This window comes from Euphorbia lathyris, chromosome 2 (assembly GCF_963576675.1).
Source record: "Euphorbia lathyris chromosome 2, ddEupLath1.1, whole genome shotgun sequence".
NCBI classification, from domain to species: domain Eukaryota; kingdom Viridiplantae; phylum Streptophyta; class Magnoliopsida; order Malpighiales; family Euphorbiaceae; genus Euphorbia; species Euphorbia lathyris.
In genome coordinates this window covers 30,733,494-30,805,582 of record NC_088911.1, presented here as the reverse complement: position 1 = coordinate 30,805,582, position 72,089 = coordinate 30,733,494, and the positions used below count along the sequence as shown (strand labels likewise).

The window sequence follows — 72,089 nt, the reverse complement described above, 5'->3', positions numbered from 1 at the left end:
GCCTCCATGGTCTCCAGAAGGAAGGTGCCTATCCTCTCCTTGGTGTGGCGGTGGCGGTGGCCTATCTGAACGAGGCGTCTCTACTGGCCTCTTACTTTGTCTACGACCAGTAGATGGGGGTGATCTACCCCTACGGGAGGATTTTGGTCTCCTAGGCGAAGGTGATTTCGACCGCCTACTTTTCTCTTTTCAACGCTTTTTGTGTCTTCGACCTTCCGATCCGCCCTTAGGGAGACTCGAACGCGGGCGGCTTGGATTAGCTGATCCGCCCAGATTCATCCTTTGACTACCACCTGCTTCATCAGAAAATAATTGCCGATTGAGTGGCGGGTTAATACCAGCTACGGTAGTAGTCACCATGGAATCCGTAGGTTGAGCCTGGAAGAACGAAGAATCATGGGCGCCAGATCCAACAATGGCCTGCTGCCATTGAGATGACATAGGGTTGGTGCGCCGAAGCTCTGGTACTATCATGAACGACCTTAGGCGTCTCTCTATATCAGGACCAAATGCTCTTCCTATGGCTCCCGCACATGTCTCAACGAATGCATCTGGCGACAGACTCCTTCCGTCCTGAGTTGCTGGAGTGCTCCCATCAACGCGCCCAGCGCTTGATTCAGGTTGGCTTGAGGGTGTTGCCGAGGGCGTTTCAACCCCTGTGGAGGGGTTCTGTTCTCCATTTGTCATATCTTTTCTAATGTGAAGGGAAACCCTTTATTTGATTAAGGGATCCACCTTCACCGCACCAATTGATGACTCGTGGAGAATTTCCGATGAACTTCCGTCTCTGTGGGGGCGTCGTTGGGTTTGACGGGGGGAAGCTCCGATGCCAAAGTCAGTAAGGAAGAACAAGAGAGCAAACTGAATTGACAAAGGGTAAGTGAATGTGCACCTTGATAGTCGGAGACATAGGCTATATATAGTTATGAAGTTGTAACTTCCAGTAACTAGAAAGTCTCCATTAATGTCCCACTAATGGCGGTTACAGGTTACCTTTAAGTTGGCGGTTAGCTAATTGATAGCTTATTAATAGACTTTATTACCGGATTGGTCCAGCCGTTCTTAATGGCGGATTGAGTGTTTATGGAGATTCGCCTCACAGGTTCGCCCGCGGCTCTCTTTTGGTGAGTCCTTGGTGATCCGCCCGTCGGATCTCTTTGTTTCAATACGCCGAGGTATTCCCGTATCAGGTGACCAACACGTGGCGTACTTAGGCAAATATCTCTTTTGATCCTTGGGATAATATCACCATGTTATCACAACTCAACTTTGCATAGCAATGTAGAAATTATGCAAAGTTTGTCTCTGAGGTCCAATCAGATTCTAAGAAACTGAGAAAGGATGTCACATCCATTCAGAATCAACTCAAGGTTCCGAATAAAAGAAACATACCTCTGAACACTCAGTACCGAAGTACTAGTCAGCAGAGATGGAATCCTCAGCGGAATGTCCAGTGTGACTTCTGTGGGAAGAAAGGACACACCACAAAGGTGTGCTGGCATGCTCAGCACTAGGGTGCTGACCAGTCAGTGAGATATCCTAAACGGAAGGTCAGCTGTGACTTCTGTGGGAAAAATGGACACACTGTCCAAGTGTGTCGTCATAAGATTAAATATGATGCTTTACATGTTGAGCCTAACAAACAAGGACCCAAAAAGACTTGGGTACCTAAAGATAACTAGCTATATTGCAGGTAAGCTTGAGGTGTGCTGAGAAGTCAAAGATGTGGTACATTGACAGCGCATGCTCGAGGCATATGACTGGTGATGAAACTCAGTTCATCACATTTGTGTGTAAACGAGGTGGAAGCGTAAGTTTCAGAGACAACAAAAAGGGTAAGATAGTAGGGTCAGGTACCGTTGGTGGTAATCCTACTATTGAGTCAGTCTCCCTAGTTAGCGGACTCAAATATAACTTACTCAGCGTAGCTCAGCTATGTGATAATGGGAGAAAAGTTATATTTGATGACACTGGATGTAAAATATTCGAGGGTAAAACAAATGAGTTGATTTTAACTGCCCCTCGTATTGATAATGTCTTTATGCTGAATTTAGAAAAGAAATTTTCAAAAACTGTATGCTTAGTGTCAAAGGAAGAAAATTCCTGGCTATGGCACATGTGACTTGGTCATGTAAGCATGGATATCCTGGCCAAATTAGCAAGAAAGCAATTAGTTGAGGGACTGCCAGAACTTAAGTTTGAAAAAGATCAATTATGCCACGCTTGTCAAGCTGGAAAACAAACCAAACAATCTTTTCATAGTAAAAACATTGTCTCAACTAAGCGTCAATTAGAGTTGCTACATTTGGATCTCTTCGGTCCAGTCCAGCCCTGAGCTTGGGTGGTAGAAGATTTTCCTTAGTCATTGTAGATTACTTTTCTCGGCACTTGGATCATCTTGCTGAGCAGCAAGGATGAAAACTTTGAGACGTTTTCAACTTTAGTAAGAAAACTTGAAAATGATAAAGACCTTAAGTTAGCTCACATCCGAAGTGATAATGGTGGAGAATTAAAAAACCAACAGTTTGTTGAATTCTGTGAAGCCAACGGCATTGACCATAATTTCTCTGCTCCTAGAACGCCTCAACAGAATGGGGTTGTTGAAAGGAAAAACAGAACCTTGGTTGAAATAGCTAGGACAATGCTGAGTGAGCATAGGCTTCCAAAGTACTTTTGGGGAGAAGCTGTCAACACAGCTTGCTACATACTTAATAGGGCTCTAGTTAGACCCATATTAAAGAAGACCCCCTACGAACTTTGGAAAGGACGAAAGCCTAACATTGGATACTTTCGTGCCTTCGGCTATAAATGTTTTATTCTAAATACCAAATACAGCCTTGCTAAGTTTGATTCAAAAGCTGATGAAGCTATCTTTTTAGGCTACTCAACAAACAGTAAAGCATATAGAGTTTTCAATAAACGAACTCAGGTCCAAGAAGAGTCAGTACACGTTGAGTTCGATGAAACTAACCCTGCAGGAAAAGATAAGCAGCTGATTGAGGATGATCCATACTCAGCACCCGCTGACCAAGACATAGCCGCTGAGTCACTACCTCAAGGGCTGACCAAAGGTAAAAGCGAAACTCAAATTTTTTTCACTGACCAGTCTATACCTGCAGAGATTGTTGAAACACAACCAGCTCAAGACATCACTCTTCCAAAAGAGATCAGAATACCAAGAGGACACTCAGAAAGTGCCATTCTTGATGCTGCTGAAAACACCCTGATGACAAGAAATCAACTCAGGAGATACCTCAGCAACATAGCATTCGTCTCAGTTCAGAAACCAAAGAACTTCGCTGAAGCTGAGTACGATGAGTTCTGGATGAATGCAATGCAAGAAGAACTTGATCAGTTCAGAAGAAATAAAGTATGAGACTTAGTGCCAAAACCAAGAAGCCAGAAGACCATAGGAACAAGATGGGTCTTCCGCAACAAGCTGGATGAACAAGGGAACGTGGTCAGGAACAAAGCAAGACTTGTAGCTCAGGGCTACAATCAGCAAGAAGGTATTGACTACGGTGAGACCTTCGCCCTAGTGGCAAGGCTAGAGGCTATAAGAATTTTATGTGCGTATGCAAGTTATATGAGCTTTAAATTATTTCAAATGGATGTTAAGAGTGCATTCCTTAATGGAGTTATAAACGAGGAAGTCTATGTTAATCAGCCTCCAAGGTTTGAGGATCCTAAGTTCCCAAACCACGTTTATAAACTCAAAAAGGCTCTGTATAGTCTCAAGCAAGCACCACGTGCTTGGTATGAGAGGCTGACCAGTTTCCTGCTGACTAGAAATTATGTCAGAGGTAAATCTGATACAACCTTATTCATTAAAAGGAAGGGTAAAGATACCCTACTGGCTCAGATATATGTTGATGACATTATTTTTGGTGCCACTAACGAGTCAATGTGCAAGGAATTTAGTAAGCAGATGCAGACTGAGTTTGAAATGTTAATGATGGGAGAACTCAACTTCTTCCTTGGACTTCAAATCAAACAAGGGAAAAATGGCATCTTCATCAGTCAAACTAAGTATGCTAAGGAGATATTGAAGAAGTATGAACTTGAGAACTGCAAGTCAATATCTACCCCTATAGGCACTGAACTGTCCTCTGCACTGACGAAAATGGTAAGTCAGTAGACAACAGATTGTACCGAGGTATGATTGGCTCTCTACTCTACTTAACTGCTAGTAGGCCGGACATTCAGTTCTCAGTATGTTATTGTGCTAGATATCAATCTAACCCTAAAGAATCTCATTACATAGCTGTAAAAAGAATCCTTAGATACTTGCAAGGCTCAGTGAATGCAGGTTTATGGTATCCCAATACTCATGATTTCACACTTATTGGATACACTGACGCTGACTATGGACGAGACAAACTTGAATGAAAAAGCACATCAGGAGGATGTCATTTCCTTGGAAGTTGTCTTGTGTCCTGGTTCAGCAAGAAGCAGGCGTCAGTAGCCCTGTCAACCACTGAAGCTGAGTACATTGCTGCTGGAAGCTGTGTTGCTCAAGTCCTATGGATTAAGCAACAGCTTGAAGATTATGGCGTTCAGACTAAAACAATTGAAGTCAAATGTGACAACAAGAGTGCCATTGACCTATCAAAGAACCCAATCCAGCACAGTAGGATGAAGCACGTCAGCATAAGACATCACTTCATCAGAGATCATGTACTCAAGGGATAAATCACGCTGACCTATGTCCCAACGGATGAACGGCTTGCTGATATCTTCACAAAGCCACTGGCTCGTGAGCAATTCAACATACTTAGAGAAGCCATTGGTATGTTTAATCCTCTTCAATAAATTCCAAGTATAATATGTGATATATGCATGCTGAGTTGATTACCATGCTGAGTGATTTACGCTAAATTAATATCTATTACATGCTGAGTAGATATACACACTGAGTGATTAAACACACGAATTAAATAGCCACCTAGGATGACGTAAGCGCAATAATTAGAATATACATGCGCCGAATGTGTCATAAATGCCAGAATCTTTGTCGATTGAGTATCTCGAGGTCAAACAGCCACCTCAACGCTTCAGATCAACTCAACATCTCTATAAATAGTGGACGATTTCCTACTCTTACCTCTTTACTCTTAGAAATTTCTGGTATTCAAATACTCTCTTCTCTCCAAAATTCCCAAAACTTCTCAAACTCTTTGAAAATCATGTCGGATTCTCAGAATCTCTCCGGAGGCTGTTACAACGACGATAACCGCTCCGATGAAAACCCTCAATCTCCTGCTCAGCAGGAATATAGCGAGACTCCCACTAAGTCTCAAGAAACTAGTCAGCGTGACCACTCAAAGGTCACTACACCGAGGAAGAAAACCAAGGCTGACCAAGCCACCTCCTCGAAAGGGAAGCAACAGAAGGACAAGGGTAAGAAACCCACAGAGAGAACCTACTCACTGGTATATGAGAGTGTTAGGGGATATAAGGTTGACCACTCCCGCTGGTTCTCGAAGGGATTTGTGGAAGCTGAGCAACCCTTTTGTGAGTGGATCACAAAGAACGGCTGGACCGAGCTGTTCTCAGTTCGAGAAGCTACCTATCATGAGTTAGTGAAGAAATTCTACGCTAACCTAAGAGTCGCTGATGATAACCGGGACTACATGGTCACCAAGGTTCGAGGGAAGGATATCTTCATCAACCCTGCTTACCTTGCCTCACTGCTCAAACTGAAAAACGAAGGAGCTCAACTCAGAAAATCAAGTGACCAAGATAAGATTAAGTATCCCGCTGAGTTCTGTAAACCTCCTGGTCATGTAGGGGAAATTTCGAGTACCTCCATGGGTCAACATCAAAATATGGCCCACTACATACTGACCAATTTCCTCTTCCCTAAGATCAACTCCACCAACTCAGCGACAAACTTTGAGCAGTCTTCATCTGGCACATGCTGACCTATAAGCCGATCAACATGCCTGTCTTCATAATTGGTGGGTTTCAAAGAAATACTAGAACCCTTAGGTTAGGCTCCATTATCACCAGAATCCTCAAAGATCACCGAGTGAGCTTGGTTGAGGAAATCCACACTTGGGGAACAAAAATCACTACAGCTGCATTGTTTGGTCTATTCTACGATCAACCAATTGTGCCCAAGAAAGGAAAAGGGGATGCTGTTCAGGAAACTGATGGGATGCAGACCCGAAAAGGGAAGAAGGGAAAGCAAGTTCAAGCTATCAAACAGGACAGAAAGAGAAAAGCTGTTCAGACCTCTTCAACAGATGGTGCTTCTCCACCAAAGAAAGTTCGGTTTGTATCCAGAGGAACAAAGCCTCAAGTGGCACAAGGACAAGCTGAGCCTAAGTCAGCAGAAAACCTCAAAAGGCAAGTTGAGCCTGAGGTAGACGAGAATGAGGACACTGATGAGCAACCACTTAGAAAGAAGAAGAAAATCTCTTCTGAGTTAAGTCCCATCAATGCACCTCCCACTGACTTCGTCATTCCTGCTGACTCACACTTTGCACGAAGTCTTGGCGTTGACATTAAGCAACCACAGGGTGAACAAGATGAAGAAGAACTGGGTGGTCAGTTTGATAATGAGGAAACAGTGGATGATGAGCAACATGAGCCATCAGATGTTGAACAACATGAAACAACCTACACTGAGCAGGTTGAAGAAGAAGAAGCTGAGCCAACAGCAAAGGAACACACTGATCAAGGGGCAACTTCACCCACTGACTCTATTGAGTCCATTCCTGCTGACCCCTCTCCTGAAAAGACTAAGAAGTTAAGGAGTCTTAAGAAGAAGGCACATCGATCCCCTGTCATTGACCTCATGAGTGACTCACCTCTGTGGGATCAGATCACTGACCTATCAGATATGCAATTTAAGTTCTTCTCAAATCCCATTGAGTCTCCACCTGAGCAACAGGAAAATCAAGCCTCTGTTTCTAATCCTAAGGAACATGCCGACTCAACTGCTCCCTTAAGCCAAGATGATCCCGAGTAAGCGCTCGAAGTTCCTGCTCCTCAACATACTGAGATAGCTAAGGAAATGCCTGCTCAGGTCAATGTTGAAATTCCTCAACCTCCTAAAACCAGTCAGCTTCAGCCTGACACTAAGCAGGTAGGTAATTCTGCCGATCATACTCTTCCACAAATACAAGTGCAGAATATCATACAGTCAGCTCCTACTGGAAATCTAAACTCAAGACCAGCCGCTGATCATGTTGGCACTTCTAATATTGAGCAGAACCAAACACCTCCACAATCCGGTTCTACTCGTATTCCGGCAACTGAGCCAAATAATGATGGATCCTACTCTTATTTGAATGCCTCTGAGTCTAGTCGAAGAATCATTGACTCAGCTCAAGCTCTACTCCAGGACCTCCATTAAACAAATATCGATGCCGCTGGGTCAGTTCCTGTTGAGCCAACTCAGCTTTCGTTTGTCACTCAGCTTCTCACAGAAATCAAAGGTCTTAAGGGGATCTTCTGAGTGTCATGACTTCACTTCAGTCTCAACAGCCCAGACAGGAATCAATCACAAAGTTGGCCGAACTCCAGCTGACTATGGTAAATCACTTGAACTCTCTTCAGGGTCAATTTCATTCTCTGTCAACTGCGAACACAATGTATGCAACTTCTGCTGAAGTTCATCAACTCTTCAACCAGCTTCACACTGAGCAAGCCCGAACAATTTGCAACTCTCTTCCTCCTCCCAATGCTCCATTGAGCAAATTAGTGAGGCTGTCCATCTACTCAACTTGAGTAAGGAAGAGATGGAAATTGACCAACTCAAGACGAATGAAATTCTGAAATACTCTCGAGTTACTTTCAACCATGTGCGCCATACAAATGCTCAACGTCAGTATTTTGACACGGCTTTGCTAAAGATGTTTCATCAAGCCTTTGCCATGCTAACTGACAGTATAACCTGGGTTGGAAAGTCTCAAGCATACATCCTGAGTATGCTCAGTGCCTCGGCTATCAGGATTCCACGTTCTGTCTTGGATGAGGGTGTTCCTGTTTTTGATGGCATCAATGCAAGCACGCACAGGCTTAAGGCATTCTCTAAACGCTTAACTCATGCTGCCATTGACGACACTTTCATTCCTTCTCCTGCCGATGGTGGCAAAACGGGGGAGAAAGAACAAGCTCAAAGAACTCAACAATCAGGGGAAGCATCAGGAAGTCAGCAGAAATTCAAGGGAAAGGGAAAAGCTAAAGAGCATGATGCCCAACTTAACTACAAGAAAAAATAGCTTGACTAGGATTGCTAGATTTAGTTTTGTTAAACTTGTAGTCTTTCCCTTATGTATTTTGTTGTGCTGACCCTGAATACAAAACTATGCATGCATCTACCTTTTTCAAAATTGACCAATCTTATGTGATGCTTACTTATGTTTTCTGATAAACTCTAACGCATCTTCATTAAATCAAATGTGTTAATTGTCTACATTGCTTTATGATTGTATGCTGTGTTGATCTATAAGTTGACCTCTTTTATATGTCTTCTTAAACACATTGAACAAAGATATACTCAGCGCTCTCTGATATCTAAATCTTCCGCATAAACTGAGTTAAAAAGAATATGTTCCATGAGCTGACCTATTTCTGAAAACTTACCTTAGACTTACTTGATTAAACCTTGAAATGTTTAAAGTAAAACTAAGTCAGTAGCTCAACCCTTACGGGAGAGTATCCTGAGTAATATAAGGTCAACTATCATGGGGGAGCTCAACACTGAGTTCTTCACTGAATATTTTTGCCAACATCAAAATGGGGGAGTTTGTTGAAACCTCTTTCCACATGATTTTGATTTGACAAAATTATTTAAGTAATTGATAAAAAATATTCTAACACATTAAATTTAAATGCTTTGATTTATTCACACTAATGTTTTTGTTCAATGTTGAGTTTATTGATTTATAAGACATTAAGATAAAAAGTCTAAAGGCCCATAAGTGGAAGTCAAGCCCAAGTCAACAGATCAAGACCTCACGACCCAAGAAGATAAAACACAGTCGTATCAAGTGAAACGACGACTCAGCATGAAGAAGGTTCGAGAAGACTTCTAACAAAAGCTTCAAGAGGAAGCTGCTGAGTTGAGCGACAATGCAGTCAGGTCAGCGGCAGAACAGAACCAACTTATAGACAAAGTATTTCTACTTTGGGTAAAGTTCAGAAGGCGCAGGAAGCTGTTTGGAAGACTTTACCGTAAATGTCGAAACATTCTGTTTATCTGACGAAAAGCTGCTGAGCACTGCCATAGACAGAAGATGCAAGAATCTCATTGGCCAACGACACTGAGCACGTCCTGAGTGACAACGACAGGAAGCCGTTTGTCTCCAACGGTTATTTCGAAATTCGAAATTACCGGTGCTTGAAGTGTCACTATATAAAGGCCTCTCAATTGCTTCATTCGATGCAGATCTTCAATTAGTCGAAACGCTGTCCAAATTCATACTTGAAGTTCTGTGAGAAAAGCAAAGCAAAATCTTACACCAATTTCCAATCATTGTGTAAAAGTCTAAACTGATTTCAATCATCTAAAGTGTCTTAGCAATCGTTGTTTAGGACAAACACTTTATCATTTCTAGAAGAATAGAAATGAGAGGCTGAGTACTCGGTTATAGTACTCAGCGGTAGTTATAGGAGTGAGTAGAGGTATAAAGGAAGGTACTCTTATATACTCAGCTTCTATTGTAAAAGGTTTCGTGCTCTACCTTTAAAGAGCTCAGTAGAGAATTCAAAAAGCTCGGAACGCGTTCCGGGGACTGGACGTAGGCGGAGAGGCCGAACCAGGATATGTCTGCTGAGTAACATATTTCTAACCCTTAAACTCCTTTATATATTGCTTGCTATAAAACTGACTAAGTAACGAACTCACATTGAGTTGAGTGCACTAAGAAGATGAGTTCAGGAATAGACTCTAAGTGCTATCTCCTGACTCAAGGAAAGAAACAAACTTAGTCACAAGTTGACTAAGCTTGTGTCTTAAAACTACTTAGCACCGCTGTGTAAACCTTTTCTTAAGAAAAGAAGTCAGCCTTAACGGACAAAATTTTAAATAGTTCCTATCCCCCCCTGGAACTAACCTTGTCATGTTATAAGGGACCAACACTTACTAGGGTTGTCAGAAGTACTTTACACATGACGTGATTGTTTTTGGAGTATAGGTTTATCATGCTCATAAAAGTTGTGTAGTGCTCATTTGGGACTTCGGTGCCGGTGTAGGATGACAATCTAAGTATTTTTCAGTTTTTAGGAAAGATGGATTCAATAATCCATTGGACCAATGATGTTTTGCTGGAGGTGACTTTTCATCCGATCGTATCGCAAATGACTTTCTTATCTATGAATCTTTGAAATTTGACCTCCCAAGATTTGCCCTGTTCCACGAGAGACTTATCTGTATGTCTGGACTAGGGGTGCCAACGAGCTTGTGTAGTTCGCAAACAGTTCGAGTTCAGCTCGGGCAAAGCTCGGTAAAAGCTCGGCCCGATTGGGCTCGGCTCGAGGATTAACGAGTCAAAACATGAGCTTTCTTAGGTTCGACTCGAAAGCTCGCGAGCAAGCTCGATTATTTTTTAATTGTATTTTACCAACTCTTAATTATATAGATATATATATATATACATATTTCAATAATTTTAATTTTTAAATTTTATTAAGAGTCATAAGTTATAAGTCCATTAATAAATTATCACAATTTTTTTGGCCCATACATAATTTATCCAAATCCAACACATTTTAAACTTGGGCCAAGCATAATTTTTTATTTTATTTTTAGAAATTAAAATAGAAAGAAACCCTACTTCACCCAATCTCCCATTCTTATCATCGTCCGTTTCACTTAACAGTCTCCTCCCCTCTCTACTCTAACTAAACCACACTTTCTCTTCTAAATCACAATCTAAACAACACACCTCCACCGCATTCACATTCACCTTCACCGTCACCTTCGCTGTTGTGTTCCCAGTCCACAGTTCATCATGGCAGGTTAGTCTTCATTCCCTCCCTTTATTATTCTATTTCAGATTTACATTCCATAGCTTTTGATTTGATTTTAGTTCACAATATGCTTCTACTTAGTGAAATTTTAAATTGTTTACTTCGTCTGAAGCATTATGGAAAGATCTGGCAGGTTTACTTGAATGAATTTGTTAAAAGTTTAAATTACCAAATTTCTTCTACTTTCAGTTTACAGTTCCTGATCTTGTGATCAGAATGCTAGGATTTTTTTGGCAGTAGCTACTATTCATTTTTTTCTTAAATTATTTCGGAAGTCATGCGCTCTAGATACGATATACGTGCTGAGATTTAGTATTTGTGGTTCTCATCTATTAATGAAGCAAATTACTAGATTTTTGTGCCATATCAAATACATTTCTGACTCTTTTTCTTTTGTTGAGAGGAAGCATAAGCTGGTGTTATGCCTTAAGGGTGTTGCCTAGATTCATGCTTAAAGAGGTGTCAATTCTACGTATTGCACGGACATTCCTCTTTAGTAGCGTCTCTTGTCCATGTCCGTCTTTGTTTGAAGGGTATTTTATGAAGGTTCTAGAAATAACGTTGGTGATGTCCTTTTCGGTCCCCATTTCCATGTCCGTGCAACATATTTGTGATTTGGGGAACAAATATTTTTGTTTAACAAATATTTTTTGTTTTGGAAGATGTTTGTATGAACTTTATAATAAGAATAAGTTGAGATTTGGGGATTGATTTTGGAATAAAATAGTGTATTTATGCTCTATTATATTGAATCATATTTGTGATTCTCTCATTCTCCTGCTCTATAATGTTGTAACTTCTACTTTGGCTGTATCCCCTTGTAGTTATGCCCTTTCTTTCTCATTCGTTTGGTAGTTTTGAACATAATTGTCCAGACATTCACTTCTTAATTCTTTTTAATTAAGAAGTCAGGTTGAAAAGTCTATGATTAGGTACAACTAGGAGAATTCACACCATGTGATATGCTTATTTAAATTGGATCATTCGATGACTTCTGATGCTCTATAACTAGACAATTGCACATGTATGTAATAAATCCATAAAAGACAATTTTGGTTTAAGCTTACTATAGACTTTAATTTCATTTTTTTTTATTTTGATTATGTGTCTACTGTCTTTTTTTTAGCTATAATTAAATGGTTAATGGTTAATAAATTTTCATAGCCATAATATATATAATTATATAATCTCTTGGTTTATTGTTTTTGTTACAGATAATAACTCTATGTGTACATCATCATCAATGACACCCGGTTCTTCTGTACCTACTGTGGAAGAATTCAATGTAAATGTTGATGATGAAATTCAAGATGATGTGGATGAAGAAAATGTAGATGGTCTAGATGAATCTCAAAATGAAGTAGATGGTGAAGACCCAACCCATCCTTTCAAGAGAGCAAGGAAGTCCGAGGTGTGGAAGGATTTAGAGGAGCCTGTACTCGTAGGTGGAGCTTGGAAAACTAAATATAAGCATTGCAAAAAAAACTTTTAAGGTCTTGAAAAGCGGCACTACAAGTCATTTCAAAAGACACTTGAAGACTTGTGTACAAAAGAAATTAAGAGTGAAACAACAAAATTTGATCAACTTTTTGCCAACTGATCCAAGTGGGGGGGCACTAAATGGTAGATTTGTTAGTGTTATACGTGATGACAAGTTTGATAAATTCATATGTAGAGCAGGCATTGCAATTTGGATGGCTGTGGAAGAAGTACCATTTTCAATGGTGCGAAAAGACACTTTTAATGACATGATAAGGAGAGGAGTGCCCCAATGGACGTCGATTTCACGGTCTACTATAACAAGTGATATCGAAAAACTCTATAAGGCAAAGAAGAAGAAATTGAAGGACCAATTGAAAGACATAGATAGAATTTCATTAACCACTGATCTCTGGCGTGCAAGACCGCAAAGGATAGAGTATATGGTTCTTACAGGTCATTTTGTTAATCGTAATTGGAAGCTACAAAAGCGAGTCTTGAGCTTTGTCCATTTACCTCCTCCTCGAAAAGGCAAAGATATTGCAAATTCCATTTTCAAATGTTTAAAAGAATGGGGAATTGAGAACAAAGTAAGTGACATAATATTGATTGATTATTGTGATTTTTATAATAATATTGATTGGTTATAATTTTTGTGATAAAATTGATTACTTTTCATATTTTAGGTCTTTACTGTTTCGGTGGATAATGCTTCCGCAAATAATTCCTGTATCCAAATCATGAAGGATACTTTCTCACTTACTAAGAGGCTGATTTGTGGTGGGGCGTTGTTTAATGTTTGTTGTTGTGCACACATTTTGAATAGTATAGTGCAACATGGTCTCAAGCAAGTGAAGTCCATTATTAAGAATGTCCGTGATACCGTGGACTATCTCAATGGAAGTGAACAAAGATTGAAAAAGTTTGTCGAGCTTGTTCAACAATTCAATCTTAAGGAGAGGAGATTGGTTCTTGAATGCAAGACTAGATGGAATTCTACTTATGATATGCTAGCTTGTGCAATCAAGTTTAAAGAAGTATTTTCTAGACTTGCTTTAGAGGATAATGAATATGTTTATTGTCCTAGTGCCGATGATTGGATTAAAATTGAGAAATTGCTTGAGATCTTAAAAGTGTTTTATGATACCACTAACATTATCTCAGGATCAAAATATCCAACTTCTAATTTTTTCCTTAGTGAGGTTAATTATATTAAGGTAACGTTGGATAAAAATTCTAATTCTTCTGATGATTTTGTTAAATCGATGGTCAAAAATATGAAAGAAAGGTTTGATAAGTATTGGGGTGAATGCAATTTGCTTATGGCTATTGGTGGTGTGTTAGACCCTCGTTTGAAAATGAGAGTTGTTGAAATTACTTTTCCAGGAATGTTCCCTCCAAATCTTGTTAGGGAAAATATCAATAGGGTGAGGAATACATTGTATGAACTGTATGAGGAGTATAAAAGTTTGTATTCTCCTTCGATGGAAGAACATGGTGAATCTGGAACTGGAGTTTCAAATGTTAGCAATAGGGAAAACCTTCCAGGAATGTCTAGAGTGTTACAAGTTGTAAGAAGTGGGGAAGTCGCTGAGCCTAGAAAATCTGAACTCGATGTGTATCTTGATGATGGCACTTATATAGATCATGGACATACGTTTGATGCATTAGAGTGGTGGAAGGATAAATCTAGCAAATATCGTGTTTTGTCTAGAATGGCTGCGGATATCTTAGCTGTTCCTATTACCACTGTTGCTTCGGAGTCAACTTTCAGTGTTGGGAGTCGGGTTATTGATCCTTTTCGATCTAAATTGAAACTGGAAACAGTGGAAATGTTGATTTGCACGACAGATTGGTGCAAATCTTCTTATGGATACCGAAAAAAGAACAAAAACAATGTAAGTATATTTTCTTTTGTGTTGTCTTTTTTGTATTTTTTTTCATGGTATATCATAATTTTCATATTGTCTATTCGTTTTTGTAGGGTGGTGGTGAGGATGATGATGCTGATGAAGACAAACCTACCAAAATCATTCTTCCCATTCCTTAAAATTATAGTTGTTCTATTAAGATGTTTTCGTTTCACTTTTTTCGTTTGATGTTAAATTTGTTGCAAATGTTGCAAGTTGACTGTGTCAATTTTTTTTTTTTTTGTAAGAGTTGACTGTGTCAAATTTGAATTGTTTTGACATCTTATTTTGTTTATCTAATGACTTTTTTTTATTTTTTCTTTATTCTGAAAATTATTTGTTAAGTTGGATAATAACAATATTAAATTTGAACTTTAAACTCGAGCCGAATCACGAGCTTTTTTCGAACCGAGCCCATTATAAGCTCGAAAATGTAAAAACCAAACGAGCTCGAGCTGGCTCGAAAAGAATCGAGCTCAAGCCAAGTTTAAAAAATCCAAACTTGACGAGCTTCGAGCTCGAGCCGAGCCGAACCTTTTTCATTCTCAAGCCGAGCTGAGTCAAATCAGGTTCGGTATCGGTTCAGCTCCTTGGCACCCCTAGTCTGGACTCTCATGGAGAATCTAGGATAATGGGCCTATCCATGGGCTGGGCTATCGCATATGAATAAATCATGGACTATCGCATACGAATAAACCAAACATAATAAATAAATAATTTGAATATTTGTATTCTAATTCATGTTACAATTCCGAAGTTTAAAATCAAATCCATATAATAATTCCTTTTTTTTTTTTTTTTTCCAGAAAAAGTCCATTAATAATTCTTAAAAACCATAAACCCTCGTCTCCAAAGACAACTATCACCAACTGACGGATATAAATCTCATGTGAAGTTTCCGATCCGGCCCCTGACTACACTCTCGTCGAGCTCCAAAGCACAGCAAGAGATGAGGATGAGAGATGTTGTGCTTTACTTTTCGATAGTACTATACTCATTTTCACTTGCTTCGGCTAATTCAATCCACGGTTGTGGCGGATTTGTAGAGGTGATTACTTATACCTTATTTTCATCGATCCCGGTCCGGCTTTTGAAACCTTTTCCAGTAATCGAAATAAGATGATGATTAAATCAATTACAGTGCTCGTTTGATCGAGCTGTTATATTTATCGAAACAAAAGACATCAGATCTGAATTGGTGGATCTCATATGGAATGCTATCTTTAGCATTTATTTTCACTTATGTTCTTAGTTCAATTTTCAGTAAATTAAGTTTGAATTGCGCATTTGTAGGCTAGTTCGTCGCTGATTAAGTCAAGGAAGTCAACTAATACAAAATTGGATTATTCTCACATCACGGTATGTCTTCATATTCTGATATTTTCTCTCATATAGTTATCAAGCAACTGTTGAGTTTCCACAAACTATTTGATATCTTTACTTACGCAACACCAGGTGGAGCTTCGCACGGTAGATGGATTGGTGAAGGACAGAACACAGTGTGCTCCAAATGGTTATTACTTCATTCCAGTATATGACAAGGTATGCCGTAAAATATTGACATATAACGTGGCGTGTATGCATGAATTAGCAATATTTTTTGGGAGATTGAAATTTTCTTGGTTTACTGTGTGGAGCTGACTGTTTTTGATTAGTAAAACCATAGAATGTGTTGACAGTTTTACATTATTGAACAGAGCAGCTTAACTTCACTTGGTTGAATTTAAGATTGGGCCTCCAGCCAATGTCATTGTCATATTTTCTCTTCTTTAAAAATATGGAACTGATGCGGTGGTAATTACCTGGTTATTTGATTTAGTAACTTGAAAATAGTTTGGCGTAATACTTTTGAAGTTTCTAATAACATTAATACTAGTTGTTCGTCCTTTCCTCATGTTGACCCTATATACAGTCCAGTGGTGGTCTGAAATTTTCTAACTTAAAGTAATAGTTGGAGAATATCATTTTAGATTAAAAGAAAAGAGTTGTCAGCATTTGATGGTTCTCTTACCACATTTGTATCAGATAAAATTCCTATTTCCCAAATCGCTAGTCACAATTACACCAGGATGGCATGTCTTGGAACTTGATTGGTAGAATTGCTTTTGATTGAGTTTAGGTCTACAAAATATGCTATTCCAGCAGAAAGATATGCTCCTTTAGTTCATGAAACTGTAAATCGTGCAAGAGTATGGATAAATTATTGCGATTAGTACCCAAATAATCAATCTTTTGTTCAGAAACTGTACTGTGGTATAAATTCGAATCCCCCCCTAGCTACTTTTGGTGAAGCATAGTTCGTCCTTGCGCAAATGCAAATATAAAGAAGGAAAGAAGCGAAAATTGCAGTCTAATGGAACCTAGAATAGATTCATATAGAGATCCCCCCCCCAAAAAAAAAAAAAAAGATTAATTTGATACCTTTATTGCATTTTCTGGTTTCTTCTCACTAGTATCTAGTTCCTTAACAAAAAAAAAAAAAAAATTAAATAATCCTTTGTTCAGATCTTAGACTTCATCATTGTTGCTTTAATTCTTCTAATCCTCGTGTCATTTTCTTTGCAATTTTTAATCTATAGGGCTCATTTGTAATTAAAATCAATGGTCCTGAAGGATGGTCTTGGAATCCAGAAAAGGTTCCTGTTCTTGTTGATGATACTGGCTGCAACCGTAATGAAGATATTAACTTTCGATTTACAGGGTTTGTTGAGATTAATTTGTTATTCTATATTTGGATAATACCCTTATGTTATTATGTACAAACTAAGTTCTACAAAAATAGAATAATATAATTTCCATATGAATGGTTTAGGTTTGCCTTATCTGGTAGAGTAGTGGGAGCAATTGGTGGAGAGAGCTGTCCAGACAAAAGTGGGGGCCCCTCAAATGTAAATGTTGAACTACTATCTGCTAGTGATGATATAATTTCTTCTGTTAAAACATCAGCAACAGGGAGTTATTTGTTCACCAATATTATTCCAGGTAATATTGTTGAACTTATGAGTTATCTATGCACAATACATGTAAACAAAAAATCTTTGGACAAACTTAATACTTCATAGGCAATGCATAAGGTGTTTTTCAATTGTGCTTCAAATATCATAAAGGAATGCACCTTTCATCATTGCTTCGGTGTGATTTGCTTTTAAGATCTTGAATAGAGATTTTTTGCTGTGTTTCATTCTTGTTCTTGTTTTCTTTCCAAATGTGTACATTTTTCTTAAAATATCTGTAACTGTGCAGGAAAATATAAAGTTCGTGCATCACATCCTGATCTAAAAATTGAAGTGAAAGGTTCCACAGAGGTTGTAAGCTTGTTTATCCTATCCTGCCTCCACTTTGTGCTGTCAATTGAGCTCTGTTTTCTCTGTAGTTCTAGGGAGCACAATGGCAATTTTTATCATTGGTTACTACTTCTTTTTTGACAAGATAATTATTGCAGGTGGAATTGGGTTTTGAAAATGGTGATATTGATGATATTTTCTTTGTCCCTGGGTATGATCTGCATGGATACGTTGTTGCTCAGGTAAAACTCATTTTAATGATAAGAATTTATCTAAATGTAGTTTGATTTTGTGGCAATTCCATCTTAAATTTTGTTGAATGTATATTTTCTGTTACATGTTAAAATATCATCTGTTAATTTGTCGTGCCATTGTCCTGAAAATAATGTTTTGTTCAGTTGTGCTGTGGTAAACACGCCTCTTTACTAGAAAACAATTTCTAAGAAATATTTAAAATAATTCTCCTTGTCTTCTAAATTTATTCATGGATTCAGAAAACATCCTTGGATGTTTCCCAATATGTTATACATATACTGTGTTTTTTACTTCCATTGACATACTAACATCACTTCCACCATTTTTTTGAACTGTATATCTTTTGTTTTTTTGTAAGTATTTTTCCCATTTTGTTACTCATCGTTTATAATATATAATTTATATGAAAGCACATTGAGTAAATATGTAGGTAACCTTTTGCTCCATCTTACTTTATAAAGATAATTAGAGGGAAATAATTTGTGTTATGAAACAGTTTGTTATCTTATTGTTTGTACAATAATTTTTTGTTAACATGTAACTATTAAATTTAATCACTCCCATGTCTAATTCTGTTATTTTTTTAGTACTTCATTGAAAATCTTTTGTTTTATTAACTGTTAACATGTTTCTAAATTAAAGCGACTTAATTTTCAAGCATGATCTTTTGTATAATAATGTTTCTTTCTATATAATTGTGCTTAAAGAAATAAAATTCAACTAAATATTCAGTGAAGGAAAATGAAATATTGGTTAAACAATTTAACATGTTTTCCGATTTTTTATTTGGAAAATTAGAAAACTAGGAAACTAAGAAGAGGAAAAGAAAGTTAGAAAATGTCTTCTAAAACTAAATGAGGTTAAGTGTTTTCTTCTTCCTCTTAATTGGTTTTGGTTTTAAAAGATGTCTTTTACCATAGCTTTTTTCTTTCCCATGCAAGAGTGTAAAGTGAATCTTTCCCTTGCTTTGGCTAAGGTTAGTTTATATATCTAATCATCATACTACTACATTAAGAAATATGCAACATATAAAATGGTGCATTCTGCTGGAATAAAGTTTCCAGAGTGCACACGTAATTACATAATTTTTCAGTTTAATTTTATTATTGGGTATCAATCTTTGGTCAGATATCTTGTTATATGTTTCCATCTTTGATATATGATTCTTTTTTTTTTTTGCATATATTATAGGGAAATCCAATTTTGGGAGTGCATATTTTTCTATACTCCAAAGATGTCATAGAATTAGATTGTCCCCAAGGTGCTGGTGATGCCACAGGACAAAGAAAACCTCTTTGTCATGCTGTATCTGATGCCGATGGGATGTTCTCATTTAAATCAATACCCTGCGGTAATTTTCTTTTTTGATATTTGTAATTTCTGTGGGCTGCATGTGTAATTGCAGGCAGTTACACGCACCAAATGTGTCGATTTGTCAGCTTTGGTGGTTGATTTAATTGGTGCTATATTTTATGTCTTTTCACAGGGAGTTATGAGCTTGTTCCATTTTACAAGGGTGAGAATACAATATTTGACGTTTCTCCTCCTGTTGCATCTGTTTCAGTCGTGCATCAGCATGTGACAGTTTCCCAGAAGTTTCAGGTAACATATATAGGTCCCACTTGGTCATATCATTGACAGTTTGATGTCATATTAAATTTCCCACCAGTGCCTTTCCTGTGAAAGGAAAAAAGAAATCCTTCCTTTCTTCTTGCTTCCAACCAAACATGTAAGGGCAGGATGTTTTCTCCTTTTGTTTCTCTCTTATCCTTATACCATCTACAAAGTGTAAAAGCTGGAAACAAATGAAGCTGTGTTTTCCGTATTATTTGTTTGCTGGTGCATACGTATTTAATAAGCACCTTGACCAAGAATTTCTTAATGAGGCTCCTTTATGTTCCAGTTCTCTTAAAGCATATGCACGAATTCAGCATTGAGAATTTATTGTCATTTTGGTTACTCCTACTCATGATAAAGTAGATCTACTTTTAACGTGGAGTCATTTGCTTTTGTTGTTTGTGTAGGTCACTGGATTTTCTGTTGGAGGTCGAGTGGCTGATGGGAATGATGTGGGGGTTGAGGGTGTTAAAATTATTGTTGATGGCCATGAAAGATCTACAACTGATAGGGAAGGATACTATAAGCTTGATCAGGTATAATCATAAATACAATATGAACTGGTAGTTGTATGTAATTATTTGGTTTATTTAATTTTTTTTATCACCTCAGCTCTTTTGGCTCTTTTTAACAATGCATTCATTTGTCCAGTGGCAAATGAATTTTAGTTTTGCTTCTCCAGTTTCCAACATGTTTTTGAGGAGAATTTCGTGATGCTGTATCATTTAATTTTGTTTTATACCATTATTTGATATAATAGCAGCAGGTCGAGACTTTGTTCATGTTAGCGTTTCATGACATCCTGCAATACTTCTGGGGCAATTCGTCACACTACACATTGATGTTTCATTTTGTAGGAACATGCTTGAGGTTTAACAAGAAAAAATCTATGCCAATCAAATGAAAGTCTCATATGCTTAGAACTCAATCAGGTTTCTGTTTATCAGATGCATCAGGCTGTCAGAATACTAATTTTTTTTTCCTCTCCCTCTTACACAAATAACCTCCCATGGTGACTAAAAAAAAACAGAAAGCAAGATCTGGCATTATGTTCAAACATTCTATTGGATTCTCTTGGAGAGTGATGTTTTTTTTTCCCTCCACTCTTTCAGTAGTCTAATACTCCATCTGTTCCATTATATAAGTCGTTTTAGAAAGTGAATTTTTTTCCAAAATATAAGTCGTTCTAGGTTTCCAAGAATTTTCAGTTTATTTTTTTTGGTCCACGCATTGCACTTTGTCTTGATTTTCAATGTATCCATGTGTTTTTGAACATTCCAAGGCTTATTCCCCAACCATTACATGAGAGAGATTTTTTTTTTTTTAAAGTTAACCAATAAATTCATTAATTTGACTCTATAGTAATTGTATTTCTTAATTTGTGTGAAACACCCTAGAATGACTTATATAATGGAACGGAGGGAGTACTAAAATTCTTATCATCAGCGAATTATTTAATCTTAGGCTTTGAAGAAAATGTGTTTTGATCAGATTGTGATTATATGTTTGAGCTTTGAGGTTTCAGAACAACCCGATGCATGTAGCTTATGATAAGACACTTTATTTCTGTCACATAACCTGCAAAAATGTTTTTTTTTTTGTCCAGGTTACATCAAATCATTATACAATAGAGGCCAGGAAGGAGCACTACAAGTTCAGCAGCTTGAAGGAGTATATGGTACAGAATCTGATGGGATTTACGTTTATGTATCTTGAGGCTTGAAATGTTACACGTAGTTTTTGTTTCTTACTTCTGATTTTTGGAAGGGAAATGGTTCTTGTATGGCTAATTTCCTTTAATTTTTAATTATATTAGTATGAAGTATCCTTCACTTTTTCTATGTGTTTGTTTGTCAAGGTTTTGCCAAATATGGCTTCAGTGGAAGATATTAAGGCAATCTCCTATGATGTTTGTGGTACAGTGAAGATGGTTAAATCTGGCCGCAAGGCAAAGGTAAAAATGGCAGAGATATTTTTGCAATCAGGAGAAGTTTGCTTTCTTTAGTTTCTATAAATTTTCATATTTTTAGCTATAGTATTTGATTGACGTGAATTGTAGATAGCTTTGACTCATGGACCAGAGAATGCCAAACCTCAAGTTAGACAGACAGATGAAAGTGGAAATTTCTGCTTTCAGGTATGTGGGTATCTATATATATATATATATGTTTATAATTTATTTCTCTCTTTTTCTCATACATACACACATGTAGATGAGTGGAAGTGTAGCAGATTGTTGCTAAGAAAATTAGTAGTTTCCTGGTTTCTAAACTTGTAGAACATGGTTTCGTATTTGTTACTTTTATTTTATTGAGTTGCCTAGTGCATCAAATCCAATTTAGGGTTGTTGTCTATGTGTGTAAACGTGCACGGCTCAATGCTTTTTTATAATTGTTAATGTGTATGCCATTTCCTGGTGGATTTTTGTTGCACTTTCTTGAAGGTCTCAAAAATCGATTTTCTTTTGTCATGTGCTGACATACAGCTGTTTCTACATTGATAACAATTCTGGGTTAGTAGAACTCTCCAATTATGGTCATGAGCTATTAGTATGAATTGCAAAGCTGTCAACTTTGCAGCAATTATTTTGTCTCTGCAATGTTTTGAAAAGCATATGATGCAACTATTAGTCTTAACAACTGTAGACCCCTCAACGAGTTCATTAATGTATTTATGTTCAATATTTTTTTTGATATAATTATTATTTCTTCTATTACTTTCTGAAGTCTCATCTCTCTCTTCTTCATCACCATTGCTAGGTTCCGCCTGGTGAATACAGGTTATCTGCTTTGGCTGCCAGTCCTGAAAATGCCCCTGGACTTCTTTTTTTACCACCCTACATTGATGTTGTTGTCAAAAGTCCATTGTTGAATGTCGAATTTTCTCAGGTAACTTGACATGTTATATGGAGTAGAAAATTTGGCAATTCGTTTTTCTTTTTGTATCAACAGTACATTTCTGAATATTGCCACGACTTCTTTAGAATTTACTTACTATCTGTATTTGCTGCTGCCAAAGTTATTAAAGGCGCAAGGCGCACTAAGGCGCTAGGGGGTCCTGGAGCCTAGGCACAAGGCTCAGGCATGCACCTCATGAACAGAATGCGCAGAAAATGAAAAAAAAAAGATACAAAATCTTATTATCAATATTTGATTGATACTAATGTCACTATGACTCTATTACTGGTTAAAGCAGAAGTTACAGTGAACTAAAAACACAATTATAACCACACAAACAAGACAAACCACATAAAAATATAATATTAAATGTAAAAAATACCAAGTTAAGTTCATATACTTAACCTAACGAAAGCTAATAAGCATTCATTGTCAATCAAAAAGAACACAAAAAAACTAATAATCATCATCAAGATCATCCAAGATTAATATTGTCATCTTCATTATCGTTTTCATCTCCAATTTCCTCCTCATCTATAAGTGACATAGATGGCTTAGCTTTGACACTAGGAGTAGCTTTTGCTTAGCCTGAACACCTGAGGTGGAAGCAACACTTTTGTTTCCAGTTGTATATATTTCATCCTCAATCCCACAGCTCTAGCAACTGCACACCAAGTTAAATCATTATCCTCATCTACTTATTCCATTCTACCCATCAACCATTCAATACTGTCATCTATATCATCTTCTTTTACGTCTCTTACTCTTCTCTCCCTTCTATTTTTAAGTCTCTTACTTATTCTTTTTTACTTAGATCAACGGTTTAGATTTAAGATTACTAAATAGGATAAGTGGTTGATTAATCGACCTTTTAGTTTAATGAGAGCAGTAAAAAAAAATTAAAAACCTAATCAAAACGTCTGTTGTAGAAGAGGCACGTCTTAGGAGAGCCTGCGAAGCCCAGGCTAGGCGCACAAGGGGGGCATATTTTAAACACAGCCTTGCCTAGGGGTAATAAGGTGCAGGACCGAAGAGCCTTGAGTGACGCATGTCTTTAACAACTATGGATGCTGCTTTGAGACCCCAATTCTATTTTGTTTAGGTCTCTCATAACCAACATGAGCTTAAAGCTGCTGGATTGGTTAACAATCAAACTACTTTTTTTATATTACTAAGGAACACATTTATTCATTATGGACGAAATTTATACTTACATCCTGCCAAAAAGAGTAAATTGATATTGTATAACAAAATATTCATTTCATAGTCTTATTTTTCATCATGAAAGTTGTAAAGGGGGCCTCAGTGTAATTAAAGTGATAATAGATTTTAGTTTAAGCTATGTGTTGTTTTTATATCTTCTCTCTTGCAATGTAGGCACTGGTCAACGTGTTCGGCTCTGTGACTTGCAAGGAGAAATGCGGTCCTTCTGTTTCTGTTAGCTTAGTGAGATTAGCTGGTCAACGTAATGAAGAAAGGAAGTCCATTACTTTAACAGATGGGAGTGACGAGTTTCTTTTTGTGAAGGTTTTACCTGGAAAATACAGGCTTGAGGTACAGTGCTTGTATGTGCTTTTGAACTTTGTTTATGAGCTGATATTATTAACCTGTGCTGAGGTTTCTGAATTTATGTTCTTCAATGTATTTTTTAGGTGAAACATAGTTCGCCGGAAGGACCCGGTGAAGATAATTGGTGTTGGGAGAAGAGCTTCATTGATGTAGATGTTGGTGCTAAGGATGTTAAAGGAATTGAATTCTTTCAGAAAGGTTACTGGGTTAATATTATCTCGACTCATGATGTTGGTGCTCAAATAACTCAGCCAGATAGTTCAACAACTGATTTGAACATTAAGGTACTTATGTTCTTAAAATTTGCATTCAAGTTCATATTACTCTATGAGTATGTAATGCTTTAATGTGTCTTATTTGGACTGCAGAAAGGTTCCCAGCATATATGTGTGGAATCTCCAGGAGTGCATGAACTCTACTTTACGAATTCATGTATTTTGTTTGGGAGCTCACCGATTAAGATTGATACATCAAACCCCTCGGTAATGGATTATACATCATACTTTTGTTTCTTCTTCTTCTTGCAATTTTTTATTCCTGAGTTTATTGCTTAAAAAAAGTGGCACATATTGGCTTGCTGTTTATCTTTCAAATTGCCCCATTTCATGCTGTAGCCTATCTATCTGAGAGGAGAGAAGTATCTACTCAAAGGACAAATCAAGGTTGACTTAATCTCAGCTGATGGTAGATTTGAGTTACCCAAGAATATTGTTGTGGATATGCTAAATAGTGAGGGCAGTGTTGTTGATGGCACAGCTGCAGTATCTAGTGGAAGTGATCAAACAAGCACTGTTTTCTACGAGTACTCTGTCTGGGCTAATTTTGGACAGAAATTTACCTTCGTCCCTCGAGACTCTAGGTATGCATATTTTTTTCAAAAAAAATTTCTCTTATAACTAAACTCCATTTTTTTGGAGAACAGCAAGATTTTTTCTGTAGTTTTGGTATTGCATCATATGATACCTTTGAACTACGAACCGTTTTAGCTTATCTGATGGTTTAGTGTCCTGTGGTTAGTACAGCCACTCTGCTGAAATCAAAATTGCAACTGGTCTACTATTATCTTATTTGGCGTAATGTTCAGAAAAATGTAAATCTTTGCATGGATTTCATTTTTTAGCAAGTTTTCTAATTTTATGAACTTGTATGAAACTTCCATGTTGATTCAATTTTAGCCAATTGACAAAGTTAGATGTTAACAAATCCAAAACTTTCAGCATATATATATAACAATTTTTCTTCATCCTTAGCGATTTGTTTTCATTTGATTATATTTTTATGCTTGACAGCAGAAACTTTTTATTGTTCTAAGTGACTGGTAGTGAAAGTTAAAAATTACTAATTCATAAAATTGAAAGAATGATTAGAATTGGCGGCTAAATTGAAAAAAAAAAAAGACAAGGTTTTTCTTTTTCTGTTAATTAAGTTACTTGCCCCCTTTTTTGGTGGGATGGCTAGAAGTGATACAATTTTAGAATGGTACAGACTATAGAGTTAAAAGATTTGGCTAAAACTGAAAATGTTGCCAAGGCTTAGAATTTTTTTTCATCATTTGAACTCTTAGTTTTATATTCAGAAATTAGATTTCCTTGTACAAAAATGAAAGATCAGGAGAAATAACTGTATTATAGCAATTCATGAATCATTTTCCAAATTTGCCTTTTGGCTGAAATATTTTGAGTTGGTTTAAACTAATGGTTAGAGCTGAGGACAATTTTAAATGACACCACTTGCTTAAGGCGAACTTGCATTCGTTGAAATTTGTTTTATATTACTTGGTTGGTTATATGTAATTGGTGCATTTTCTTCTATGTCCTGAAACTTTTACTTAGTTTTTTATATGTAATTGGTGCATTTACTTCTATGTCCTGAAATTTTGATTTGTTATATCACCAGTATACCTTGCAATAGCTGTTTTGTTATGTTAATTTAAGATTTGATTTTGATGTTGCCCAGGATTGATGGAGAGAAAAAGATCTTGTTTTATCCTGTAGAGCATACTGTAAGAACAGATGAAGTATTTCAGATTTTGATGTTTTTCTTTAGATATTCTTTTGGAGCTTGATTTATGAAAATCTTTTTTCTTGTTGTTAGGTCTTCATAACCAATGATGGTTGTCAAGCTTCAGTTCCTATGTTTTCTGGCCGTCCTGGGTTGTACATAGAGGGATTAGTTTCTCCTCCACTTCCTGGTGTGCATGTTAGGATATCTGCTACAGAAGATAGCCACATTACACCACTCAGGAAAGGTGAAATAGCACTTGAAACAACCACAGGGATGGATGGTTCATTTGTTGGGGGTCCTCTATATGATGATATAACTTATAGTGTAGAGGCCTCAAAGGTTTGAATATATATCAACAAATTACTTGTGTCATTTGTCTTATCTTACCTGAAATTCTGTCTTATAGTACCTGACACACTATTTTATATCAAATTGTTTCGTTTATGCAGCCTGGTTATCATCTTAAACAAGTGGGACCTCATTCCTTTTCGTGCCAGAAGCTTGGACAAATTTCTGTTCATATGCATTTGGAGGGTGATGCTGATGAACCTATTCCTTCTGTGCTGTTATCTTTGAGTGGTGATGATGGGTATAGAAACAACTCTATATCTGGAGCTGGTGGAAGATTCATCTTTGATGACTTATTTCCTGGCACTTTCTATTTGCGCCCATTGCTAAAGGTACACAGTGTTATAGCTTTTGTTGATTAATGGGTTTTCTTTTTGAATCTTTGTTCTCTAGTCTGGAAGATGATCATAACAAAATACTCACCTTTGCAAAGAACTTACTGTAGGAAAATAGATCTATTCCTAATTTATATATATATGTCTAGACTATACTTGTATATTTATCTTATCAAATGATTTATTTTCTCTGTATAGGAGTATGCTTTCTCACCTCCAGCTCAGGCAATAGAACTTGATTCTGGGGATTCAAAGGCAGTCACTTTCCAGGCAACCCGTGTGGCTTACAGGTCTTATATAGTCTTCATTCTATTTCATTTCCCTGGTGACTCCAGCAAAAAATTATATTTTACATGATTCATTCTATTTTGTAGAACTGAATTGTGCTGAGAAAACATAATTTTTTTGTGGAAAAGTTTCCTACCATGTTTAGAGAGATTTTTACAGTTTAGTGGGCGGTGCTTTCAATCCAAAGTAAAACATGCAGAAGAATTTTGATTTTCTCACTGCACCAGAAGATCATATTGTTTTATGAAAAATCAACATAATGTTCTTGATGTTTTATCTTCTGTAATACGATATTGCTTAAAAAATTTTCCTTTTTTCTCTGCATTCTTCTTCATTGACATGCGCTACTATGAATTATTTGGTTGATAGAAATAGTAGTGGAATTAATATTATTTTCTGAACTTCTAGATGTGGACCTCTTCCAATAGGCAGTCATATGATTTATTTCCTTTAACAGTGCAACAGGTACTGTCACGCTATTGTCTGGCCAACCAAAAGAAGGTGTAACAGTTGAAGCTAGGTCAGAATCAAAAGGCTATTACGAGGAGTCAGTAACAGATTCATCTGGAAGTTATAGACTGAGAGGACTCATGCCTGAAACCACCTATGTGATTAAAGTAGTTGAAAAGCACTTGGGTGCCCCTAAAATTGAACGCGCATCACCAGAATCTTTTAGTATCGAGGTCATTTTCTTTGTTCTTAAGAAACTAAATAAAAGAACTCATGAACTTCACGTTGTACATTTGAATCTACCTTTATTTTCTTTATCGTAGTAAGGCTCAATGTTTCAATATCTAACTCAATTTACAACACCTAAGTTCAAGTATTTTTGCTAATATGTGAATCTGATGTTGACATTGTTGACTATGTAGGTTGGATCAGAGGATATCAGGGGATTGCATTTTACTGTCTTTGAACAGCCTGATACGACCATTTTAAGTTGCCATGTTGAGGGGAAGAGGATAGAAGAATTTCATTCTCATTTATTGGTAGAGATCAAGTCGGCTAGTGACACTTCTAAGATTGAATCTGTCTTTCCATTGCCACTGTCCAACTTCTTCCAGGTGAAGGATCTACCAAAGGGTAAACACATCCTGCAGCTCAGATCAAGTGTTCAATCAAGTGCCCTCAAATTCAAATCCGATGCTATTGAGGTGGACCTCGAGAAGACTTCCCAAATTCATGTCGGCCCATTGAGATATAGTTTCGAGGAAGACCACCACAAGCAGGTTTGAATTGCAATTGTTTCTCTATTTAATTTATCTTCAGGCTCTGTTTGTTTCACCAAAAATATTCTGCTACAGCATAATTTCCATAGTCAAACGGAAAACATTCTAAAAATGAGGCTCCAAACATTGGAAAATAAGTGGGAATATTTTCTATGAAGCAAATGATACATACACAACAGTTTCTCATTTTAAGAATGAACGAGTAGTTATTTTCCAACTCGTGAATTAAATTTGGGTCTTTAAGTTATTCTTTTTTAAATGTTACAACTACCCATCGAAGTAAAATATTTTACTACCTAGAATATGTTTTTCTAGAAAATTAGTTTTCCAGGGATAATTATTTGGAAAACTATTTTTAATATAATAAAGGAGCCTTTTTTAACAGTTATAACAACACTTGGAGTGTAAGTAACTTGGAGACAATTAGTTAATGATTTTCCCAATGCACGATATTCAATGAATCTGAACTAAAATTGGTTGTCACAATCTTGTTATGTGATCTATATTTTCCACATGAATATATATAAAATACAACAAAAATGATGTGTATATAATAACTTTTTATTCTTTCTTTTCATCTTTAATCTGTATAGGAGTTGACTGCAGCACCTGTGCTCCCTCTTGTTGCGGGGGTTTCAGTAATCGCACTTTTCATCGGTATACCAAGGTATATTGAATTCGTTCCTTGTTGCTTCAGGCAATATTTAAGCGTTGATGGAAGTTGGATAATAAATTTCCCTCCTTTCTATATGTTTCAATTGCAGGTTAAATTATTTATATCAAACAACAACCGGAATTCCTGCTCCGGGATTTATGACCACTGCAAAAAGGGAACCTCGGAAGGCACTTGTGAGGAAAAAAGCAAATTATTGAAAGAATCCCTTTCATTCGAATTACATGGGCATTAAAAACTTGGCCATCTCATTCTCAAGTTTTGGAGAGTCACGTAGCTAACTTACATGAGAGCATTAGCTGCTTGTTGTACTTGATTCTAACTCTGTTCATTCTTCGCGTAGCAACAGATTTTAATTCAATTTTTTCTAAAGAAAAATGTTTAGAATGTTTAGAAATTATTGTTTAGTTAGGAAAAGGGGTTGAAATCATATCTCCTCTTCAAAAGAAATAGCTGCTTTCCAAATTAAATGATTTCCACAATGCCAGAAACAACCTCTCGTTCACCCTTTTACTGTGTTTTATTGAAATAATATTACTGATGCAAGGCATAGGTGTACCTAGAATCTCTGCTGGTATGGTAAGTGGTAACCTTCTATAACTGCTTGTGCGTGCAGCTCTTGCCTAGCTTTGCAGGTACTGATGGATAAATTCTTATCGAGAAAAACCAAATTAAAGAAAGGCTTAATACATCATTTGTCTCTTTGAACTTGTTCAAAAAGTTTGATTGGGTCTCTGAACTTTTAAAATGTCCAAATTAGTTCCTTCAACTTGCATAAAATGTTCAATTAGCTCACTGAACTTGCGTAAAATGTAATCAATTGATCACCCGGTTATAAAAAAGTAAGTTAAATACGGAAGATATATTCCACGCATCTTAGAATGTTATTACATAATTCAAAAATAGATTAAAAAGACAGTTATTACTTGGTGAACTATAAAATTTGTCTTATCTAATATTCAGTGTTATAAAAATCGGCCAAGGCGGTGATTTTTAGAACACCGTCCCGATTTTCACTAATCAGGCGGAATAAATCGGTTGACCGATTTTTGACCTCCTAGGCAGTCTCAGGCGGGTCTAGGTGGCTCCCAGGCGGCCTTTTTAAAAAATTGGTACTTAAATTTTGTCAATTTTTTTTTTATTTTTAAAAAATATTAAATAACAAAAAAAAAATAAAAAAAACTTTAAACTATTTTTTTTTAAGAATATTAATTTTATTTTATTTTGACACATTTTGTTATAAATGTTATTTTATTGATCTATTTGTTATTTATTTTTTAAGGACATTAATATAAATAATATTAAAATATATATGTTTTTCTATTCTAAATATTTAATATTATTATTGTACATAGTATAATTCATATATTAATTGTATTTATATAATACTTTATTTAATAATAAATAAATAAATACAAAAAATACAAATCCGATTAATCTCCGATTAATCCCCGATTAATTAGTAAGGACCCTGTCCGCCCGACTAGCGCCTAGCGTCTTTTACAACCTTGCTAATATTAGAACTGTATACTCTGATTTTGGTCATTTTACTTTTTCTTTAAAGATTCGTGTAATATATCTTCCGCATGTAACTTACTTTTTTGCAACCGAGTGATCAATTGATTACATTTTGCGCAAGTTCAGGGAGGTAACTGAACATTTTATGCAAGTTGAAGAGGGCTATCGAGACACTTTTTTAACGTTGGAACTCTATAAAAAAATTAGTCATTTTGAAAAATAATTTAAAGTAAGTGTATATAAATTCTCCTTTCAAGAATATGAAGGTATTTTTCATTTTTCTAATCAAGACATTTAATATATAATGTTTACGATGGAGCTCAAACAAATGACCAATTCACTCTCTAAAACCCATCCATGAAGGAGAAAACCATAATAGGAACCGCCCCACCACTTAAGAAAGGAGTAAGATGGTACTTACACAATAATTGAAGCTTATACATAGGTAACTTTTACTTTCTCTTCATTATGTTATATTTCACTCTCTTTACTTTGTTAGTTACTGAGTTTAGTATCAGAGTGTATATTTATCCCAACGCAGGTCACCGAGAAGCTAAAGAAGTCAATTCAGAAGTTGTACAACACCCAACATTTGGTGCAATAAGCGTGAATCCAACTCCACGACCTCTAGGTCTTCAGCTTGTCGCAACCGGAATTTTTCCGGGCGCGTGCGCCGGGCGTTAAAATTGGACTAGTTAATAATTTTACGTTTTTTAGACTAGTTTTTAGAGCCGCCACCAATCAAAATTAAGGCGTGATTGGACGCCGAAATTAGATACATTTTAATGGATAAGGGGGTTTGCGAAATAGAGATTTTAAGTTCGTTTGTCGGTTACGTGTAGGGAAGAAAACTTTGAGTAATCACCCTACCCCGCCCAAAATTGGTACTAAAAGATGTGATTTTTTTGGTATTAAACTTATTTAATTTATTCGATTCATTTCTCTTTATTTTATATATATATTTTTATAATAAAGGCGTATGGGTTTGGACCATTTAATTTGAGTTAGTTATATTTTGACTACTTTCATACCCCAATAGCATAGGCGTATAAATCGGAGCCATTTCATTAATTTTAATTTTAATTTTGACCGGTTCCATATCTCTATAACATAAAGGTATGGATTGAGCCGTTTTATTTTAATTAACTTGATTTTGACCGCTTTCATACCCCTATAGCATAGACGTATGAATTGAGCCGTTTTTGTTATTAATTTGGATCGATTTTAAATTTCTTAACAATTTCAAAACCTTTATTTGATTTGTTTTTTTTAGCTTTCATCATTTTTATAATTTTATCCAACCATTAATTGAGCTATATAAAAAAAATTTCATTTTTCTGCTGTAACTACTAGTTTTTCCCAAACAAATTATTTTTAAAAAAAAGGATCAAGTAATAAACTTAAACGAATTCGTGGACTAAATTTAATTCAATCCAAAGCCCACTTGCCTAACATTTTGAGTCTCATTTTCTCATATAGGATTCACCTTAATCTTTTAAACCTAACCCCCAAATTATAACTCTCCTTCCTATTTTCCAGCCACTTTTCTTCTTCATCCAGGGCCGAAAAACCTAGAGCTCTTACCCATGGCGTCTGCTCTTTGGACGGCGACGGCGCGGATTAACAGTGGGTTCCTCTTGAACGGTGATGGTGATTCTAACGACGCCTACCCCTCCTAGTCGTCGCCGTTCTACTCTCTCTCTCTCTCTCGTTTATATCGGTGCCTGGTACTCTTATGATCTGAACATGCAGGCTCCTCGGAAATCAACCGTGGTTCCCAGAGGTATAAGTTCCTATCTGTCCGATTTCTATATCCCTGTTCTTTATTTCCTCTTATGCTTTCTGATTTCTCTTTTTTCTTTTCCTAGAATTCGCTTAGATTTGGTTGTGTTTTAAGAATCTGTTTCGTTGTTAGTGATTTTCATGGTTGATTTCTATTTGTTTATTTGATTTCATTTCTTTCAATCTCGCTTTCTTTTTGTGAATGCTAGGACCTGGACAGATTCATCAACTGAAAAGAAAAACCCAAAGGGCCTGATTGCGGTCACCATTTGAATGGCTCGCGCATCGTTCTCTAGATGACTCGCTGATTTCAAGTGCTACCGTCTGTTTGGTACGGTTCCTTTTCCATCTAATTTAAAGCATACAATTTGGGATATTAAGTCCTTTGTTCGTATGTGAAAGCAAATTGACAGCAGGATGATATTTAAATAGAATTTTATGTTTACCATTGGGATAGTTTTAGGCTTGGAAATTTGACTGTGGCAGATTGCTTGCACACTTCTGTATGCTTTTGTGGGATGATATTATTGCAATGGAAATTAGTAATTAATATGCTAAATTTGTGTGGCTCATATATGATTCATTAGGGGTATTTTTTGACGTTTTCCTTAAGTCTGAAGATGGTGAGGGGATTTGAGTCGTAAGTGTAAAATAGATAGTTAACATTTGGTTCAGGATTACATCAGTAGCTAAAAGTTTTCATTTCATATTAGATAAGACATGAATCTGTAAAATGTATTGTTGGTGTTATGAATGCAGAGTTGAGGGTCTTTAAGTGAGGTGGAAGAATATAGCATATCCTTCCACCCGTTTAAAGACCTTCTGAGAAAAGTCAGTTTGTCCCTATGGCATAGGAACTCCACAAAAATTCTCATTAACGTGTTTCTTAACAACAATACAGAGTATTTAAGGCCCTTGTGAGAAAAGTCGGTTTGTCCCTATAGCATAGGCACTCCCCAAAAATTCTCATTTGACGACGACAATACAAATGATAGAAAAGTCGGTTTGCCCCTATAGCATAGGCACTCCCCAAAGCTCCTCTACCATGCGTTTTCTTAGTGATAGGTGATGAACTAATGTTACAGAGACTTAGATTTGTATATAAAAGAAGAAAATTTACCCGAAAAAGAAGAACGATGAATTGTTGCTTTAGGTCCGTTTGATGTTACGGTCATTCTCTTTGTTGTTCCTTTCGTTTGTACCTTTCCTTCCTTTGTTTGATTGTATTTCCTGGACTGGTTCTTTCGCTTCCATTGTCACTGATGATATTGGCTTTATTTTTGATAGGGTTGTAGTGTCTGAAGTTTAGCTGGAGAAGTCTGATGAAGGCCAAAAGTGCTTCAAAGAGAGCAGACAAACAGAGGAGTCATCAGACACCTCCCATCGTCTCTTCTCTTTTTTCAGATTAAGCCCTCAATAAGGTGAAGATGATGAAGAAAAAATAAGAAGGTCGACATTAGACAAGTGTCTTCGGCCAAAAAAAACCCCTGTTGCAGTTTAATAAGAAGTGAAGAGGTCCAAATCCAGAGGAAAGAACCTGAAGTTCCCCCTAGAAGTCCCCCTTTTGCTGTCTATTCTTGGCTCTAATAGAGAGCCAACAGATTCGTTGCAGTGGCGTGGCTCTCTATTAATTTGTACAACAAAGCTTATTCAGTGGCCAAGCAACGTGGTGTGGCATCTGTTTGCCCACCAAGATTTATTCATTTTATTGTATTTTAGGTTGTATTTGTGATGTGTTTACTGGTTGTATGGATCCTGGATCTTAAGGGCCTATTAGAATGGGTTTGGGGCCGGTTGGGATTTCATTTGTAATTGCTGAAGTTTATTAATAAAAATCATATTTTTCTATTTCCTTTTTATTCTTTTTGTTTTCCTCTATTTTATTTTGAAACTCAATTATGTTTTTATTACTTGATCAAGGGTTCACAACCAAAAATTAATTATTATAACTAGTCTACACATGTCTACATTTTTAATATAATCCTGTAAAATAAAATACAATATTATTTCAAACATACCTAGTTAAACACATAAGTAACATTTTTTAAAAATTAATAATTGATTTTATCTTTATAATATAAACATTTAGCTAATTTTACGAACTGTACGAATATAATTTTCCTTTTTGTAAAATGTAATTAAGAACAATCTATAACAAAATATAGGTACTAATTATAGCGAAATATCGGTATATCTAGTACATACATGCAATGTAAATATTTATGAAATAAATTGGCTAAAAGGATAAAATTATAAAAAATAAAAAATAAAAATTTACTCCGAACAAAATGGGTATCTATACAGCTTTCATAGCTCGAGAACATTTCTTTGAAATATGGAAGGACAATTATCTGAGAACTCTAGTCGAAAGAAGTCTAAGCGATGGATCATATTGGGCTAGGGCTATGCCAAGATCTCGAAAAATTTCTCGAAAGAACGACAACAATTGGACTCGAAACCCACAGATGAGAAGCGCCTTGTAAAGAAAAAAATGTATGCTTTTGATCGTCATCAATTACTTAAAAGTTTAATTTTAAATACTTTGTTTTGTAAAAAAAACATACCACATATCTCTATTTGCAAACTTTTAAATCATAGATTTCTATTTGCAAATAAAGTAAACCACGTGCATTTTTTCGTACTTTGCCCGAAATTTAAATATAATATAATAATTATTTGAAAAAAATATTTTAAATCTCAGTAATTATTGTTATAATTAAAATAAATTATGAATTTTATCGTAATAAAAAAGGTTTTGAATCTGAAGCCTCGGATCTTCCTAAAATTGCCCCTTATCCTATTATTAGATTTATTTATTCGAATTTATAAATAAATAAATGTAACCATTATGCTAAAATTTTTTTTGAAGAGCCCATTATGCTAATATATAATCACTGGATTAGATTCAACGTTCATTTCACGGTGAAATGGATATAATAAATAAAAGATACTAATACAATACACACTTAAAATTCATAGTTAAGTGTTTTTTTTTTTTAAGAAAACAAACTCCAAAATCTCTCTTCCCTTGCGATTAATATTTGTTTGACATGTGACATTAGAAGAGATAAGATATCAAAATAGATCTATAGTTTTTGGAAAGCATCAATTTAGGTTTCGCGTATGAAATAACATTAATATTAATATAGGTTTAACGTTGAAAAGGTAGTATGAATTTAGATTTCGATAACGGAACGTGACATGTCATTTATATTATTCCGTTAAGTTTCGATTTCTCTTTCTACATACCACTGATAGAACTTAATGGAATAATATAAATGATGTAACACGTTTCGTTATTGAAACCTAAATTGATACATTTTTTTAAACGTTAAACATATATTGGTATTATTTTGTACATCAATCTAAATTCACACTTTTCGAAAAACAATAGACTATTTGTTACTTTAGTCTGTTTTTGTTTCGAAGAAAGTGAGAAAAGGAAATGGTGGTAAATATCAAGACAAATACATTTAGATGTATTTAAGTTTTCATATTGATATATAAATACTATTGTTGTTATAATTTCAACATCTTCCACTCGCACGTAACGAAACATATTCATTACCTTATCTCATTCTTACTTGTAAATAGTTCGTGCAACCAGTATACTGTTAAACGCTCTAGTATACATCTTTTTTCTTATCTTAGATTTTATATCATATACACTGTAATCTTTTTAGTTTCATACAGTTTTCTATCATCACAATTAGGCACTTGTGCATAATTACCTGGTTGGTGAAAATAGAAACTTTAAAATGTAAACACATAGAAACATTTTCCTATTACTATATTCCTTGCATCATAATCTAACTCACTTGTCAGGTCAATCCCTTCCAAGTGGAATCAGTGATGGTCTTTGTAGAGTATCCTTTCAACATATCAACATTAGACTATATATACATCAAGAATAAGTTAAGGGTCCTCAGGATAAAATTTCGAAAAACCACAGTTTTACGAAGTGAGCCTCGCACTAGGAAAATTTGATATCGTCATCTATTTTCCATCTTAAGGTCACTAAGTACACATGGTGTGAAATCATGTGTTATGATGTTCCTTCATTTCCTTTAGAAAGAAGGGCATGCCTCTCATCAACAACTGACAAAAGCATCAGTTTAGATGTGCCTAAACATCTAACCTTATTCCACTTCATTTAGAACTACGTTCGATTATAAGGATATAAGGTTCAAGTTACTTTTAACTTGCCTTTTAGATTACACATATTCTCTTCTATATATGCACATTGTGCATGTATATGTATATCTTGCACTTTCATGAAACTATTTTCATAGTTTCAGCAAGACGACTCCTATTATTGAACAAACTCTCGATTTGATAAAAAATAGGCTCATTTTTATCTTTGTCAATATACAATGACAAAATAAGAGTAAACACTCGTGTGAGTTAGTTACTTCTCCATCCGACATGCATAATAATTAACAACAAATATTAAAAAATATATTTTCACTCGTGTATTGCATAAATTCAAACTTTATTGAATAATCATGTTCTTAGAATATATCAAATAGAAGTATTCTTAGATCTAATATAATCCCAAGGGTCTAATATGTTTCATATAAACATCTTTTGGGACAGGTTTGGTAAGTGGATATGCTAACCATGTCATGAGTTGACACATATTTCATATTAACTTATTTATGTGCAATTAAGTCTCTAATAAAATAACACTTAATCTCTAATACTTCAACCTGCTACGGAACCTTTGATCTTTAGGAAAAGCAATATTAGACCGATTATCACTGTTGACTACGACATGAGTATTTGAGGTAGTAATATCAAATGATTCATAAATCTATATAACCATACTGCCTCTTGAACATCAGACGAGTACGATACATACTCTACTTCCATTATGAATAGGGAAACATATGCTTGTTTCTTGTTACTCTATGATATTGCATCATTGCCTAACAAGAAAACATATCTCATTATGGATTTTCTCTCATCCAAGTTTTGTGTGCAATCTGCATCTGTATATCCTCTCAATTTTAGATCCCTTTCTTGATAATATAGAGAGTAATCTACAGTTGCTTTAAGACACCTCAATATTTTTTCACTGTTGTCCAATGTGCTTGTTCGGGGTTGGATTGATATCTACTCACCATCCAAACAACGTGATAGATATCATGTCTTGTACATGACATAACGTGCATAAGACTACCTATGATACTTGTATAAGGAATATTTCTCATATGTTCAATATCATGTGTTTTATGGCACATTTCTTTATTAAGGGTCATACCCTTGGCCCTTGGGTTATCTATGAGTTTTTAATTTTGCATGATATTGGCACAACGGTAAACGTTGTTGTCGTGTGACCAAGAGGTCACGGGTTCGAGTCTTAGGAGCGGCTTCTTGCCAAATAAATTGGCAGGGGAAGGCTTGCCCCCAGTACACCCTTGTGGTGGGACCCCTCCCCGGACCCTCGCTCAGCGGGGACGCGTAATGCGACCGGGCCGCCCTTTTATTTATTTATTAAACAATTCAAGAATCTTATTGATGTATGTCTCTTGAGACAATGCCAACAATTTCTGTGAACGATTTCCTGAAATCTTAACTCCAAGAATATATGCAGCTTCACCCATGTCTTTTATTTTAAATCTTGATATTAGCTTAGCTTTGAGTTGGTTCACGTATTCAATTTTATTTCCAACTATAAGAATATCATCAACATATAGTGATAAAATTACAAATTTATTTTCAGAGCTTTTTCATAGATACAATGGTCTTCTCCAATCACTTTGAATCCATTTGATATCATCTTATTATGAAATCGAATATACCATTGTCTAGAAGACGGTAACTGATCTTTTTAATTTGCAAACCTTATATTCCCTGCTCCGTTCAATCAAACTTACAGACTGTTCCATGCAGATTTCTTCATCCAATTTTAAAATAGTTAAAATTAATTTGATGGACGTGATCCTTATAATAAGCAAGAAAGTTTCCTCAAAACATACCCCTTCCTATTAAGTGTAGCCCTTAGAGCAAAAGGGACTAGTTTGCAATTAAAAAAAAGTGATTGGAGACCCAACCACTAGAGACAATAAATTGAAAGCAACTTGATTCAAGCAAGTTGTCAAATTTGGGGACTCGATAGACAATTGGAATAGTAGAGAATAGTGGGTCCTACTATTTCAACGGTTGAAATTATTTAAAAAGCTTGATTGGTCATCTGAACTTATATGAAGTCTCATTAGTCTAAACTTGCTTAAAGAGTCATTATTAAGTCCTTAAATCTATAAAAACGCCATAAAAATGAAAAAAATAGAAAGTTAATTTCTTTTAAAGACTTAGAATCACGAATTACGCCTTTATTTTTGAAGTTCTATTTTTTTTTTTGAAAATTTAGATAAATTGCAATTTATATCACTTTAAACAAGTTTAAAGGCAAATGGATCACTGTAAGCAAGTTCAGGGGCTAATAATAGGCCACTTTAAACAAATTCAGATGGCCAATAAATTATTTTAAGCAAGTTGAAGGGGCGAGACACCATGTAAGTCCAGGAGACCAAATAATTTTTTTTTGGACAAGTTCAGAGAGGTTTTGATATTAACCCTTTTTCTAAATATAAAACTAGTATTGTGTCCGCGCGTTACGCGGGTAGATAAATTTTTTGTACAAAACATTTTAATATTTTAAATTTTTTATATCATTCAAATATAGTGATATTAATATTTTGTTTTAAAATAATTTAAAGAGAAAAGTACAAAAATAAACCTTGTGGTTTAAAAGTTTGCAAAGTGGTACCATGTACTTCATTCCGTTAGCAAATACATACCAAATTGACTAACGGTCTTAAAAGTCAAAGGAAAAAGAGTTAATTTGGTCCTTATATTTATTTATTTTTATAAATTGACCCCTTATTATCTAATTATCACAAACAAACCCCAAAATAAAAAATAAAAATCAAATATACCATTTTCTCCATCTCTCTTTAATTTTTTTTTCTTTTCTTTTTTCTCTCACCCCTCTCTTAATTTCTCTCTCTAAAATAAAGCTACCACCATGAAACTGTCCTCGTATTCTCTGGCATTTGTGTTGTGTAGAATTCCATTACAGCTATTGCAGCAAAAGCTTCGACTAATCCTGACAGGACGAACTGTGGCAAGAGCCATGCTACTGATTTCGGTGAGACAAACGTTCCGTGTTTCAGGGCTGTTCGGCGGCGTTGCTTCTCAACAATTGCAGCAACTATCATGCACAGAATTGACATGAATATCCCAATTCTGATCCTTTGATGGAACGACAACCTTGAAGGCTTTCCTGTGGACCTTTTCGCTAGATGTATGGAACTTATCTCGTAAATGAGGATCCATGTCGAAAGCGCGATCATTGATGTAAGTCCCATCCATACTGGAGGAACTTCAAAGTGTGATCCAATTTGTCTGTTCATCTGAATTGCTTGGAGAATCCCAAATGCACTCTGCTGATCCATAACTATGAAACAGGAGATTCCTGAGACCCAAACAGGAGCTATTGCTATTAAACATTTTAGTTCCTCTACTTACTGTAAACTACATAATCTCCATGTGTTCTTAGCCTTGCCTTGAGCATCCAATTCGTCAGGATCAGCAATCATAGCCGCCTTATTGATGAATTTAAACCTGTCCGTCGGATCAAGTTTGAGGTGCAAGTTTGTTTTATCCATAGGAGGATCATATAACGGAGGATCATAATCCGGTAGAATAGTTAGGCGGCGCTTTCTCCAGGAAGCAACAATCACCTTGATCATGTCAATAAATATGCTACCCTGAGGCTTTTTTCGGATATAAGTATGGCGGCCGATAAGGAAAATGGAAATGGAGATGACAAGGAAAAGTGTAGGGATAACAAAGCCTAGAATCCAGCTGACATTAGTCTGAACCCAGACAACTACAGTAAGAGCTATCAATAGAGCAATTGTGAAGGCGAAATACCACCAATTGAAAAACTTTTCAAGAGTTGCTCTTACTTTTGCAGTTCCGGTGTCAAATTGATCAGCACCAAAGGCAATATTGCATGGTCTAATCCCACCTGCTCCGATGGGCAATGGTATGGCGGGAATGGGATAGCCCAGGGTTTGTACGGTGGGCTTTATTTCGAAAGTGTTGATGGTGGTGGGCTTTATTTTAGAGGGAGAAATTAAGAGAGATGAGAGAGAAATCAAGAGAGAGGAGAGAGAAAGAAGAAAAAAAATAAAAAATTAAAGTGAGATGGAGAAAATGGTATATTTGATTTTTGTTTTTTATTTTGGGATTTGTTTGTGATAATTAGATAATATAAGTGGGTCAATTTATAAAAATAAATAAATATAAGGACCAAATTAACTATTTTCTATTTGACTTTTAACATCGTTAGTCAATTTGGTATGTGTTTGCTAACGGAATGAAGTACATGGTACCACTTTGCAAACTTTTAAACCACATAGATGTTGTTCGAAAATGGGTGTAACCACAAGGTTTATTTTTGTACTTTTCCCTAATTTAAATTTACAAATCATAAATAAATTAACAAAGCTAATACATAACCAAAATTAAAGGTTAAGGAGGTTTTTGCAGATGCTCTATACTTCCACTATTATACTATTACATTAATTGACATCACAATATATACATTATTCTTTCTTTTTAATGGATACTATTATTCTTAATATATCAATTAAAAAATACATTACTCATTTAATACTTATTTTTCATCTAATAATCAGTTTATATGTTTGGTTAAAATAAGTTAAAAGAATAAAATTAAAGAAAATAAAATGTTATATAATGTGTTGAACCCGTTAAATGGTAGTATTAATCACTAAAAAAACATTTTTGGTAAAAAGTGTTTTGAAGAGAAAGTCGATAGATAATAGATATGAGTGAGGTGGTGTCCAACCATTAAAGTTTCTCTTAACGACTAGACGAGCCTGGTATCCTTTCGTTTTATTTTGAGAATCCACTTGTTTCCAATTGCTCTTCATCCTTTTAGAAGATAAATCAGTTTCCAAACTTAATTTGATCTCATGGAAGCTATTTCTCCTTCCATTCCTTATCTTTGGTGGTGCATGAAAAAACCACTTTGATGTTCTTTGGCTCTTCATCATCTCGTGAGATGACGATGACTAACAAAGTCGTACTTTCAATACTTAAAAGCTGAAAAAAATCTGAAAACCTGAATAAAAAGAAAGAGTTTTTAGCCGCTAGATTTAGTTATATTCTAAATCATGTTCACTTACAACTAAACCTGTTCACGAGCTCGCTGGCCCGCCCAATCCGTCCAAACCCGTCCTTTATGGGTTGGGCTTGGACAATTCTTATTTGATAGAGGAAATTACATGAAAAATCACATACCATGAAAAATTTATGGTTATGTCAAATCTTATTTTGAATTTTGTCAATAGAGAAGTTATCAATAACTATTTATTTTGAAGAAGGTTAAAAGATGGTAGTTACCTTTTAGTGTATGACATTTCTAAAATAAAATTGAACCTATTTGATATAATGCAAATAAAAATTATCAATTTGATTAAGCCAAAATATTATTATCATTAGTGATGTTTATGTAATTCACCCGATTTGATATTAGGCCCGGCTCGGCCGGACCCGAGCCCGCGCATAAAATGGGACGGGCTTGGGATTTGTCTTAAAAGTCCGATTCGGCCCGGCCCATCCTTATATTATTAATAACACCAAATATATCACTATTAGAATCATAAAATTGATTGAGATACCATTCTTTTTCTTATATCTTAACATCAATGAATTAACTATTGCACCTATATACCAGGATTAAGAAATTATTGGAAACAAAAGTAAAAGTGAGCTAAAAAAATCTCACTTACATCTTTGTAATTATTAATTTAGTTGTGTTTTGTTAATTGACACATGGTGAAACTTGGTTAATATATTTTATACAATAAAAACCATAGTACTAAAAACAATAAAAAGCAAATGGAACAGAAGTGGAAATAAGTCAGGAATTTGAGTCAAAAACTACGTATTGCTTTTCCTAAAGAATTTAAATGTATATTTTATATTGAAATTTACATGTTAATTAACAATATAAATATAATATAAAATAATATATAAAAACAAATATTAATTGAACGGGTTGGGCCGGACTGGGCTTGAGAATTAAATTTTTTAGTTTGACCCAGTCCGGCCCAAACCCGATGTACATATAGTGCGAATTGAGTTGGGTTTGGACAAGGTAAATATATGTAAAGCCTGACTAGGCTCGGTCCGAGCCCGGTCCGGCCAACCCATGAACAGGTCTACTTAGAGCATCTTCAATAGAAGGTGCCCAAAAGAGTGCCAAGTTGATGTGACATTTAATTTGACAACTTTTAAAAGGTGCATACTATTGGAGTGATGATGAGTGCCAAAAAAGTTGGCAAAAGGTTGCCAATTTTTAGCAACCTTGAAGTAAGGTTGCCAAACATTTTTTAATATATAAAAAATTTATTTACTTGAATACTATTGGTTCACCTTTTTGATGACTTTCTCTCTCATTTCACTATTGGTTGATAATATTTATAATTAAATAAATTATATATTAAGTAATGATTCGTGGGATCATTGTGGCAACTTTTAAAGTTGCTTTACTATTGGAACATTTTTTAAATAAAAATTACCAAAAGTGATGTGGAATACTAAATTAATAAAATATTATATTTTAATATTATGTGTTAATTTTTGGTACTCTTTAGAGCAACATTCTTACAACTATGCTTTCTAGTAAGAATAAATTTAACTCACACAGTTTTAATTTAACAAAATGTGAGTGGATCTACGTTAAGGAAGAAGAAGGAAGTTCCTTCTTCCTCCTCTTGCCGGGTTAGGTTTACTGTATTGTTTTTTTTATTGTATTTTTTTTAGTTTGTGTTTATATATTTTGTAAGATTTCTTTAGCCATTTGAATTGTATCTACTCTCTATTATTCTGTTTATACCCTTTTCGGATTTAACAAGAGTAGAAACGATTTATTTTATACGTGGATCAATATATCTGCGTGGTTGCAACAGAAGAAATGACTTAGATCCGAATATTCGGAAGGACCTAAATAATGAAGTATATGTGTTATTATTTTTATGTATGTTTTATAATACCTTTAATAGATTTTATTACTCTTTGTAATCGTTTTCGTCCCATTATGGATTTTACAAGGTTTTTTACCTTTTTTGTTTCTTATTATACTTGTTGTTTTTGTATCTAATCAAAATGGAGACATTTTCATAAAAAAAAAAAAAAAAAAAAAATGACAATGTGCGTAATTTATCGAAAAAAAATGATTTAAAAGAGTTGTAAATATTTAGCAAATTACAGAATTAACCCGGAAAACAAAAAATCTGCCACTCGTGCTGCTCTACGAAAAGTTATGACGTACTTGAATACCAAATAATCGTAATAGAAATTTAGCAGCTGGGCATCTGCCTTGTAGGTGATACAAGAAAGTCACGGACTGTTAATAACTAGCCACGTAGAAAAACTTTCCACTCAAGTAATAATCTTAACCGTTGAAAATTTCCAGGGTTTTAGCGGCTTGGATATTCCCTGAAAATTGGGCAAGTTAAACCAAAAACCTGAAAAGAACGACAAGTAAAAAAACAGAAAAAAGAGCGAAGATTCCAATGTCTGAACCAAAAAAGCCACGTCAGCAGCCGAGTTAGCTAAAAGTCATTCAACAACCCTCTCCCTCTCTCTCTTATCTCTAAAACTTGTTTCTTTACCTCTGTAATGGCCTTTTCTTCTCCTTCCAAACCCTAGCAATTCAGCTACCTGCATTTCTCTTCCATCTACCATATGCGTTTACTGTAATTACTTGTAAAGCTTGGTTCTTTATCAATAAATTGGGATGGCTTCAACGCCGCCGCACTGCTCAATCACTGCAACCAAGCCTTATCAGAATCACCACTACCCGCAAAACCACTTAAACAACCACCGTCAAAGCCACCATCAAAACCCTAATCGTCGATGGGCCAATCCCAAAGTCTCACTTCCCAAACCCCCTCTCTCCTCCGCACCTCGAAATGCGCCAAGTCCTGGTGCTACCACAGCCGCCGCCCCCCATATCCAGAACCCTACCTTTCCTTCTCTTACTCCTCTTCAGTCTCCAAAATCTGACCTCTCAGCTGATTTCTCCGGTCGCCGATCGACACGATTTGTGTCTAAGCTCCACTTAGGGCGCCCTAAAACCTCTATGAGCAGCCGCCACTCTTCAGTCGCCGAGGAAGCTCTGCAACTTGTGGTTCAGTTTGGGCAGGATAATACAGCTCTTGAGAATATTTTGCTTGATTTTGAGTCTCGCCTTTCTGGTTCTGATGATTATACATTCTTGCTTCGGGAACTTGGAAATAGAGGGGACTCTGCTAAAGCAATCAGATGCTTTGAATTTGCAGTCAGAAGAGAGAAGAGAAGGATCGAGCAAGGTAAATTGGCGAGCGCCATGATTAGTACTCTCGGTAGACTAGGTAAAGTGGAACTTGCAAAGTCTGTTTTCGAGACTGCTCTGTATGAGGGCTATGGTAAGACTGTTTATGCGTTTTCAGCTTTAATTAGTGCTTATGGGAGGAGTGGTTATAGCATTGATGCTATTAAGGTTTTTGATTCAATGAAGGATTATGGATTGAAGCCTAATTTAGTCACTTACAATGCTGTAATTGATGCTTGTGGAAAAGGGGGTGTGGAGTTTAAGAAAGTAGTGGAGATTTTTGATGGGATGTTGAGAAATGGAGTCCAACCGGACCGAATTACTTTTAATTCGTTGTTGGCTGTGTGTGGTAGAGGAGGGCTATGGGAAGCAGCTAGGAGTTTGTTCAGTGAAATGGTGAACAGAGGGATTGATCAAGATATATTTACTTACAATACACTTCTAGATGCAATTTGTAAAGGTGGGCAGATGGATATGGCTTTCGAAATCATGTCCGAGATGCCCACCAAGAACATATTACCTAATGTTGTGACCTATAGCACTATGATTGATGGCTATGCAAAAGCTGGTAGATTAGATGATGCTCTTAACTTGTTCAATGAGATGAAGTTTTTAGGTATTGGTTTGGATAGAGTTTCATATAATACTTTGCTCTCTATTTATGCTAAACTTGGGAGATTTGAGGAGGCTTTGGATGTTTGCAAGGAGATGGAGGATTCTGGAATTAGGAAAGATGTTGTGACTTATAATGCACTTTTGGGTGGGTATGGGAAACAGTCCAAGTACGACGAGGTGAAGAGAATATTTGGGCAGATGAAAAGAGAACGTGTATTACCTAATTTGTTAACATATTCAACTGTAATTGATGTTTACTCAAAAGGTGGGTTTTACAAGGAGGCATTGGAGGTCTTTAGGGAGTTTAAGCAAGCAGGTTTGAGAGCTGATGTTGTTCTTTATAGTGCACTTATTGATGCCTTGTGTAAGAATGGATTGGTGGAAACTGCTGTGACTTTACTTGATGAGATGACGAAGGAGGGAATTAGGCCTAACGTTGTGACTTATAATTCTATAATTGATGCCTTTGGTCGATCAGCTACGTCACCACTCGCAATTAATGATGCTGATGAAACCAGCAGCTCTCAGGTTAAAAGTTCAGTTGTTAGTATTGTTCACAAAGCTACTGAAAGCCGAGCAGTTGATAGGGAGGATAACGCAATCCTAAAGATTTTTGGGCAGCTTGCTTCTGAGAACTCAGGTCAAGCAAAGAACAAAGGCAAACAGGAAATTTCTTGCATTTTGGGTCTTTTCCAGAAGATGCATGAGCTAGAAATCAAACCAAATGTTGTCACGTTCTCTGCCATTTTAAATGCGTGCAGGTACATAGATGTTATGGTGTTGCTCTCCCTTAACTACATTAAGAGTATTTTCTGTTGCTGAATGTTTTAGAAACTCTCTTTGCAAAAGTCAAGGTTGTTTGTGATGCTTGTTGGGTTTCTTTTTTTTGTGGAATCATAGGATTAAATAGTTTCTTTTACACGTAGCTGCTTCAACTAGTATTTTCTTGGGTGTGTTTGAGCTGTGTGAGATGAAAATCTTATTTAGAGTTCTTAGAGGAGTCTTATCTGCAGAAAAATCTTATCATATATAGAAAAAGCAAAGCTTCAACTGATAACAGTAGCAGACGACGATTCTAATCTTTCTATCAGAATTAGAAGAATTGAACTGATATTAGTATGATTCTTATTATTATCAAAGTGATATTATTAAGATCATATAAGAGTAATGCTTTTGTTTGTGTTGTGATTGTTCTCTATCATACATGTGGTCCGCAGCCAATGTTGAGTGAACAAATATGAGCAATAGCTTACTGTTCATATTTCGAAGTTTGATGATCCTATCTGTGGCACTTTTTGTTTTTTTTCTATTCTTATTTTCAATGTTCTCTTATGCCGTAGTAATTATCCATCTGCAGTGAAATTACAATAAGCAGATTACCTGTACCAGTATTTCTTTTGAGTAAAGATTAGCGAAGTACCAATTTCGGAGTTCGGTGAAGTTTCCTTGTCCTTGGATTGTATTTGTGCCAATTAGGTTATATGAATTGAGGTGGTCTCAATCTGGCTGCCATTTGCCTTCTGTTTATATATCATCAATACTTTGTGCTTTTAAGATATTTCTTTGCGAATATAAAAATAATATGTTAACGGCTTCTCTGAGTGCAGTCGATGTGATTCCTTTGAAGATGCTTCAGTGTTACTGGAGGAGCTCCGCCTGTTTGATAATCAGGTGTATGGTGTAACACATGGACTTCTCATGGGTTATAGAGAAAATGTTTGGGGGCAAGCTCAGTCCCTCTTTGATGAAGTAAATTCCATGGACTCCTCAACAGCTTCTGCCTTCTATAATGCTCTGACGGACATGCTATGGCACTTTGGCCAGGTTAGTTTACCGCAGCAGCCATATATATATATATTTTCCCGGGTCAATTCAATTCGGCTGTATCATAAAATGTCTGATATTCTTTTAATATGTTTTCAGAAACAAGGGGCACAATTGGTTGTGCTTGAAGGGAGACGTCGGCAGGTGTGGGAGAATGTATGGACTGAATCTTGCTTGGATTTGCATCTGATGTCTTCGGGTGCAGCTCGTGCAATGGTTCTTGCATGGTTACTGAACATTCGTTCAATCGTTTTCGAGGGCCACGAATTGCCAAAATTGCTGAGGTTTGTGATAGTTTTGCATTTGTAGCTCTAACCTATTAATGTTTCAATTTCTCAAAGACTCATTTCATTCTTGCAGCATATTGACCGGATGGGGCAAACACAGCAAAGTGGTAGGGGATAGTGCACTAAGGCGAGGCGTAGAGACACTTCTGAATGGCATAGGTGCACCATTTAAATTAGCCAAATGCAATTTAGGTCGATTTATATCATCAGGACCAGTTGTCACTGCCTGGTTAAGAGAGAGTGGGACATTAAAAGTGCTTGTACTCAACGATGATAGAACTCATACCGAAAATGTGAGATTCGATGAAATCTCTACTTTGCAAATGCTTCAATTGTAGCTATATGAATCATTTTTGTTTTGTTTCGATTTCGTGTACATCTCGTGTTATAAAAAAGAACAGATTCCTCAGAAACTAGTTATGCAGTGTATTTCAACTAGTTATGTAGTGTATTTCTGTGCAAGACAAGTAAAAGAAAAAGGGACATTATATTTCCATGGAATCACTATCAATGAATGAAATTTGAAAAACAAATAAATATTGCACACACTTATTATCATTATCTAAGATGTGAAACATAAAAAACTAGAAGTATGACATCTTCTGTAGCCAACCATCTTGATTAATAAATGAAATATCTAAAAACTTGTTGAGCTCCTCTGGACTAAGTGTCTTCATCCAAGGAACTCTATTAGAAAGATTGGCTCCTGGTCCTGTATTATTAACCTCAACATATGTAAAATTTGATCTGCAATCAATCAAAACAATTTCAATTAATCATTGTTCAGATAATTTATTAAATTAATGAAGTGTTGTTGGTTCTTACTCATGGTTAACATAGCTCCAAGCATCCCATCCTTTTGGAACAATTACGTTAGACATGGAAGTGTTGTAGAAGATAACAGTAGAATAAGGTCCCCAAGCTCTTCCAAGGTTTGATGTTCCCGTTCCATCTATGGAACCGTCTTTGAATACGAATCCACTTGCCTTAGATGACCATTCCTTTTTCTGTGCTGTAATACTTCCTACTAATCCTCCTGGTATGTATGTTCCTATGTTAACCCATATTCGGCATCCCTACAATGAGATTTGAGTCAAAACGGACAACATTTTACATGATATTGGATCGAGAAAATAAGGATAGTTGTTGTGACCTGGTAAATAGATTGAGCCTTGCCGAAAATGAAATCAATGGATCCTTCAATATAGCAATCCTTGAAATAGTGACGATTTTGTTCGTCGAACAAGGTATCTTGTACACTTTGAAATCCGCAGCTATAGAATGCCGATTTATCTCCTTTTATTCTTGCTGCTACTGCTTGTTCCAATCCTTTGGCCACTCCCAAATTGTATGAGTTCTGATTAAAAAACATACAAACATGTCAAAATATGTCAATTAATAGAGAACAAGAACTGGAAAATTGATGAAGTAAAGACCTTAAATGTTATGCTTTTGACTAAAATGTTCTCTGGATATGAAAGAAAAGCAGTTGTATAATCAGCCCAATCGATTATTGTCGATTCCATGCTTGCTCCCTCTAGAAAAATACATGGTTTTTTCACTGAAATTGTAATATTTTCCCTGCATCAAATCAAATGCAATGAGCACATATAAATGTAAAATCGAAGGGATAGGATTGCCAATGGGACAAGGATTATCGGTTCCCGCCAGGAATCCGTCTGACAAGGATGAACAATGGTGAAAACATCCAAGTAAGCATGAAAGGCATCTTAATCTTAATGTTTATACTTAATAAATCTAATTATTACACTAATTAAATTTTTTATATATACTATTTGATATCTTATAAAAGGAATCATACACGTGGTAGAATAATGACCTTCGGATCAAACGCCACGTGTAACAAATTGAGCCTTCAGATCAGTTAGAAGCTTCCGTGGAATGTTTCCCTTATAAGGGAAACATCCATGGTTCTCTATCAGGAGTTCCGTAATACAAAAGAAGTTAAGCTAGACTTCTAACAGAAAAAGAAATCCTAATACATAAAAGATTCCTAAAACACAATAAATCATAAACCACTAGCCAATGTTCTTCTAGCCTTCCTAACACCTAACTGACTTAGGCATGAGAGTGGGTTTCCAGCCCCTCTCTAACATCGGTTCTGTTTTACATGTGGATATGCGGAAGACTCAGCCAGACGTTCGAACGACCCGTCAAAGTTCAGATACACGCTTATCACTATTCATATTTTAATAAAAATTTGCAGGTACCTGTAAATTCCTGGAGAAATAAGAATATGTATCCAGTGAGAATTGCCTTCAGGAATAGAGTTTATAGCACTTTGAAGTGAAGTGAAATTTCCATGGCCTGATGCATCAACAGTAATAGTGTTGCTAATGGGTTGACAATCCAAAGATTTACACTCACTTATACAATGTAACAACAATAACAGAGCACCAAACAAATATGATTTCATGTTTTTTCTTCTTAAAATGTAAAACATGGCTGCAGATTGAAGATATTATATGCAATTAATTGCATCAATTTTTATAAATGGGGAGTTACCTCATTTTTAATTTTATTTGTTATAATTTCCTTGTATGAATTTTTTTTTAGTTGTTTCATCAATCCGGATATCAAATTAAATACAATGAATTAAGAGTGACACACTTGATTTTACCCATTTTGGTTTTTAATTGTTGTAAATTCCTTTTATAAACGGAGACTTTTCCCATTTTGAATTTTATTTGTTATAATTTCCTTCTGTGAATTTATTTTGTGGTTGTCTAATCAATTCAGATATAAAATAAAATGGAATTTATTTGTTGTAATTTCCTTATATGAACTAATGGAGAAAACGTTTGATCAAGGATTTTGAAATAGTTATTTAAAAGCTTAATACATCATTTGCCATTGAATTTGTCCAAAAAGCTTGATTGACCCCTGAACTTTCAGAGCATCCTAATATCCCCCACAACTTGTATAAAATATTCAGTTTGATCTCTGAACTTGCATAAAATATAACCAATTGATCATTTGGTTGCAAAAAAAAATAAATTAAATGCGAAACATGTATTGCACGCGTCTTAGAATGTTATTACATAATTCAAGAATAGTTTAAAAATGAAGTTATTACTTGCTCAACATGAAACTTGTCTTGTCTAATATTAGACTTGCATACTCCGATCTTGGTCGTTTTTTTTAAGATGCGTACAATACATCTTCCGTATTAACTCACTTTTTTTTTCTTGCAACCGAGTGATCAATTGATTGAATTTTATGCAAATTCAGGGGGCTAACTGAACATTTTATGAAAGTTGAAGGAGTTATCAAGAAACTTTCAAAATTTAGAGGTCAATCAAGTTTTTTGGATATTCAGGGGACAAATACTGTATTAAGTCTTGTTTAAAATTAGCTAATTTATGGAGAAAACAATTGATCAATTGAAATAATTGTTTATGATAATTTTAAGTTTTAACTATTTCAGTAATTTTCACCTGATCAGTGACTGACCAAGTAAATTTGTTCAGTCACCATTAGATTTAAGAGGTGTAAATCTAAGCCTTACAATGATTGACCAAATTTAATCTCTAACATAGGATCTTAATAAGTGTAGGTCTAACAGTGACTGACCAAATTTACCTGGTCAGTCACTAACCAAGTGAAAACCACCAGTATATGTTTTAAAGTAATCAATAAATAAAGGGTAAATAATTTATTAGTCCCCTAGTTTTTACCTAACACACTGTTTAGTCCCTCTATTTTAAAAAACACATTTTAAGATCCCTATCGTTTGCCAATATTAACTTTGTGGTCCTTTTATCTATTTTTTTAGATTTTTAACCGAACATATCTTACCTTTTAGGACAACCATAGTACAATACAAGTTGACCATGTTACTCTGTTATTTTATATCTATCTGTTTATGCTAAAATATAACGATTACAAGTCTAAAAAAACTAGACAAAAGGATCATATGGTTAATATTGGCAAAAATTAGGGACCTTATAATGTGTTTTTCAAAATAGAGGGACTAAACAGTGTGTTAGGTAAAAAGTAAGGGACTAATAAATTATTTACCCATAAATAAATTATAAAAGTAAAAAAAGTATAATACAAAATCAATAAAAATAATTTAAATAAGTAAATAAAAAGTTAATAATAATTTATTAAATGGAACAAAACTTTATTCACTCGATAATGATATTATAGTGATACACAACACCTCTCGATACACACCAATTCTCTATACAAAAACACCTAATATAACTTTTTCCTCGATAGATCTTCCATGTGAGCAATCCCTATCACAAGGAATGGAAGCACCCCAGATATACGGTGGATGATTGATGTCTCTCAATTTACAGAATGTCACGATCAAGCTTGAACATACTTGGAAACAGTCAATAAACAGTCAGGGAGGGACTGAAATCCGGCGTCCCCTCTCCGATGCTTAAGTCAGTGATGTACTTGAGGAAAATAATGAGACTTGAAATATGTGACTGAATACATTTATACGTGTAGGTGGTTGATTGGCTAATGCATTATTCCCTTTTCACTTTTCCGTAAGATACTACGTGTTATTGGGATTTGGAGCGCACCATTGGAATCCGGAATAGTTATTGGTCCATGTATCCGGTTAGTTGTGCTTTATGCTAAAACTTTTGATTGGTACACATGTCTAAGCCCATTCCTTTTATTCAGTGTGATATCAGATGTCTCTCCTGGCTTTTATGAAAGCTCTTTAAGGCTTTGCTCTTTGAAAAGATGGGCCCAAAATTAAAAAACCGATTTTTATTGCTGACATTACCCTCAACTCACGTGGCTACCGTCGTTTCATAAACTACAATTATTACCTATTCTTTTTGATCTTCCAGAACTAGGGTAATAATTATTGACTTTTAGTCTTCATCTTCTATATCTGTCGAACAAGTGGGTTTTCTGCTTTTACACTTTGCTTCATCTTCTTTTCTGCAACTCTTGGAAGTTTTCTGCTTTTACACTTTGCTTCATCTTCTTTTCTGCAACTCTTGGAAGTTTTCTGCTCTTTACTTCTATTTTTGCTCATTTCTTATACTTAGATTTTGTACTATGGCTATAAAACCAACTCTTCTTTTAAGACTAAAAAACCCTCTAATTCCTCCCTTGCAAAAAACCCTAAGAAATCTCCTGCTAAAGTCTGAAAAGTGAACTTGAAAGTTCCTTTTCAGCCTTCGATCTTAACTCATACCCTTTTAGATGAAACTGTTAATCAATATCCCTAGTTAAGACAAATGATTGTTAGTTTACCTTTAGAGAATGAAAGATCTAACCATGCACTAATGAATACACTGGGTGTTTTTACTCAATATCTGCAATGGGAAATGTGATTTCCCTTGCCTAGAGGAGTCAGTGCAGTTTTGAAAGAATTCAATTTGAATCCTTTGTCGAATTCCCCCCAATGCCTGGCTTGAATTGCTTTTTTTTTTGAATTTTTTTGCTCTAACTTAGACGTGAACATGACAGACCATTGTTTCAGTCATTCTGGAACCCCACATAAGAAATCAGACAAAGACATGATCTATTAGCCTGTTAATCCTTTATGTCATCCTTTCTTGGAAAAGAAAGTTCAAAGCGTTAAGAATTTTAAACCGAAGTGGTTTTGGATAAAACCGAATGCTACAAACCCCGAATATCCATATTCATGAGGATTTCCCTTCGATATAAAGTGGAACGAAACCCCTTGCAACACATCCTCTTGGAAAATTTCCAACACCTTAAGCTCTAGGGAGAAAGATGTAGCAACACTTATTCAAGCTTATATCAAGTGATGCACTTACCATGAGATGTTTGCTTTGATCCGCAATGAAGGTTTTTCCACCTTCGTAACAAAAAATGGGAAAATTGTCTACCCTTGATAGAAGGTGATTTCCTTTTCCTGTTTTGATTTTTGATTTTGCTGGATGCAGGTGACTCTAACAATATGTCTCTTCGTTCTTAATTCATAAACCGAATCAAGGAGTTGAACAGTGCCTAAAAGCCTTTGGGAGCCCGTGAAGCCTTAACTGTTCCATTAGCTGTTGAGGGACAGAATGTGGAAAGCTTAACTGAAAATAATCCCCCTCTTGATGTTCAAGCCATTCAACCTTCGTTGATATCACCAGAGCCTCAAGGTCCAGAGGTCGAAGCTCTTTTAACTCACCTGAAATTACTCCTCTGAACTTCCCCTACTCAAAATGAACTTGTTACGACATATGTTGATCCCCTTCCAATTCTCAATGCAATTGTTGAAGTTTGTTGAAATGAGCATAGGTATTTCAATATTAAGTAGTTATTAGTTCAGGGGTATAATAGTCATATCCAACTTAATTTGTTAAGAGTTTGTTAGCAACAACTTGTATATAAGCCTCTATTGCTTTCCTGTAAACACTATCTTGAATTCATGAATAATAGATTTGATTCTTCTTCCATTCATCTGTTTATCATGGTATCAAAGCTAGACGGTGGATCCAGTTGAATTCCGATTGAATTCCGGCGACCGGAAAATGATCACGGTGAAGAATGAAAAGGAAGAAACAAATCTATAGATCATTTGTCAATGTTGTTAGCTCCAGTTACGAAGAAGATAATGTTGAATTAGAAGATTCAGAAGGAAATCAAGATCAAGAAAACAACAGTTTAATTCCAGATCATGAAGATTCAGAAGGAAATCAAGATCGCAAAGACAGCGGTTCAATTCCAGATCGTGAAGATTCAGAAGGAAATCAAGATCGCGAAGAGACGATTAACTCCAAAAAATTGTTAATCTCAGAAACAACAATGAATTCTTCTAATTCTGGAAATAATCAAAGCAGTGAAAATCCAGGACTGGCAATTGTCAGTGTGATCATGGATGGGAAAAACTACATGTTATGGAAGAGAGTGATGCTTTTGGCGATAAGTGCAAAGAGAAAGACAAGCTACATCACCAGAGATGATGAACCGGCTGAGAGTGCATCTGAAGCGCACCTAAAATGGAAGGAGAACGATGACCTAGTTTTCTCATGGATACTGAATTCTCTTTCAAAGGAGCTTGCTGCAGTCTTTGTAAATGCTAAAACCGCCAAGGTATTATGGAAGGAGATCGAGCAAAGGTATGGAGAAAGTAATGGTCAACTCATATTTCATTTGAGAAAGCAGATCTGTAGTCTCACACAAGGAGGTATGTTGCTGGTTGATTATTTTAATCAAATGAAAAGAATGTGGGATGAGTATGTAATTCTTAAACCAATGGATAATTGTACCTGTGGTGAATCCAGATTACTTGCTCAAACATAGTTAGAGGAAGAACAATTGATGCAATTTTTATCCGGTCTTAATGTTGAATTTGATCATATTAGGGACCAAATTTTGATTATGGAGTCTTTACCTCAAGTTAACAAGGCATTCTCTAAGCTAACTAGAATTGAAAAACAGAGAAATGTGTCTAGTGGTCAAAATTCTACAGAATTTGTTAATTACTCTTTTGGAAACAAGTCTCAAGATATTGCAGGAAGAACCAACAGTTCTGGTGGAGGAAGCAGTTATGGAAATGGATCCAATCAATCTGGCAGAAATGGAAATGGTTATACTAGCAATGTTAAGAATAAATCTAAGTCAGATAAGTTCTGTTCATATTGCAGAAAAGAGGGACATGATCGTGCATATTGCTTTAGAATTAAGGGCTATCCAGACTGGTTCAAAGGAAAAAGGGTCACTGGACCAGCAAAGCATCAAGCACATATGACACAAGAAGAGGCTAATGATTCCGAGTCACCATTGTCTAATGATCAAAATGAAGGGGATTCATACAAGAACGAAACAATGTAGGAGATGATACAAAGGGAGGTTCAAAAGGCTTTGAAAGGTAAAAGTACAGAACAAGAATACTTTGCTTATGCTGGATTTGCTGGAGCATGTACATGTCATAATTCATCTTCTAATAATATAGTAGATTTTGAATGGATTATTGATTCAGGAGCCACTACACATATGACCTCTAATCTGCAAATTATGACAAATATGGCTAAGCTAAATCATCCAAAAAGGATTTATTTGCCAACAGAATAAGTACATACAATAAATCATAATGGATAGGTTAAATTTCAGAGGAATTTTATCCTGAAACAGGTATTATATGTTCCCACTTTCAAACAAAATTTACTGTCCATAAGTAGATTGATGGAGGACCAAAATATCACAGTGAAATTCTGGGCTAAGTATTGCATTTTGCAGGGCCAGAAATGTGAAGAGATCATAGCTGTTGGGAAGTTGAGGAATGGATTATACTACTTGTGTGAAGAGTCTTTTAGTGCTATTGTAATAAAGGAAGTCTATAGCCAGAATAATGAATTTGCAGGAACAATGTATGTCAAGGAAAGAATTAGCGAAAATTGTCAAGATACTCACTTGTGGCATAAGAGGTTATGACATATGTCTGCTGAGAAATTATCTCACATAATTTCAGCTGTAGATTTGAAGCTTTTTTATAATTGTGATGTATGTGCAAGAGCCAAACAAGTGAGATTGTCCTTTTGTACTAGTTCCATAAAATCAATAAAACCCTTTGATTTGTTACATATGGATTGTTGGGGACCTTATAAGCAGGTTTCTTTAAGTGGAGACAGATATATGCTAACGATTGTAGATGACTATAGCAGATCTATATGGACAATTTTGTTCAAGAGCAAAGATCAAGTGTCTATGTTAATAGAGAATTTTCTGCTATTGGTTAAAACACAATTTCAAGCACAAGTAAAAGGAATCAGGACTGATAATGGTACCGAGTTTGTGGGCCAGACAACTCAAACCATATTTCAAAAACATGGCATAATGCATCAGAAGTCATGTATTATACTCCTCAACAGAATGGAGTGGTAGAGAGGAGGCACATGAGTTTTACAAGTGTATCCAGGGCTTTATTGAAGGAAAGTTATTTGCCAATTAAATTTTGGCAAACAACTTTCCTTCAATAAACTTGGAAGTTGGTGCCCTTACTAGAAGGAAAGACAACCATCACATCAAGATGGATTCTTAAAGTCAAATATGCACTTGATGGAACTGTATCCAGGTACAAAGCAAGGTTAGTTGCTCGAGGGTACAATCAAAGGCCAGGCATTGACTACCATGACAGTTATTCACCTGTCACTAAAGTGACAATAGTCAGAGTTTTTCTTGCTATGGCCACCTTCAACAATTGGCCAATACAACAAATAGACATTAATAATGCTTATTTGCATGGCACAATAGAGGAAGAGCTATATATGGAGGCACCTGAAGGTTATGACAGTAAAGGCATGGTTTGCAAGCTTGAAAAGTCCATATATGGGCTAAAACAAGCAGGCAGGCAGTGGAATAAGGCATTTACAGAAAAACTACTGCAGTTGGGGTTTGTCAAGTCAATACATGACTATTGCTTATTCACTAAGTGTATTAATGGTAATTTTCTTGCCTTAATTGTCTATGTGGATGCTGTTTTAATAACTGGAACATCAATGGTGTTGATAAATGATACAAAGAAAGCTTTGGATGAGTCCTTCATTATAAAGGACATGGGAGAAGCTAAATACTTTATAGGGATTGAGCTGGCCAGATCAGACAGAGGGTTGTTGATATCATAATCAAAGTACATTCGAGACTTGATCACAGATACAGGGTTAACTGAATCTCACACTGCTACAAGTCCATTTATGAATGGAGTAAGAATTGAAGATGAGTCACCTGCCTATGGGGATCCTGAGAAATACAGAAGGTTGGTTGGTAGACTATTATATCTGGGATTCACGAGACCAGATATAGCTTTTGCAACACAACAATTAAGTCAATACATGAACAATCCAACTATTGTTCAAATGAATTCAGCAATGCATGTTGTTAAATACCTCAAGGGGACAATAGACACAGGTTTGTTTTATGGAAAAGAAGGGGATTTATCACAGATGACGGCTTACTGTGATTTCGATTGGGGTAGATGCCAAATCACTCGGAGGTCAGTGACTGGTTATTGTGTGTTTGTTGGAAATTGTTTAGTGACGTGGAAGTCTAAAAAGCAAGGGACTTGCAGCAAAAGTTCTGCAGAAGCAGAATATCGAGCAATGTCTACAACATCTTGTGAGATAAAGCGGTTATCATATTTATTGGCAGAATTCAAGTATGAAACGCAATTGCCAATTCCTCTATTCTGTGACAATCAAGCAGCAATACACATTGCAGCTAATCCAGTTTTCCATGAACAAATGAAGTATGTGGAAATAGATTGCCACATAGTGAGATAGCATCTAGAAACTGGTTTTATTTGCACTCCTTATGTCAGTACAAGTCATCAGTTGGCTGATTTGTTGACAAAACCACTAACAGGATCTCAAATGACTTCGTCTTTACATGAAATGCATCTGTACACCTATGCTACCAGTGGCATTACAAGTTGAAATACTGAGTATATCAACTTGAGGAGGGGGTGTTGAAATGAGCATAGGTATTTCAGTATTAAGTAGTTATTAGTTTAGGGGTATAATAGTCATATCCAACTTAATTTGTTAAGAGTTTGTTAGCAGCAACTTGTATATAAGCCTCTATTGCTTTCCTGTAAACACTATCTTGAATTCATGAATAATAGATTTGATTCTTCTTCCATTCATCTGTTTATCAAAGTTCCTCCTCTTATCGAGGAAGAGCAAATACCTGAAAATCCACCTGTAATTCCGGAACCATCTTCACAGGACACCAAACACCCATCAAAGGATCCATCTGAAGTCACAACTCAAGATCAATCCACATGCTCCAAGCAACCCCTCCTTCTTCTAGTGAAGTTGATGTTCATCAATTTTCTCATTCGCCTTCGCTTAGTGAAGGCTCAGCTATTTCGATTCAGACGTTTCTGAAATGGAGGGATGGATGAAGCTAGAGAAGTTGAGCAAGGAATCACTAATATCTCAGGTCGGACGCCTCCCAAGACTTCAAGTGTCGACTTTTAAACTCATAGGAAAACGTCGAATAGTTCCTGACATCAAATTTATTCTTTCGGAAGAATGTGCTCCCAAACACTTAAAAACCTTCAAGTAGGAAAAGGCGGAGGAGATGGGAAAAAGAAAAATCAGAGTTGAAGCCGATCAGTTGAATCTAGACCAAACCACTCTTGACTTGAGCCAAAAAAAAATACTAAATACATAGAATACATATGACCGGCCCAACATAAACTGACTTATCCTTAAAAGGGCAGCCCGGTGTACTACGCGTCCCTGCTAAGCGAGGGTCCGGGGAGGGGTCCCACCACAAGGGTGTGCTGGGGGCAAGCCTTCCCCTGCAAATAAACTGACTTATCCTTATTCATTTATATTATTTATGTATTATGTTTTAGTTTTGAGATAAAAACCATACTTGTCTCGTAAACAGTGTGGTGGCGTCAGCTATTTGGAGAAAATATATCTCTTAGGATTCCTGCCATTGCCGAAGATATTGCCAGATTGTCCATCTTGCCCGATGATGCTGAATACTTCGAGAAAGTATCTGCATATTCCATGATGAAGATTACCCTTCAGCGCAAATGCTCAGTAAGTATGCCTTTCTTTTGTTGCTTTATTCTATAATGTTTTTACAACTGCTAACCTTAATTTTTTTTTTTTTTGTTGCAGGATCTGTCTTCTACTGCCGTACTCTGCCATCAATTTTCTAACCTAGCTGAGTGCTATCATCAACAACACGAAGTTCTGAATAGTCAAGTTAGTATAACTGAAGATGCTCCCTTTTAGTTAGATTTGGTTCATCATGAACACGAAGCACAAAACAAAATAAAAGACAAATGCATTTGATTCAAATTACTAACAAAAATAGCTCAAATAATAGAGATTTTATATCCCAATCATCACTTCCACCATGGACATACATAAAGCCAAGCTTTCACCTAGAGCTCACAAATGCATTTTTCTTTGTTATAGAAGCGAGGTCAAGACGTATATACAATTATAGAACTCAAAACCAATAAGATTTTTCAAGCAATGTTCTATGAGGATATTTCATGTTTCATTAACTACAAATGAATTCCAATAATCTCTTCCACCTTGTCTTGATGCTTTTGACCCACTTTCTGAGTTAGAAGCATCCAACTTACCAAATTCACTCATTTCAAGCTCTCACATTCTAACACAACCCAATTCTTCACCACCATCACCTCCAAACTCACCTACAATTGATAAGATCCAATGCTTCACCCCCTTCAGTCCCACAAATTACTCAAAAATCAACTAAAGCCAAACAAATTCGAACATATCTTAACGATTATCAACACAACAATCATACTATCACATTTTCTCCACACATAGAAACATCTCCGCATCATCTCTCCGTATACCAAACACATCGAAATTGACTGCCATCTTATACGATAAAAACTTCTTCAGATAAAAACTTCTTCAACGTGTCCTTCATTTGCTTCCCAGTAGATCTAATAATCAACTTGTTGATCATCTTTTTACAAAAACCCAACACTCATTTGCATTATAGAACTTCATGTCCAACCTTGGCTTACTCAACATTTATAACCCAAGCTTGAGGGGGTGACAACATGCACACAGACAAAACAATTTTTAATGACAAAGTAGAAATCGTAACATGTCAATAGAAAACCCGACCAATGTGAAGATAAATTTTTTAAATGAAGGCAGACAGTTGACAAGAACAAACCATAAGCATCCCAACTAGGTTGACACTCTATACAGCACGTCCAAAACCAGAGCTGATATTATTAATATAAAAGAAAATAAAGTATAGTAGCAAACAAGAGCTGATATTATTAATATAAAAGAAAATAAAGTATAGTAGCAAACAAAAAGCTATGAGAAACAGTAAAGATGCTGTCCTCCTAAATTACAAATGAAAGCAGATGAACAAAATAGAGGACTTTCATCACACCAAACGGTATCAGAGGCGGTTCTGCCATAATTTGTCAAGGCATCTGCGACCTCATTCCCCTCCCTATAGATATGTGAGACAACCAGATTTATCGAACCAATATGAAGATAAATTACACACGATAATTGTGACAAAAAATCATATTTTTTATAAGGGGAGAATGATGAACTCCTTGTAGCAGTAGTAACAGTCCTATATTTAGCTGTGAATTACCATATTTTACATTGACCAAAACAAATGTGAAACATAAAATTAAAATACATACAAATCAAAACAATCAATTAGTCAATCAGTTTATATGGCAATTGTGTAAGCCAACCATCTTGATTAATAAATGAAATATCCAAAAACTTGTTAAGCTCCTCTGGACTAAGTGTCTTCATCCAAGGAACTCTATTTGAAAGATTAGCTCCTGGTCCACTATTATTAACCTCAACATATGTAAGATTTGATCTGCAATCAATCAAATACAATTTCAATTAATCATTGCTCAGATAATTTGTTAAATTAATTAAAGTGTTGCTAGTTCTTACTCATGGTTAACATATTCCCAAGCATCCCATCCTTTTGGAACAATTACATTAGACATGGAAGTGTTGTAGAAGATAACCGTAGAAAAAGGACCCCAAGCTCTTCCAAGATTTGATGTTCCAATTCCATCTATGAAACCGTCTTTGAATACGAATCCACTTCCGTGGCTTTCCCATTCCTTTTTCTGCGCTGTAATACTTCCTACTAATCCTCCTGGTATGTACTTTCCTATATTAACCCATATTCTGCACCCCTGCATAAAGAAATTGAGGGAAATTTTTTATAATACTCGACAACATTACACCCGACCAATCAATCGATACTATTAGTATTTATCTTTTTTTTTGATTAATTATAAATAACTGCCCTGTGGTTTGACCGATTTGTAGATGGATATCTATGGTATTTTTTTTACAAACACATACATGTTTTTTTACTTTATCAAATTTGGCTAATAACAACATCAAAATGAAAATTTTGAAGAATTAAAGTTGTTTAGTATCATATTTACTATGAAACCATATTTTTAATTTTTCATAATCATCATTTTTAGAGTTTTCTCTATTTAAACATTATCTTTATTTTTCATAAAAAAACGAACACCTAAATTATCTTAAATCTAAAAGTTGAAGAATTAAAGTTGCTTAAAATATCATTTAACTCTTGAAAATTTTCATTTCGAGGTCGTTATCGACCAAATTTTGACAAAGTGAACTTAAATGCAAAATTTTGCAAACCACAAGGTTGCATGTGCAAAAAAAAAAAAAAACCACACACGGTCTGCAAATCGGTCAAACTACAGAGTAGTTATTTATAATTAACATTTTTTTGTTTTTTTTGTTTTTGGGATTTTGGAGTATAAGAAAGTAGCTAGTTAGCGACCAGACACATATCAGTCGCTAAAACACCAAAATCAGTCCTGTCAGACCGAAATTGTGATCACTAACTCACTGTTTTTTCTTGTAGTGTTAGTCGAGAAGTACGATAGAAGTTTTCAGGATTATGGTTACCTGGTAAATGGATTGACCCTTGCCGAAAATAAAATCAATGGATCCTTCAATATAGCAATCCTTGAAAAAGTGGCGGTTCTTTTCATCCCACAAGGTATCTTGTACACCTAGAAATGCACATTGATAGATTGTGGTTTTATCCCCTTGTATTCTTGCTGCTACTGCTTGTTTCAAACTCGTTTTTTCTCCTCCCCAATTCATTACTCCAAAGTTATATGAATTCTAAATTTTTACCAAAAAAAAATGTAAGAAGATAGGATATTGCAAAATTCATGAAGTAAATAATACATTTTTCCTGAGTTTGATTTGGACCTTAAACGTTATACTTTTGAGTAATATGTTATCTGCAAATGAAGTGAAGGTACAACTGGTGCCTGTGGTTGCAGAATCAGCCCAATCGATAATTGTCGAATTGCTGCTTGCACCCTCTAGAAAAATGCATGGTTTATTCACTGGAATTGTAACTTTTTCCCTGTATCCCCAATGAGAATATGGTTAATTATTTGTAAAATATTAAAATCTCCGGTAAAAGCTCAAGCTAATAGTTAAGATCCAATCATAGATCTTATATTAATCTCTGACAGAAATTAAAGGGTTACCTGTAAATTCCTGAAGAAATGAAAATATGAATCCACTGAGAATTGCCTTCAGGAATATGATCTATTGCACTTTGAATTGTAGTGAAATTTGCAGTTCCTGATTTATCAACAGTGATGGGGCTTGCATTATTGGTTTGACAATCAAAGGCTTTGCACCTCCATATACTATGTAATAAAATTAACAGACCAAACAAATATGTTTTCATATTTCTGTTTACAGAATTTAAGAATGGCTGTAAGAACAAGGATAAGATATGGATGTGCATTTTATAAATGCTATTTTGATTTTTTTTTTTATTGCTATTTCCTCATATGAATTGATTTTGCTGATTTTGTCATTAAAGGAAATGAAATTAAAGGTTCATTGGATGACGACAATCTACAATTTCAATTGAAGCAAGCAAATCCACTATTCAGGAAACTTATTATTTTTTATATAATTATTAAGGGAAGTTAGTGAGAAAATAATTCAACAAGGATTTGTTTATAAAATTATATATGGATACCCAAAATTTGAAATTTATTTCTATTGGAGTCAATTAATCTATAATTTAATGGAAAAAATGCAAATAAGGGACTGAATTTATTGAATTTTATAGATTTGAGTATTTGTATTTTAATAGAAATGTTAATTAGTTTGAAGTCCTCTGCGGGATATTGCCATTCGTTCTTTTTCTACTCCGATCACCGACATCTCTTTCCCGGCCAACATTATTTATTTTATTCTATTGTTTTATTTTTTATTTGGAATATTGTTAGGATTGAAAAATTTAATTAATGAATTAAGGATTTCATTTGTTATTTCTTTTTTCAATTTAGTATTATCATTTTTTGTTTAGTTTTAATAATCTTGATTGATTTGAAATTTGATAAATTATTTACTTGAATTAATATTTAATTGAGTTGATGAATTGAGATTTAACTTAATTTAATTTCGGGTTTTGATTTAGTTGAGCTAATTATAGTCTATACATTCTTTATAATTTTTAATTATCATATTCTAAAGCCACATTTTTAATTAATTGAGTTAATTATAGTGTATTGGGTTTTCGTTGTTTAGCAAGTAGTTAGTTGATCTGATTTTATATTTCAAATAAGATTTATCCAGTAGCTAGGATGTAATAGTTGATGCCTATTTAAAGCCTTCAAAACATAATTTTTTTTAAGGGTAAATTCTAAAAAAAAAACTCCTATGGTTTCATGTTATTCTAAAAAAACCCCTTGTGGTTTGTTAATACAAAAAAAGGACTGTGGTTTGCGCCGTTACCCGAAAAACGGAAAATGGCTTAACACCGTTAAAGTGCTGACGTGGCACAGGGGTAAGGTTGGAAATTCGAATTTTTTTTTTCCCCTCTCTCCTCCTCCTCCTCCTCCTCCTCCTCCTCCTCCTCCTCCTCCTCCTCCTCCTCCTTCTTCTTCTTCTTCTTCTTCTTCTTCTCCTTCTCCTTCTTCTTCTTCTTCTTTTTTTCTTCTATTCTTTTTTTTTTTAATTTCCGATTTCCGATTTCCAGATTTCCGGAAATTTGGAAATATTCCAGATTTCTGGAATCCGGAAATCTGAAAATCCATAATCGTTTAGGTTGTTTATTGCTCAAGGGAAGCTGGCTGGATACAGCTTTGCATTTTTTATTTCGGAATTTGGGTAGGCAGTCCTAAATACTGGCTTAGACAAAGGCAGAAACTTTGAGTTTTGTTCATAAAGTTAGGACCTATTTACGTTGGATGTTCCCTTGTTGGCACCTATTCAGTTGATTACCCCAACAAATTAGATTTTCTTTTTGGTAAATATATATATCTTGAAAATAAATTATCGCGGATTAATGGGACAGAATTTGATGAAGCTAATTCAGGAAATTGGATCTGTATTTTCACCTTACTTTTACCTTATCCTTTGCTTGTTGTTAGAATGCATTATGTATGCCGTTTTGGTAGGAAATGGTAGGTAAGTTTGCAGCCAGAGAAGCTTGAGTATAGATTGAAACAACTCTAACTTTCAAGCAGGAGCTTTTTTTGAAGAAGGTTGAATCAGTTCTACACCTGCGTTTCATCTTCTTGTATAGATTACGGATGGTCTTAGGATTTTTGTTATGTTCTTCGGAAATCTGAAATTTCCAGATTTCTGGAAATTTCCGAAACTTAAAAAAAAAGAAAAAAAAAAAAGGAAGAAGAAGAAGGAAGAAGGAAGAAGGAAGAAGAGGAAGAAGGAAGAATAAGGAAGAAGAAGGAGGAAGGAGAAGAAGAGGAGAGAGAGAGGGAAAAAATATAAAAAATATAAAAAATTCGATTTTCCGATTTTACCCCTGTGCCACGTCAGCACTTTAACGGTGTTAAGTCATTTTCCGTTTTTTGGGTAACGGCGCAAACCACAGTCCTTTTTTTTGTATTAACAAACCACAAGAGTTTTTTTGGAAGAACATGAAACCACATAGGTTTTTTTTGGAATTTACCATTTTTATAAATGAAGGCGGGAAGCTAGTAAAAGGAACAGTAATGGGACATCCTAACTATATTAACACTTCCCGAACACTGAAACTTAAACTAGGCCCAATTTATTAAAAAGAGGAAAAAGAATGAACAGATACAAAATGAAAGCACGGTTACACGAAGTGAAACTGATCAACCCGACTAAAGTCATCAAAGACAACTCTATTACAAAATTCAGGCGCAAAGTTTTACCAATTTATACCTACAACAGTAAGACCAAATGTAGCTAATGAATTCGCGTTTTATTTCCTTCACGAAAAATATGATATGAGAGATCATAAACTGCATGTCAGAGATATAATTTAAGCAACCTACAATCTTGCCTCAGAGACTAAGGAACATCCTTTCAACCAAAGTCTATGACATCCACGACTCAAAGGCAATCCGAATTGCATAAATTGCTGACTTTAGCTCAAGGATATTGACAAAGGAGTTACCGGTCGAAAACACACCCCTAAGGAATCCTCTTGAAGCCTTGAAGATGCCCTTCCCTCGAACCCACATCATCACCATGACTTACCCATCAATATTCACCTTAATCCAATCGGAGCTCGGGGATGACAACAAACGCTAATAAGTGACGGAGCATGAGGCAGGCGAGAAGTAATCAGAATCTGCCTCAAAGCGTGAAAATCGCCAAAATAGTTGGACAATATACCAAAACTATAAGCGTTGCAATCTCGATGGAAGACTCAAAGCGTTCTGAGCACCTGATTGAATTTAAACGACTCAATTTAAATACATTTTCATGCTTTTTATAACACAAATACAAAAAAAATCATGACTTATACACCAAAATCATTAAGATCACATTTTATTTATACAAAAGGAACAAAAATGAACTTTTATACATAAACAAAATTAAATAATTTTATCCAAAAAAATTAACCAAACAGACACTTTTAAGAAAAAAAAAATGTGGCAGACTCACAAGATTTAAAATTAAAATCTAGAAAATAACAATGATCTATTCTTACATCCGAAGATCTAAGTAGATCAACTTTATTTTAACCATTGAAATCGAAGAAAAATACCAACATCTACATCTTAGGACCGATAGACCTAGAAAAACATCTCACTAAGGCCGAGCAACCTCTAGATATCGATATTGATCTTCTCTTTAGTAAAAAAGGATCGGTCGATCTTGTTCGTGAGTTCAATAAAATCGATCGACCTTAGATCAGGAGCTTTCCAATAGATCCAAATTGCGTGTGGATATGTTTTTCAGCAATGAGTCTTATCTTTGTTCCGGTGTGTCGTCCCTTGACCCGACTTCTTCCACCATTCGTCTCCTCCCATCTAGTCGACTAGATGCTTGTATCAACAACCACAATACGATACAATATGACTATGTTACTCTGTTATTTTATGTCTGTCTGTTTATACTGAATATAATGGTTAAAAACATATACAGAATGACCAAAAGGTTAACAGTGAGAAAAGATAAAGACCTTATAACGTGTTTTTCAAAATAAAGGGACTAAATAGTGTGCAAGTAAAAAAGGAAGGACTAATAAATTATTTACTCTACCATTAATTGCTAAAGGACACTAGATATGCATAATGTTTTGCTTATACTTAATGAATCATTAACTACAGTTCAAATTAGAAGCCCCTTGTGTGGTTCTGCCTGCTATGCCCTAAACCTAGAGCATAGTTACGCTTATTGTGCCGACCTGGTGTTCCGACGATCTCCGATTGATGATGTCAGCGGAGATAGAAAAATTGTGTGAGAAACTAAAACTTACCGATGTTGAGGATGAAGTGGTGGATGTGGGAGAAACGGAAACGTCGGCAAGTGAAGACATGAAAAACAAGATTATAGGGCGAATCATGGCAACAAAACCGTTGAATCTGAAATCGATGGCAAACGCCTTTAACTCAATTTGGAAAACAAACAAGGGATTCCAGTTACAGGAATCGAGGAAAGGCAAATTCATGGTCGAGTTTGAATCAGAAAGAGATAAAGCCCGAGTTATAGCAGATGGCCCTTGGCACTACGATTGGCATTTGGTAATTCTATCAGATGTCGAGGGCATATCAAACCTATCAGATATCAAACTTGACTTATGCCCCTTCTGGATACGAATGGAGGATGTTCCCTTGAACTGTCGAAACGTGGAATCGATAAAACGAATAGTAAGCAGGGCAGGTACCATTGTCTCTATTGACGAGGAAAGTTTGAACAACTGGACAACATATGTTCGAATTAGGGTGTGTAGAGGTTACCAAGCCATTAATATGTGGAGCTAAAGTGAAAGGTAGCAACGGTAAGATTGGTTGGGTCCGATTCCAATATAAAAAACTCCCAAATTTTTGCTATGCTTATGGATTGATTGGTCATGTTAATGAAGATTACGAGGTGGTTTCCTCGGAAGGAGAAGAATAATGGCAATATGGGTCGGTTCTACATGCTACACCATCAAAACTATGCACCTTTAATTGTGGTTTCAATACAAACATGAAAAAAAGCAACCCAGCAGCAAGTGGAAGTGGGTCAGTTAGCACATCGGCGCCGGCCAAGAGAACCCTATTTGCTACTACAGGAAGCAAAGAGATTGTCAATGATAATTCAGATAACCAGAGTGTAACAAGGGAAGGAAGTAAAGAGAAAGAGAGGAATACTGAAGATGGGATGGATGCAGATGAGATTGCCAGCTCAACACCAAATGAGACCAGATTGATGGTGGATTTGAGGGCTGACCAACAGGGGAAGAAACAGCCAAGGAAGGTTAAAATGAAAAATCTTGCAAGGAACTTAAGCCATCCAACTCCTAATTACCGAGCCCTTGAGGTAGAAGAAGATAGTGTCAAAAGAAATAGGAAGAGTCAGATAGATATTGATGTTATGGAGGAAGATGAGGAGCGCTGGAATAACACAAAAAGGAAAACACTTGAGAATAACCAGAGGGTGGAGTCCGTGAATCAGCTCCACCCTACATCATAAAACTCCTCAGTTGGAACGTGCGGGGTTTGGGCAACTGATGCGCCTATAGATGTTGGTCCGATAGACTCACTAAGGGATAAGTATACCCTGTTGTTATCAAGTAATAATCTGGACAAGTCCAGGTATCGAATCCACATGATTTACTCCTGCAAGTATCGATCTACTCAGTTTCTAGTGTTATCTAGGCTTTGGGGGGGGGGGGGGGTGTTAAGCTTGGTTTTGATTAAGTTAAACTACTCCTAACTAAGTTATTCTACTCCTAAGTGATCTTTCAATAATGTAATTACCTGAAGGGATATGGAATGATACGATAATGATGAATATAAATTGTTTAGACAACCAATTAATAACCTAATCTAAGTCACTTGTGTTCGAGGCGATTAATCCTACTTATCTGTCTGTGGTTCCTAGTTCGTGATTCCCTTGTAAGGTCGAAACTAGCTCTAAGGCTCAAAAATTTGGGCTTAATCTTCTATAAGGTCGTCAATCTTATAGGCTCTGACTATGTCAGATTCAGCTTGCAATATGTGCCAACAAAATATTTGGATTTATGAATGAGTTAAACCAATCAAGCAAAACGTAAGACAAAGATTAAATAGATGAATAAATTGAACAAAACAAGAATTATATTAACATTAAAGATGAAGAAAATTGTCACGGAGATACAATGAGCCTAGGATTCATAGACTGGATCAAGAGATAAACAAGTTGTAAAAGAGTAAGAAAATCCCTTTCAGGGAACCTGTCTACCGCTGCAGGCGTCTTCCTAGGACATAAGGAGGAACCTTGAATAATCCTTGGAGAATGGAGCTTCGAATGTTTTTCAAAGGAGGATGAAGGAGATGGAGGAGTTGGAGTGGATGATTCAAGGGGGAAAGCTAGGGTTTTTACAATAAAAGACAGATATCTAAAATACAATTACAATGTTCTATTTATAGCTGTAGTTTCATGCCTAAACCTAATCTAACTTGTTTCCCAATGTAGGTGGAAGAGTAGGGGCAAAACCGTGAAGTCGTGGGGTCGGGAATCAGTCAAAATACTGATTCCCGCAAGCTAGCTCATTAAGTTGGGCTGTACCGTCTGTGTCTAAAAATTCTAATATTTATTTATTTCGAAATAAATAATGTTAATTAATTACGTTTTTAAGTATATTATAAAATTTAATTTAATATTTTAAATGTAAATTAAAAAGTTTGAGTAAATTTTAAAAGAAGTTAAAATTAAGAGGGATTAAAATAGTATTTTTTCCACTACCAATTCGCATGCACTTTCACGAATTATAGTGAAAATAAAATAAAAATTTAAAAGTACTATCATAATCATAATAATAAAAATAGTAATAATAATATATAATTAATTTAATAGAATGTCATAAAAGTTGACATGTTAGAAAAGTTTCATTATAAATAATAATAATAATATATTTGACATCTTTCAATTACTTGTCACTATTGTAATGAATCTTAAGCCATGTGTCAATATTAAAACCATATGTTAATATTGTAATGAATCTTAAGCCACATGTCATATATGGATCTTATTTCTTTTAAAATGTGCATGTAGTGATTGAGTGTACACTAGGGTTGGGCATGGATCCTGGAGATATTGGATCGGACTGAATATCCGAGGAAAAAACTCCAGAATTGGACCAGACCGTTGACTTTTTTTGGAGAACCGAACTGGATTGGACCGTTGACTTTTCGTCAAAGAATTGGACCGAACTGGACCAAAATTTATCTAGGACCGGACCAATGACCGGATTGGATTGGATTGGACCGAACTGAAATAACCGAAAGTTTAGCAATAATATATTTATATTTCATACATTAACTTTATATAAAAAGAAATATTATATAATATATAGTTATATATTTTGTAAGGTTTGGTAAACTAATTACAATAATATAAATTTATAATTTATTAATAAGGTATAACATTATTATATAGTCATAAAAATTATCCCGATTAATTTCCGTTTATAAAATGAAATAAAAAATATTTACCTAAAATGTAGACATGAAGAATCAAACACCTAACCAAATGGAATATTGTTAATCGCCTTAACCATCTAAATCAATTCTACTTCTTGTTAACCATTTAATTAAGTAACAAATATTAGAAGTTTTAAATATTAAAATTTTTAAACATTTTATAAAATAGAATCCCGTGCTTCTTTTAACCATTCTCTCTGCTTCGATTTTTTTCTAGGGTTCTATCTCCTCCACTGCACTCCATCGCCGCTACCACCTCGCACACCACTGCTACCACCTTGCATGCCGCCATCTCCACCTTGCACACCGCCACCTCCACCTTTTACCAATCTAAACTCTGATAAGTTTTCTAAACTCTGAACTTTTATATTTCAATTTTTAAACTTTGTGTTGTGTACATGGTGTAGATTTGAAGTTTTATATGTTCTGTGTTATATTTGAAGTTTTATATGTTAGGGTATTAGATATAGTTCTTAATTAATCTACAGCAGTTTCCTTTCATGGAAAATCAATTAGGAAAATTTTCTTCACCTGGTTTTTTAGCCATGGAAAATTTTCTAGATAGCCATTCCCACCTTTCCCATCTCATCACCTCTTGTTCAATTGGGTATTATGGGGTCTTATAGCTAAAAAAGCTTTGCTTAATCTGCCAAGGGAGGACAACATCAATCTATGACTGGGATACCGACATTGATGAATTGAACCTATAAAAATGCAGCTATCTTTGCCTACCCCATTCGCCCTTAATCAGATAACCAAGAATCAAAGAAATTTGATCATCCAAATCTTATGTGAATAATTAGAAAGTGGACAACTTCTCTATTAAAAGCAGATTGTTGATCACTTGTTAAGAATTCATAATTGTCAATGACATCTTGTTGTTCAAGTGATTGTGAAATATCACTGAAGAAAAGAATTGAGATTACAATAAATATCATGAAAATCCCCATAAGAGATACCATTTTGTGTGTTTATATTATGTTGAAATAATATGGAGAAAAGGGATGCTAATGAGTTGGTGGCACAAGTCATAAAAATTATTATTGCATTGTTAGATGAGTATATAGTGCAAAATGTGCAAGAAAATGTGAATCTTGGAGCATATTCTTCTAGTTTGGATGAAGCGGATGATGACATTGATGATGAGATTGATGATTATTTTTTGAATATTGATAAAGATATGTCAATTGAGGGAGAATGGGAAAGATATGTCAATGATGCACCTGAAAAATATGTAATTGAGTTTGACATTCTATTGTGGTGGAAGGTTAATGCTATGCGATATCCTACTTTATCCAAAGTTGTAAAAAATGTTTTTACAATTCAATGCTCAACTGTGGCTTCTGAATCTACGTTTAGCACAAGTGGTAGAACTTTGGATCAATTTAGGAGTTTTTTAACTCCTGCTAGAGCTGCGGTTTTGATTTGTTGTCAAGATTGGTTGCAAACTTCAACTCAAGCTTTCAAGCATGAAGAAGAAGTTAAAGATCTTGATGCTATTGAAGAAGGTAATATTTACTTACCAATTATATTTCATGGTTTTATTTTAATTAAATGTTTATGAATACTAACTATATAAATGTTATTTAATTTGTAGAAATTAGTTCTGATCCTGAAATTGCATCATCTCTTTTATCCATATTTCAATTGGATATCTAAGGTTTTTTTTAACCGAATCAAATGCACTTTGGTAAGCATATTTTTTTCCCTTTTACTTTTTGTTAGTGTGTTGATTAATTTTATTGAAGTGAAAGCTAATTAATTTAACATTTGTTGATTCACTAATATGGTAAATTTTATATGTTTAGGTTGATGTTTGGCTTTTACTGCATTTGCTTTGGAAAACAAGGAATTTGTTGTGTTAAGAAGATTCAATTACAAATTAGGATGATGATTAGAGAGTTTTTGCTAATGAAGTGCTGTCTTTTTTGAATTAAAAGTTGTTTGTTTTTATGAATTTGTTATTTTGTAACTTTGATTTTGTGGGGTTTTTTAGCATTGTTGTCTACCGTAACTTTTAATACTTTGATTTTGTGGGTTTTTTTAGCCTTGTTATCTACTGTAACTTTTTTTAATGAATGTTGTTTACTTCCTAAAAAAATATTATTTATTTCAAGTTATGTAAGATAATAAAATTTTGTAAATTAAATTTTTAATTTATTTTTTAGGACTTAAACTATTAGATATTTATCTGAATCACCGAAAAATTATATTGGATTGGACCGGAACTGAATCTCCGAATCCCCGAACTGGACTGGACTGAAATTTTGGGGCAATTCAATTCTGGAGATTTATTCTTTCAATCCAATCCTGGAGATTTCCTTTTATTAATCTCCGAATTTCAATCC

At 35.3% G+C, this 72,089-nt stretch overlaps 3 protein-coding genes, 1 long non-coding RNA gene and 1 pseudogene across 5 annotated transcripts; 3 read left to right on the top strand and 2 right to left on the bottom strand.

Moving 5' to 3' along the window:
- Nucleotides 1–15,183: 15,183 nt before the first annotated feature.
- LOC136217623 (uncharacterized) lies at nt 15,184–29,384 on the top strand. 2 transcript variants are annotated; one of them, XM_066004226.1, is made up of 26 exons: nt 15,184–15,420; nt 15,666–15,731; nt 15,828–15,914; nt 16,952–17,073; nt 17,185–17,354; nt 17,616–17,677; nt 17,815–17,898; nt 19,103–19,262; nt 19,398–19,513; nt 19,936–20,064; nt 21,135–21,206; nt 21,387–21,482; nt 21,588–21,665; nt 22,288–22,416; nt 23,803–23,979; nt 24,078–24,278; nt 24,363–24,476; nt 24,609–24,853; nt 25,951–25,996; nt 26,089–26,337; nt 26,448–26,678; nt 26,880–26,971; nt 27,427–27,652; nt 27,842–28,198; nt 28,792–28,865; nt 28,963–29,384. In XM_066004226.1, exons 1-26 carry the CDS (start codon nt 15,322–15,324, stop codon nt 29,069–29,071), a joined length of 3,591 nt encoding a protein of 1,196 aa, XP_065860298.1. In that variant the 5' UTR covers nt 15,184–15,321; the 3' UTR covers nt 29,072–29,384. The 2 variants fall into 2 exon arrangements, with proteins under 2 accessions (XP_065860298.1, XP_065860297.1); XM_066004225.1 differs by having other exon boundaries at nt 17,616–17,680.
- A 2,468-nt stretch (nt 29,385–31,852) lies between these two features.
- On the top strand, nt 31,853–34,030 carry LOC136217624 (uncharacterized). The gene is made up of 3 exons (XR_010683515.1): nt 31,853–32,172; nt 32,381–32,502; nt 33,459–34,030. It is a non-coding gene; the product is annotated as an uncharacterized lncRNA (long non-coding RNA).
- A 5,163-nt stretch (nt 34,031–39,193) lies between these two features.
- LOC136216797 (protein NRT1/ PTR FAMILY 2.8-like) lies at nt 39,194–43,961 on the bottom strand (annotated as a pseudogene).
- On the top strand, nt 43,811–47,809 carry LOC136217621 (pentatricopeptide repeat-containing protein GUN1, chloroplastic). Its single transcript, XM_066004223.1, has 4 exons — nt 43,811–45,965; nt 46,812–47,028; nt 47,128–47,312; nt 47,389–47,809. Exons 1-4 carry the CDS (start codon nt 44,014–44,016, stop codon nt 47,651–47,653), a joined length of 2,619 nt encoding a protein of 872 aa, XP_065860295.1. The 5' UTR covers nt 43,811–44,013; the 3' UTR covers nt 47,654–47,809.
- Nucleotides 47,810–47,899: 90 nt separating this feature from the next.
- LOC136216796 (probable pectinesterase/pectinesterase inhibitor 42) lies at nt 47,900–62,525 on the bottom strand. Its single transcript, XM_066003354.1, is given in 10 exon segments — nt 47,900–48,062; nt 48,141–48,391; nt 48,469–48,672; nt 48,752–48,896; nt 49,547–49,698; nt 60,455–60,632; nt 60,713–60,963; nt 61,721–61,942; nt 62,033–62,192; nt 62,320–62,525. Coding segments are annotated over 10 exon segments (1,932 nt in total).
- Between the last annotated feature and the right edge of the window lie 9,564 nt (nt 62,526–72,089).

What these genes read in the sequence shown, in the direction of transcription:
- LOC136217623 (XM_066004225.1), top strand. Translation starts at nt 15,322, where the DNA reads ATGAGGATGAGAGATGTTGTGCTTTACTTTTCGATAGTACTATACTCA. An exon ending in GATACTATAAGCTTGATCAG is followed by an intron (nt 20,065 to 21,134) that starts GTATAATCATAA and finishes TTTTTTGTCCAG; the next exon opens with GTTACATCAAATCATTATAC. An exon ending in TGAATGTCGAATTTTCTCAG is followed by an intron (nt 22,417 to 23,802) that starts GTAACTTGACAT and finishes CTTGCAATGTAG; the next exon opens with GCACTGGTCAACGTGTTCGG.
- LOC136217621 (XM_066004223.1), top strand. Translation starts at nt 44,014, where the DNA reads ATGGCTTCAACGCCGCCGCACTGCTCAATCACTGCAACCAAGCCTTAT. An exon ending in GCCATTTTAAATGCGTGCAG is followed by an intron (nt 45,966 to 46,811) that starts GTACATAGATGT and finishes CTCTGAGTGCAG; the next exon opens with TCGATGTGATTCCTTTGAAG. An exon ending in TGCTATGGCACTTTGGCCAG is followed by an intron (nt 47,029 to 47,127) that starts GTTAGTTTACCG and finishes ATATGTTTTCAG; the next exon opens with AAACAAGGGGCACAATTGGT.